This window comes from Microtus oregoni, unplaced genomic scaffold (genome assembly GCF_018167655.1).
Source record: "Microtus oregoni isolate MIOR12 unplaced genomic scaffold, Mior012 000020F_ref0000438, whole genome shotgun sequence".
NCBI lineage: Eukaryota > Metazoa > Chordata > Mammalia > Rodentia > Cricetidae > Microtus > Microtus oregoni.
Genome location: NW_024543079.1, coordinates 37,086,647 through 37,140,877, shown reverse-complemented (window position 1 = coordinate 37,140,877; position 54,231 = coordinate 37,086,647). Strand labels below are relative to the sequence as shown.

The 54,231-nt window shown below is 45.1% G+C and overlaps 2 protein-coding genes, 5 non-coding genes and 3 pseudogenes across 8 annotated transcripts; 8 read left to right on the top strand and 2 right to left on the bottom strand.

Moving 5' to 3' along the window:
* Positions 1-10,667: 10,667 nt before the first annotated feature.
* Positions 10,668-21,025, top strand: LOC121460050 (annotated as a pseudogene).
* Positions 21,026-23,160: 2,135 nt separating this feature from the next.
* On the bottom strand, positions 23,161-24,789 carry LOC121460015 (annotated as a pseudogene).
* A 12,711-nt stretch (positions 24,790-37,500) lies between these two features.
* On the top strand, positions 37,501-42,380 carry Nop56 (NOP56 ribonucleoprotein). Its single transcript, XM_041670381.1, has 12 exons — positions 37,501-37,566; positions 37,717-37,806; positions 38,144-38,258; positions 38,595-38,756; positions 38,953-39,151; positions 39,483-39,670; positions 39,754-39,905; positions 40,078-40,178; positions 40,523-40,671; positions 40,887-41,008; positions 41,186-41,320; positions 41,953-42,380. The coding sequence occupies exons 1-12, from the start codon at positions 37,564-37,566 to the stop codon at positions 42,301-42,303; spliced, it is 1,767 nt and encodes a 588-aa protein (XP_041526315.1). The 5' UTR covers positions 37,501-37,563; the 3' UTR covers positions 42,304-42,380.
* LOC121460597 lies at positions 38,411-38,480 on the top strand. Its single transcript, XR_005976087.1, has one exon. It is a non-coding gene; the product is annotated as a small nucleolar RNA SNORD110 (small nucleolar RNA).
* LOC121460588 lies at positions 39,277-39,409 on the top strand. The gene has a single exon (XR_005976079.1). It is a non-coding gene; the product is annotated as a small nucleolar RNA SNORA51 (small nucleolar RNA).
* On the top strand, positions 40,241-40,326 carry LOC121460595. The gene has a single exon (XR_005976085.1). It is a non-coding gene; the product is annotated as a small nucleolar RNA SNORD86 (small nucleolar RNA).
* On the top strand, positions 40,736-40,805 carry LOC121460585. Its single transcript, XR_005976077.1, has one exon. It is a non-coding gene; the product is annotated as a small nucleolar RNA SNORD56 (small nucleolar RNA).
* Positions 41,051-41,120, top strand: LOC121460584. Its single transcript, XR_005976076.1, has one exon. It is a non-coding gene; the product is annotated as a small nucleolar RNA SNORD57 (small nucleolar RNA).
* A 9-nt stretch (positions 42,381-42,389) lies between the features above and the next one.
* On the bottom strand, positions 42,390-47,218 carry Idh3b (isocitrate dehydrogenase (NAD(+)) 3 non-catalytic subunit beta). 2 transcript variants are annotated; one of them, XM_041670379.1, is made up of 12 exons: positions 47,145-47,218; positions 46,931-47,011; positions 46,709-46,807; positions 46,478-46,598; positions 44,858-44,918; positions 44,653-44,785; positions 44,409-44,542; positions 44,214-44,316; positions 43,985-44,131; positions 43,492-43,586; positions 43,317-43,377; positions 42,390-42,796 (listed from the first exon to the last, which is right to left on the bottom strand). In XM_041670379.1, exons 1-12 carry the CDS (start codon positions 47,178-47,180, stop codon positions 42,710-42,712), a joined length of 1,158 nt encoding a protein of 385 aa, XP_041526313.1. In that variant the 5' UTR covers positions 47,181-47,218; the 3' UTR covers positions 42,390-42,709. The 2 variants fall into 2 exon arrangements, with proteins under 2 accessions (XP_041526313.1, XP_041526314.1); XM_041670380.1 differs by having other exon boundaries at positions 42,390-42,515.
* A 4,721-nt stretch (positions 47,219-51,939) lies between these two features.
* LOC121460168 lies at positions 51,940-52,441 on the top strand (annotated as a pseudogene).
* The last annotated feature ends 1,790 nt before the right edge of the window (positions 52,442-54,231 follow it).

The following is a 54,231-nucleotide window of genomic DNA, read 5'->3' as shown; positions in this document are numbered from 1 at the left end:
TATGTTATCCACAGCATGGGGCTAAGACCACTCATCCTGCCAGGCGGCTGATGGACCTGGCCAACATGTAGAGCTTTGGGGATGTAGTTGAGAAGGAACTAGAGAGTGTGCCCCACTGCCCCACTCCACTGCCAACTCTGAACCAAAGAGGTCAGGGTGGTGACTGCTCCTTATGTGGCCGCACCACGCCTCTGGCCGGCCAGCAGCTGCAGTGAGATCATCTCATCAAGTTCCTCAGCTCCGCCCTCTCACACCTGAAGTCGCACCTAGGAGCATCCACACTTGACCTACGGTAGCAGCCTCCTGAGTTACCTGCCGCCAGCACCTTCCAGAGCCCAGACAGAACATCCTGGCCACCAGCAGGCTAAGCCAGACAGGTGTAGCAGGAATCCTTTGGTACCCAGGGAGGGGCCTGACTCTGGGCGCCACCTGTGCTAGGGTTGGGATACAGCAAGTTCTAAATTTCCAAGCACAAGGATGGCCTCCATTTTTGTCTTTAGGGTCTCCTATTACTCACTACACAGAGTAGGGACTAGGACGTTCAGGAAAACCTGTCATGGTGGCTTCAACAAGTGAAGCTTCTTTGCACATAACCTGAATTCTGGGAACAGCTAACTAGCATCATGTTGTTCCAACAGCTGTTCCAAGACCAAAGAAGGTCTTGCTCTCTGTAATGGCTTTGCCTTTCTCCTGTTGCTTCTTTACCTCGTGGTCATAGGACAACAGCTGTATCTCCAGGAATCTGTGTTTAAGGAAGAAATGAGGGGCTTGGGGAGAATAAGAGCCAAGTCTGCTGGACCTGCCAATTTAAATCAGAAAGGAAAACCACTTTCAGAAGGCTGGACATATCCTCTGGCATTTCCATTTAGGTGTCCTAGGCTAACTATAATGGCAGCCCTTAGCTTCAAATAAAGTAAAGATGGCGGGAAAATGGAATGGCTAAGCACATGTCATAGTCTATCCCCCAGAACAGAACTATCTTCTGAAATACAATAGGGATCCGTACTGGCTGTCATCTTGACACCAGCTACAGTCGTCGGGAAAGAGAGAGCCTCTATTGAGGGTCACCTCCATCAGATGGGCCTGTGGGGCATTTCATTGATTAATGGTTAATATGGGCGGGCCCAGGCGTGTGGGCAGTGCCACCCCTGGACAAGTAGTCCTGGGTGAATAAGAAAACAGGCTGAGCAAGCCATGGCAATCAAGCCAGTAAGCAGCACCCGTCATGACCTGTACTGCAGTTCCTGCCCTGACTTCCCTAAATAATGGATTGTGGGGACAAAATATAAGGCAAATGAACACTTTCCAACCCAAGTAGACGTCTCATGCAATAGGAAGTAAAGTGAAACAGGATCCCACAGCCAGGAGTGAGGAGAAACTGTGCATCTGTTCAGCTTTGTATCAAGTGAGCACCAGACTGAGCCTCTCAGGAGCTGGGGGCTCTCTCCTTTGGGCTAGGCTCTTCTGAGCATTCTGTAGCTCCTGTGGCCTTTCTAGCAAGTTAACTCAGGCTTATTCTTTTCTTTTTATTTATTTATTTTTTCAAGACAGGGTTCCTCTGGGTAACAGTCCTAGCTGTCCTGGAACTTGCTCTGTAGACCAGGCCTGCCTCTGCCTCTCCAGTGCCAGGATTAAAGGCGTGAGCCGCCACTGCCCTCAGGTTTACTAGTTCTGTAGAGAGTAGAAATGACAAGGTTTCTTGAACCCTGGGGCCAGGACAATGTGATTCTGTCACATTCTTCACCCGATCCAAGGGGAAGAAACAGACTACAGCTCCCAATGGTAGGAACACCAAAGAATTGAGGGCCATTGTTCACCCATCATAAATGGCTTTGGTGAGCTAAGGAAAGTATTTGTCTCTTACACAAGTATACACTTACACACAGGCCCTCACCTTGCTCAGTCTGAGCCCCTAAGGCACTGTCCAGGTCCTCAGGGCCTAGGGGAAGAGGTGATAATGTTAGAGACCCTCTAAATAATGGTGTTGGTTGTTTTACTCTTAGCTCTTTTGCTCTTTGGTCTTTTGGGGGCCTGCCACCCAGCTCCCAAATAAATCACACAGAGATATTTATTCTTTATTAATGCCCCACCTTAGCTTGGCTTGTTTCTTGCCAGCTTTTCTTAAATTGAATTATCTTGACTACCTTTTGCACTGGGCTTTTTCCTTTTCTTACTTCTGTGTATCTTACTTTTTACTCTTATTCCATGGCTGGCTGGGCAGCTGCCCATGGTGCCCTCCTTTCCTTGTTCTCTCATTTTTCCTCCTTCCCTTCCTCCAGATTTCTCCTTCTCTTTATTCTCTCTGCCTGCCAGCCCTGCCTATCCTTTCTCCTTCCTCGCTATTGGCCATTCAGCTCTTTATTAGGACCATCGGGTATTTTAGATAGGCAAAGAATCACAGCTTCACAGAGTTAAACAAACACAGCATACTGCCGGGTGGTGGTGAAGCACACCTTTAATCCCAGCACTTGGAAGGCAGAGGTGGGCGGATCTCTGTGGGTTCGAGGTCAGCCTGGTCCATGAAGCAAGTTCCAGGACAGTCAGAGCTGTTATACAGAGAGACCCTGTCTTGAAAATCCTAAATATCTAGATGATAGATAGATAGATAGATAGATAGATAGATAGATAGATAGATGATGGATGGATAGATAAAAGTATATAATTTGAGCTGGTTTATTTATTGTTCTTTTTTGAATTTCATTTTACTCTCTGAAGTATTCATAGAAGTATACAGTGTATTTAATCCTAGCCCCCTACTGCCTCCTCCACCTCTGTCTGACCTCCCCAATATCTGTTTCCCCTTAAGCCCTCTTTTTTTAAAACAATAATCCACTGTATCCAATTAGTGCTGTCCTTGTGTGCTTGACTTTGGGTTATCCATTGGTGTGAGAGGAATCTGCCAATGGCCACCCCTCAAAGAAAAGTGAGTTTTCCTCCTGTGTCAGCCATCAACTACCAGTAGGTCCTTGGGCGGGGTGGGGCCCTTAAGAGCCCCTCCCTACTCCACCCTGAAAATTTTAACTGAACTGATCTTGTCAGATCCTGCACAGGATCTGTGACAATCATGTCCTGTTTAGAGGGCAGCATTCCTCCCCATCCCCTGGCTTTGACATTCTTTCTTCCCCTTTTCCACCTTATTCCCTGAGCCTTGGGGGGGGGGGGGGGCGCAGAATGGCCCAGATAGCCCATCTACAGCTGAGGGCTCATGGTCACTGTAAGATCTTGCAAACAGTTAAGAGTCTCTACATTAACTGCCTACTATGGTATGCACAATGCATTTTTTAAAGACTGGGTCTCGCTATGTAGCTCTGGTTAGCCTTGACTTCACTAGACCAGTGTGGGGCAATATTGTACAGGCTGCATATTTCTGCATTATATCAAGAGCCAGCCTCTCAAATCACCATAGCAACAGAAATGCTTAAAGCATCTACAAATGGCTGGCTCAGGAGCTCAGGATATGCTGTTCCTTTCTTTGTAATTATGTAGACTGCCTGAGAAGAGGTGTCAATTCCAAGCTAGTGACAGAGCTGGGGATGTGACTTTAGTCCTGCTACCCCAAAACAGAATGCTAATGAACTTCCCCCTTAGTTTACCTTGGGGGATAAAAGGTGTTTGGATAATAAATGCAGGTGATCTTCAGGATTTGAATGAACCCTGAGACTCCCTTCTTTTTTTTTTTTTTTTTTATTTTCGAGACAGGGTTTCTCTGTAGCTTTTTTTGGTTCCTGTCCTGGAACTAGCTCTTGTAGACCAGGCTGGCCTCGAACTCACAGAGATCCGCCTGCCTCTGCCTCCCGAGTGCTGGGATTAAAGGCGTGCACCACCACCGCCTGACTCTGAGACTCCCTTTGAAAGACCCCCACTCACTAAGCAGCAGTAATGCCATTTTGCAAGGCTTAAACTTTGGAGCAACGCAAGTAATTAGAGCAGGGAAGTTCGACTTGAAAACAAGGGCGGAGAAGCCAGGCGAGATATCTGCGGTCAGCCGGTCAGCCACCTGGCCCCAAGCGATAAGGAACCCGCAGCTGGCCTGCTCTAATGAGAACATCCCGTTTGCTTAGGGAAACAGGATGCCTATAGTCAGTACATGTGCCCAACTTAGAATATCAGTAATTCACAGAAGAGACAACTCCCCCTATGAAAGATCCCAGCTTGGCTGCTGTAACGTCATTTCACAAAGCTTTTGACGAACGACTGTAAGTGCAGAGTAAGGTCAGGGTCCCTGGCTGCAAAACAGGATATTTATATCCATAGATTCGGACAGGACATCAATTAACAGGATGTCTGTTCCCATACATCTGTGCTGGGAAAAGGAAAAACCCCCTGTGCCCCTTGCCCCATTCCAACTGACCACTAACAATGCATTTGCTTCTGTAATCTGCTTCTGCTGCCCTCTTTCCTATAAAAAGACCTTCCCCCAGTCTGCAGGCGCGCTTGTCTCCCGAGAGACTAAGTCGCCCCAGGTACCTGTGTACTGAATAAAGCCTCTTGCTATTTGCATCCGAAGAGTGACTCGCTGTTCCTTGGGAGGGTCTCCTCAGCCTGAAAGACTGCCCACCACTGGGGTCTTTCACCTTCTGATATTGCTGTGTGAACAGTGTCTCAATTATTCCCGTGCCTCCACGCCGATCCAGAGAGGGAAAAATAGTTTGTTGGGACATTGGACCCCGACAGACCAAGTTGGCTTAAACTCACAGAGTTCTGCCTGCTTCTGCCTCCCAATACTGGGACTAGAGACATACCACCATGCTTAGCTACATACACAAAGGATAGGGAAGCAGAGAGGGAAATCAGAGAAGCTTCACCATTCACGATAGCCACAAACAGCATAAAATATCTTGGGGTAAATCTAACCAAGGAAGTGAAAGATCTATTTGACAAGAACTTTAAGGCATTGAAGAAAGAAATTGAAGAGGATACCAAAAAATGGATGGACCTCCCTTGCTCTTGGATTGGGAGGATCAACATAGTAAAAATGGCAATTCTACCAAAGGCAATTTATAGATTCAATGCAATCCCCATCAAGATCCCATCAAAATTCTTCACAGATCTGGAGAGGACAATAATCAACTTTATATGGAAAAACAAAAAACCCAGGATAGCCAAAACAATCCTATACAATAAAGGATCTTCTGGAGGCATTACCATCCCTGACTTCAAACTCTATTACAGAGCTACAGTAATGAAAACAGTGTGGTACTGGCATAAAAACAGAGAAGTCGACCAATGGAATCGTATAGAAGACCCGGATTTTATCCCACAAACCTATGAACACCTCATTTTCGATAAAGGAGCTAAAAGTATACAATGGAAGTAAGAAAGCATCTGCCTTTTAGAAGTGATAATAGAAAATAAGTTCACTTACTGGGGGTTTTTTTGTTTGTTTTCTTATTTTCTTTCCTTTTTTTTTTTTTTGAGTATGAGAGTGCATCTATATGACCATGTGGAGGACTGTGTGTAAAACATCCAGAAAAGGGTGTCAGAAAATAGTTCAAGTTACATGGGGCTGTGAGACACCAGACAGTGGTACCCGGAACCCGACTGGGTCCTCTGCAAGAGCAAGTGCTCTTAATGACTCGACTGTCTTCCTCTTACACTGTTTTCAACAAAAACAGCCTTTAGTTGGCCACTTCTTTTTCTAATCCATAATATTATATGATTCATTGGTACGGATTATACTTGTGGTATATATGGCATGCATATATATGTGATATACTTACAAGCAACTTATATATTTGACAAATATTTGAATAAGTTTTCAGTTGAAGATACATCTGGAAATACATCTGGATGACAAACAAGGCCATAGGAAAGTTTGGGGATGTCTGTATTTGGCCCAGAAGAAGATGAAGGAGGCTTTGAGAAAATAACTGCCAAGGGGAAAGGGAACTGAGGAAGAGTCACTCAGAAGAGTGAGACCATCTTTTCAAAACTTTTTATTCTTTCATTCCTACATTATGCAATGCATTGTGATCAGGAACACCCTCACCTTTTATCCCCCTCCCTGGCCCCCTAAAAACTCTCCTGCAACCCCCTGGTGTCTTTAAAAAACAAACAAGGAAACCACTGAGTTCAATTAGGCTTGCCTGTATGTGCATGAGTGAGAGACTGTGTTTACCGAATCATGGACAACTTACTAACGGTGACATCCCTGAAAAATACTGACTCCCTTCCCCAACAGGCATTCACTGCAAGCAGCTACTTAGCTAGGAGTGAGGCCTCGTGTGCTCCTCCATCCATCCTGGATATTGACAAGCTTGAGGGATGTTATGCAAGTTACCATAGCTGTGGGTTAATTCATGCATGCAACAGCCATGTCATGTCCAGAAAGCAGATTTTCAAGGCACTTCTTCACATCCAGTTTTTAAGTTCTTCCCGCCTCCTCTTTCTGTGCTGTTCCCATGGTGGTTGGGAGTGAGACTGATGTCCTGAGCACTTGATGGTTTGTTGTTCTCAGTCCTTTGACTAGTGACAAATTTCTGCATTCACCTTTGCTCATGGCAAAAAGAAACAACAGTGGGTATACTCATATTTACAAGGCAATGTGGAAACATGTCCATTCAGCAAAACAAGTCCCTTCCTAGTGTCTATACCTTCCCAGCTAAGGACTTTTGGACAAGATTTACAATACCAGACATGAATTCCCTTATGTAGAGTATGCCTGATATCCAACCAGATAGGGGTTGGTAACTCCCAAAACATTCATGCCATTGTTGCCCCAGTGAGCACCTTATGTGGCAGGTCAGTATTGTTGCCTGCAGTGTCCACTGTAGGCTGAGACCAATGATAACTTTTCTCTCCCAGTAGCTGTAGGCAGACGTTAGCCACTTTCCAGGTCAGACCCAGTTTGATTTCTCTGTCCTGTGATGAAAGTGTGTATGTTCTATGATACAGTTTCACTGTCCAGTTCTAGTGGACAACCAAGCACAAATGCAGTAGCTTGGATTTTCTGGGTTTCTGAGCCCTCCTTGGCTAATAACTCACAGGGAGCTATCCCGGACCTAGCACTGGGCTTTGCTGAAGAACCCATGGGTATGGGAACAGCATAGTCCACCACACAAAGTATCTCTGTTCAAACTCCACTTTAGAAAACCAATATATTTAAAAATCAGCTTACAAAGTAGTGGTTTCTATCAGGCTTCCCATACATCTTAGTGTGGTTAGCTGTCTCCTGACCCCTTCCTAACATCTCCATGCCCATACCCCTTTCCACATAGTTTTTCTACCTTCGTTATTTCTCCTCCAGACAATCTCCACCCCTGCACTTTAATCCCCTCTCTCCTCAGCCTTCCTTCTCCGATATTACATGTGTGCTGCAGGATAGGACTCTTTTTCCCCTCAACTTTTCCTCATTTATACTTGAAGAAGGGAAATGGCCATTCTATTTTAAAATAAGGATTATCATTGTGTATAATGTGTGCATATGACTTCCGTAGCACATGTGGAAGTCAGAGGACAACTTTATTTCTTTCCTTTTGCCTTCATATAGATTCCAGGAAGAGCCTTTCCTGGGAAACCGTCTCATGGACCCAAAGTGATCACTCTCTGAGAGACACCCGAGTGATACAAACTTCTTTGGTTTCAGAAGAATATTCAAATACCTTTGCAAAAACTGACACACCATATTATATAGGCAACATGTTCCTATCACCTTTCATATCATATCATGTTCATATCACCTTTGTCAAATATCTCAGTCAATCCACACATGGTGCTGAAACCCCATTGGTCTTCACTCCCATTTGGTGCCAATTCCTAATCGTTTGCTTTTGGGAGAGACAATGGAGACACAACCTGACTCACTCAGCAGACTGGCCTGGAATTCTATTCGTAAACCAAACAGGTTTCAAACTCAGAGATCTGCCTGCCTGTCTCCCACGTGTTGGGATTAAAGTCAGGTGCCACACAGCTGGATAATTCCTAAATTACCGTTTGCCATCCCTGTCAATCTCTCAGAGTTAGTGTGCTACAGCTGGGTTGCGTTTTAAACCATCCCCATCCTTCAGTGATGTTGAAGGAGCTCAGCTCAGCTCCACCCCCTCCACATGTCCCCATTCCACTCCCTGTGTATTCACTGCAGTTCTCTGGGAATGACCAGTCTGGACCCACCCGAGAGAAGGTGGGGCCATGCCTACTAGATCATTTTATAACTTCTGTAAGGAGAATCTTAAAACTGAAAGATCTAAGGCTAAATGTAGGTATGTTTACAAAGAGATAAAAGTCACCTCTTATCCTGGCTCTGTCCCTCCCCCAAACACCTTGTATAAACCAGTGCTTTGAAGTTTATTAGATTACATTTAAATTAAAGATAGTTACACATAATATTGCTTCAAGGGACATTTAGTACACCCTGTATTTTATTCTGGGACCTGGAGATACAACTGAGATCAAAAGAGACAAAACCACCAGGACTTCTTATAATAAACTGTGATAAGGCAATAAGATAGTTATGTTAGGTGGCAAAATAGATACAGTAAATACACAACTTTAAATAAGCAGCTGAGAGATGCCTCACTGAGCTGCTATTTGAGCCTCAGGATTGTGTGATCCTTAGGATGAGATCGCAAATACAGTGAGCTAGCTGAGTGCTTGGTGTATGATGCGATTCCATAAATTCATAGTAACATTCTTACAAAGAATGTCTGAAATCATGAGGAGCTGGCTAGGTTTCTGCATCCTCTGCCGCCGACCTGCCGGCCTTTTAAGGTGAAGGAGCACTTGAGTGCTCTCTGTCTCTTGTTAGAGCTCCTCACTGACTCTTCCCAGAGCCTGAGCCCTTAAATCTCTGTCTGCTTATCCCAGCTGAAGCGCCACTTTCCAACTCTTCACTGTCTCTTACACTCACATCCTGAGCGATACCAGCAAAGGATGCTTTGTGACGTCAGGTTGTAGTCCGACCCTTGCTAAATTGCTGTTTGTCTTTGACTAGCCCTGTCCCTAGTTCTCATTTTTTTCATCACAAAGTTAAAAAGCCATACTAAACCAAGTTTCAGGCTCTACTCCGGGTTGGTTCTCACACAGAACCCAATACTAGCAAGTGGTGCCCCTAGTCCAAAATCTCCTCAAAAGCCTGGCCCATAGTCTCTAGCACAAACAGCAGTAGGTAAGAAATTAGGGTAAACTGGAACTCCCAAACTATGCAGCACTTTGGGCCTATTTCTCCTAAGTATATTTATATTATGTTTATTGAGTATATCTTATGTTTATTTTAGATAGTGTGAATACCTCTGTAAATATGCCACATATGTTTATAAAAATATAAAATGCAAATTAAGAGAATTAGAAAATATGGCTCAACTCAACAGAATTTGATCTGTTAGAAGATCACATAGAAGAGGCTTCCTTGGTTTCTCAAGATGATTGTCCGCATTGCTGAGGACTCCCGCGCTTTTGGGGTGTGGACTTTTCATTTTACTGTAATATGGCCAGCCCTTCCTAAAAATAATGACCTTTAGAAGGTTTCCTTTTTAACTTTCTTACTGACTTTTAAAGTTCACCTCTCTTTCCCTGCTGCCCCCACCCATTTGGATTAAAGAGATGTTGATACTACCCTTGTTTATAAAATATCGTTAACTTTTCTTGGTTACCTATTAGGAGTAAGTTATCGGTGAGACTTCTGATTATTACATACAATCTGTTATTAATTACCCTGTGGAACGCAGACTGGGCTGCCTAAGACCCTCCCTGCCTTTAAGGGCTGGGAATCAAATCCAGAGACGAATGCTTACTAGGCAACCCCTCTGTTGCTAAGGTACACCTCCCCCTCCCCATCATAGTCCTTTTCATTTTAGTTGTTTTAGGATCAGCTATATGCGCTTTTGATCAAAGGAAATTCAAAACCAAAGGGTATAATAATATAAAGCCCAGTTCTACCTTCTTACCTCTGTCACCTTTCCCCACTCCAGAAATCAGCGAGGTAAATAATTTGCTCCTAAGAGACATTCTGACTGCTAAGGCGCATATGTAATATATACTTCGCCTCAAGTGAGCCATAATACATCTTTTTTCCACTTAATATTATACAGCGTCTCTGATCTTAATGTCTGAAACATGAAGGGCTCAAAACTAAAGCTTGGTGAGTATTCCTGTGCCAACAGTAGGGAATTCATTGTGGTGAAACTTCACCTCATGCACAAATGATTAAAAATACTGTATAAAACTGCCTTCAGTCTCTCTGTGTTAAATATATATGGACTATAAATGACTTTGTGTTTAAACTTAGGTCTAAACTGCTCCCAAGATGGCTCTTTATATGTGTACAAATATTCCAGAGTCCAAAATATTTCAAAATCCAAACGAAGAATTTTGATACAGCAATCCAATCTATATAAAAACCATTTTCAGTAAACACAAGCTTTGAACACACCACCCTACTCTGTCAGGCAACTACACAGCATTCCCTAGGAGAAATACAGAAAGTGCAGTTAGCAGTCCTCCCTGGAGGACACGTAGATTGTTCCCAGTCACGAGCAACCAAACACTCTTTGTGTCTGTGTGCTCTCATGTCTGTGTGAGCCTACATGTGGAAAAATAATAAACTATTTAAGAGCTCACGCCGATGAGTCGTCAGTGTGGCTTATGCACTTACTACTCAGTGAAATAAGGTCGCTACATCGCTATTAACATGGTGCTTTCCCCTGCAACCCTGTCTTCATCCTGGATGAAGAATGGAAGGTGAGAACGTTACTCAGAAAACGGGATGCTTTTGTGTGTCCCCACCAACCAAGAAGCTTGGGGAGTTACTTAAGTTCCCTGTGTCTTGGTTTACTCATTTGCATTTTCTTTCTATTTCTCTTGCAGAGATGCTGAGCTTATTTTCAGAAATAGGAAATGTTCTGTTGTGTGAACTGTCTGGCTATAATGGCGAACAAAATGTGAAAGCTCTCTTAGAAGCTGTAACTTTGTCCAGATTCAGAGTAATAAGACCTCCGTTGTGTGTTCTTCTGAGGAGAATACCTTAAGCTAGAGGGATGTGAGCAGCCTCCCTCATGCAAAGTAGAAGTGATGTTTAAGAAAACCACTGCCACTCTGTAAATGATCCTGTGCTAAGGACTGTTAGTCCGAGAGCTGTGGGGACAGAAACCAAGTATAGATGAGCTGGGGAAAGATGGGTCTCTGTTGTCTGCTTAGCCAGTTTAGTACCAAACTGTCTTAAGAAGTTATTGTTAACATCTCCCTCCTCCCCTTCCTCCTTCTTAGGAACATAGCTCTTGTTCCACGGGAAAAGTGTGAAGAGTAAATGGGACTGGAATAATATTTTTGTTTGAAAACCTCTGTTTATTTCCGTAAATTTGTCTGCCTTTCTTGTAGTTTGCATTGTATTTTCCAACCCTTAAGGATTCAAAAGACGTCCAATAACTTTTTCAAAGACAAGTGGCAAGTCAAATAGTTGAGGGTTTTTGTTTTGTTTTAGTTTTCAAATAATTTATTTTAATTTAATTTATTTTGTTTGAGACGGGGTCTCGTGTATCCCAGGCTGGTCTCCAACTTGCTCTGTAGCTAGCCAAAGATGACCTTGGACTCCTGATCTCTCAGCCTCTGCCTTCTGAGTGTTGGGTCCTAACCACATGTGGGTACCCCTGTAGAGAACAGGAACCGTCAGGTATTGGGGGCTTGTGCAGATTACCCTGATGCTTCTGTGCCCCTGTGGCTCACAGTGGTTGTAAGTCAGCCTCGACTCCCCCTGCCCCCTGTATTATATTATCAGAAGTGTTCCTTCTGAGGGGAGTTTTTCAAGTTCTGAGCCACAGCCCTTGAGGGCTCTTGTTACCTCCCAGTGCCCTGCTTAGCCTTGCCTTTCAGGAATATTGCTGTTCCTTGTCTGCCCTGTGGATGTGGCTCAGGAGAAGAGCACCTATGCAGTGTGGATAAGGCCCTAGGTTTAGCCCCTCCTACAGCAGGGAGAAGGAGGGAAATAGAATAGGGTTGTTTAACATCTCAAAGTTGATTTTAAAAGCAAGTAATGTCCTTGTTTGAATTCTTTTCCTCCTCTATGGTTCCTATGGCAACTCTTTTCCCCTGGCTGTGGTGACAGGCACTAACCTTTTCCTTTTCACATTGATTCTTTCAGACTTCCCTTTGAGTCATGTTGTTAGATTTTTCATTTATTCATTTTATACTCTGCATTTCGCTCTAGCTTACTACTTAGCCTTCAGGCCTTAAACGTGCCAGCATCTTCTATCATCATTTCCTTTCCGTGCTCAATAAATGATATCCAGTCGTCCCAGTCCACTCCAGCTGTCAGTCACAGCAGCCCTGTAACCATGGTATGCCGTGGTGTGCTTAGCACAGAATGCATGTGTGCATGTGTGTGGCAGGGGGCATGGACAGACAGCGACAGACAGAGAAGGGTATCAGAGACAAGAAGAGGGTATGTCAGATCCCTTGAAGCTGCAGTAGCAGGCTTCTGTGGGTTCTAGGATCCAAACCCTAGTTGCCATGGTTGTAGAACAAGCTTTCTTAAACTCAGCTATCTTCCCAGCCCAAAATTTATCCCTTTGTGTTAATTTTTTTCTTGATTGTGTTGTTTGATTTTGTTGTGGTGGTTGATTGACTGGTTTTATTGTTTTTTGTTTGTTTGTTTGATACAGGGTCTTTCTATGTAGTTCTGACTGTTCTGGGACTCTAAACCAGAATGGCTTCTAAGAGAGATTCTCCTGCTTCTCGCTCTTGAGTGCTTCTATCACTTTAATGAAGCTGTAATTAAATGTCTCTAAAAGGCAAATAGTGTAAAGGATAAAATATATATTAATTGCAACTCTTAAGTAAGTGACTTCAATCTGTTGTGATTTTCAGCATTATAAGAACTCTACAAAAGAAGAGCTGAAAGAGCTAAACCATGAACTCCAGGAGAAGGAGAAATTAGTTACCCATTTACAAGCCCAGCAAAAAATAAAATTGATAAAAGTAGCCTTAGCTTTAAAGTATTTTGTGAATATGGTAGTTATAGAAACCTCTGGAAGAGCAGGCAGTGCTCTTAACCACTGAGCCATCTCTCCAGCCCCCAGTTTTGTATTTTTTTTTAAAAAAAAAAGGTAAAAAGTGATTTGAAAGGCACATTCTTTTATTAAATCAGTATTTTTTTTATTGCGAAAAGAAGAAAAAAAAACATAAACAAAAAACAAGTTTCCACCTCCTCCCAGCCTCCCATTTCCCTTCCCCTCCTCCCACCCTTCTCCCCCTCCTCCCACCCTTCTCCCCCTCCTCCCACCCTTCTCCCCCTCCCCCCACTCCTCTCCCCCTCCCTCTCCAGTCCACAGAGCAGTCCGGGTTCCCTGCCCTGTGTTAAGTCCTAGGTCCTCTCCGTCCATATCTAGGAAGGTGAACATCCAAACTGGCTAGGCTCCCACAAAGCCAGCACATTAAGTAGGATCAAAACCCCGTGCCATTGTCCTTGGTGTCTCATCAGCCCTCATTGTTCGCCATGTTCAGAGAGTCCGGTTTTATCCCATGCTTTTTCGGTCACAGTCCAGCTGGCCTTGGTGAGCTCCCCGTAGATCAGCTCCTCTGTCTCAGTGGGTGGATGCACGCCTCGTGGTCCCGAATTCTTTGCTCATGTTCTCCCTCCTTCTGCTCCTCCTTGGGACCTTGGGAGCTCAGTCCAGTGCTCCTGTGTGGGTCACTGTCTCGATCTCTATCCATCACCAGATGAAGATTCTATGATGATATGCAAGATATTTGTCAGTATTGCTCTAGGATAGGGTCATTTCAGGTTCCCAATCCTCAGCTGCCCAAGGAACTAACTGGGAACCTCATCTTGGGCACTAGGGAGCCCCTCTAGGGTCAAGTCGCTTGCCCACCCTAAAGTGGCTCCCTTAACTAAGAATTGTGGTTCCGTGCTCCCCTATCCACCTTTCCTTTATCCCAATTCTCCCGTTTCCCAGGTCCCCCCTCCTTCCCATCTTGGGGGGGGGGGGGATGGGGGTAAGGGGAGATGGGGAGAGAAAAGGTAAATCAGTATTTTTTAAGGTACATTGAAAAATGACTTCATTGTGTGTACTTAGAATGTAGAACCCTATAAGGAAAGGCACTTTGGTGACACTTTGATCTGTGTTTGTACATGTGTGTTCATGTATGTGCAAGTGCATGTTTATGCACCCGGGTATGCATGCACACATGCACATGTGTGTGGTTACCAGAGGACAACTTTGGATGCCATTCCTTCCTCTGGACCCATTGGCCTTGATACTTTCCCCCTCGGAGGCGGGGCCTCTCATTGGCCTAGGTTACCACTGAGGCTAGGCTGGCTGGTTGGCCGAGAAGCCTCCAGAATCCTGTTTCTACCACCTCAGTCTGGGATTCACCTGGCTTGTTTTTTTTTTTTTGTTTTGTTTTGTTTTTTTTTTTTTTTGTGGATTCTGGAGATTGAACACAGTCCTCACGAGTACTTTGCCAATTGTGCCAATCTTACCAGCCGCTCATTTCTTTGTTCTGGAGTGCAAACCTGTTCCAAGTTCTAAGCAGTCTTTCAGAATATACTACTAAGTGGAATTTCAGAGTGTACTACTTTGAAAACTAGACTATGAATTGTATATATTGATTGATTGATTCAATAGGTATTTTTCAAGTGCCTGCCCTGTGATTGAAAACAGAAGAGAAATGGTTTTGCCTATAATGATTGCTTTCTTTTGTAGATAAGATATGCATGCTACCTCTGCTACTTAGGGACAGGACAGGAACTATGTAATTTTGAACGTGAGTGTGTGTCATTTTATCTTAGGTATATTAGGCTCCGTGATTCAAGGCCTTGCTTGCATTTGGGTTTGGTTGTTGTCACGCTCTGGAGAAGACATTTTGGATATTCTCTTGCTGCTGGATGGGCCATGGCGTGCAGTGTCCTACTTAGCCCTTTTCTTCCACACTCTAAAGCGTAGCCTTACAGGTGCACATGGCACTTTGGAAGGTGGGCAAATAATTGTGCTTATTTATCTGTAATTATGTCCAAATGTTTCTTTCCAGAAATTGAGGGTAACGCAAAAGAAACTTGAGGATCTGGAAGAAGCCTTGTTGGGCCGTGCTCAGACTGTCGACTTGCTGCAGCAGGAGCTGACTCTGGCTGAACAGAGAAACCAGGTACTGTCTGCGGTCCCCCTCCCTGCCGGGGAGGGCTGGTTTCTACTTCAGGTTGTTGGGCAGCAGGCATGAAAACCTTTAAGCGGCCAGAGGAACGGTGCCATCTATTCATTCTTTTCGGCAAACGCTCAGTACGGTAAAGCAGGCACGGTCCCTCCCTGGGCTTTTATTTTGTCTTAATCGCTCTTTTCCTTCACGGCTGTAGGCTAGAGTCTTTCTGCATTTTCCTCTTTTCTTCTGGAGAATGTCTTTCTCGTCACTGCCCCCTCTTGTTTGTCTTGAGTGGTTCTTGTGCTTCGGGCATGGTCTCTGCTTGGTTTTCCTTGGTCAGCTTTCTTATGGGTTGAAGTAATCGGATAAGGCCATAATTCTTCCTTTGTCTTGCTGTACTGTATGGACCCACGCTGCCGATCTGGGCTACTCTTATCTGCCTTTGGCCTCCCTGTGCCCTTGTCCTCCTGTCATATCCAGTCTACTTGACTGGAATCCCGAAAGGCATGAAAGCAGCTTCCCCACAGGAGTAGCGAGGGGGTGATGCTAACACACATTTCAGGAGCGATCCCACTCCAGTGCCTTAGATCCATATCTTGGGTGAACCATTACTCCTGTTTCACACTCGTTTTCCCAGTGTGGGATCAGCTTTGTTTTTTACGAAGATTTGTTCAGGTTTAGGGTATACAAGTCAGTCTAAACAAACTTACAAGTCTATTAGAGAAACCATAATACTTCCAGTAAATACATTAACAGTAAACAAGTTTGTTTGCCAAATGGCTGGATAGCTGGTATATTCCTTTCTCCTCCATCTGTCTCTGTGGAAAACTAGATTATAATCACCCCAAGGCTCTTAGTGAGTATAAGTGTCAGAACAAAGGGAGTCGGGATCTCAGTGGACCAGGCTGGCACACAACTGCAGTGAGTGTGTTCGCCCACCACTGTTGTGAGGTGATGCCCTCCTACACTGACAGAGCTGTTAAGACAAGGTCCTTGGACAGTACATAAGAAAGTGTTTACTAAGACCTTTTCCAGCTCTTCATATAGGCAGGAACTTTTTATAATCTAGATTGTATCGTAATACTGCATTGTATGTATTTGCTTTAGTAACTATCCTTTAGTCTGTCTCTGTCAACCAGATCATCTTAATGTTTTATGTATTCCCGAATATTTCAGAATCTGTATTATGGCCCAGATTTGTTAGTAGTTGAGGCACACTAGTTGAGCAATTCTTTTTTCTCTTGAGGTAAAATTTATAAAGCATTAAATGTATAAATCATAAGTATAACATGAGGATGTTATACCGTTTCTGTTGCCCAGATGAAGGCCCAGCTGAAAGAAATGGAGGTTGAGAAAAAAGAGCTGGAATTGAAAATTAGTTCTACAACAAGTGAGCTGATCCAAAAATCAGAAGAAGAATTTCTGTTACTAGAGCAGATACATAAACAGGGTTTAGAAATCCAGAAGTTGAAGGCAGCCTCCATGAAGCCGAGGAAAGCCTGCAGCAGGAATTGGAAAGCAGCCAACTCAAACTTGCTGGCCTGGAACATCTGAAAACATTACAGCCTAAACTAGATGGACTGCAAAAGCACATGCAGCAGAAGGAAGAAGAGGTCAGCCACCTGTCTGGACAGCTTAGTGAGAGAGAACACACCCTCACCAAAGTTCAGGCAGAGATGATGGAGCAGGAGCATTTGATCAGGGCCCTGCACACACAGCTGGAAATGCAGGCTTAGGAGCATGAGGACAGGCTAAAGCAGTTCCAGGTGGAACTTTGTGAGCTGAAGCAGAAGTCAGTAGAGGTCGAGGAAGAAGCTAAAACAAAGCAGCAGATACAGAGGAAACTGCAGGCTGTTCTCATCTCCCAAAAGGAGGCACTGAAAGAAAACAAGAATCTGCAAGAGGAATTGTCTTCGGCTAGACATGCTGTGGCACACCTGACCAAGTCTCTCGCAGATGTGGAAAGCCGTGTTTCTGTTTAAAATAAAGAGAGAGATGCATTCCCAGGAAAGTTAGCCCTTCTTCAGGGAGAAAGAGACAAACTCATTGTAGGAATGGACAAGTCTTTACTTGAAAACCAGAGCCTTGGTGGCTCTTGTGAAAGCCTGAAACTAGCTCTGGAGGGGCTTATGGAAGAAAAGGAAAAACTGATGAAAGAACTTGAATCTCTGAGATGCTCTAACATTGCAGAGAGCACCGAGTGGCAAGAGAAGCACAGGGAGCTGCAGAAGGAGCATGAAGTTCTTCTGCAGTTCTATGAGAACGCGTGCTATGAAGCAGAGAGGATCCAGCACATGCTGACAAGTGTGAGGCAAGAGAAGCAAGAATGCACGGGAAGTTATGAAGCACAGAGACAGACAAAAAAAGGAGATGAAAAAGCAGCTCCAGGCTGCGCAACAGGAAATAGAAGAGAGGAAAGAAAAGAAAATGACCGGCTTAGAACAGAGGCTCAGCCTCTAGGAGGAGCCAAGGAAAGCATGGATGCTCTTCTTTCTGTGAATTCCAGCCTGAAGGAGGAACTAGAAAGGGTCCAATTAGAGTATAAAACCCTTTCTAAGGAGTTTGAGGCTTTAATGGCAGAGAAAAACCTTCTGAGAGAAGATCTGAAGCTCCAAGGAGAGGAGAGTGCACTGAAACAAGCTAGCCTAGAGGCCACTGAGAAATTCCATCAACAAACAGATGTCATCACTGAAGAAGAAACACAAGCTCTGGCAGGCAAATCGCAAGAGCAAGATACTCAGAGTGTGAGCGTTAAACTTGAAGATTTGGACAGTCTTCTTTCAGCAAACAGCGCCAAGCCTGGCACTAGTGAGACTTTGGGCTCCCACGATGACATCAGTGACCACCTCCAGCAGCTTTGCCAACTCAAGGGAAGAGTTGCTGAGTTAGAGATGGAAAAACAGAGTGACAGGGAGCTTAGCCAGACACTAGAAAATGAGAAAAATGCCTTCCTGAGTCAAATCTCGGCAAAGGATGGCGAACTAAAACTACCTGAAGAAGTCACCAAAGTAAACACGTTAAACCAGCAAATTCAAGAAGAACTTTCCCGAGTTACCAAGCTGAAAGAGATGGCAGAAGAAGAAAAAGATGACTTAGAAGAAAGGTTAATGAATCAGCTGGCAGAATTTAATGGAAGCATTGGGAATTATTACAAGGATGTTACAGATGCCCAAATAAAAAACGAGCGACTAGAATCTGAGTGTAGAACCTTAAAAAGTGCATGAGTGACTTAGAAGAAGAAAAGCGGCAGTTGATTAAGGAGAAAGCCAAGGTGGAGTCAGAAATATGGAAGGAGTATTTAGAGAAGATACAAGGTGTCTAGAAAGGACCTGGCAATCAAAGCCATGCAAAGGAGCTCCAGGAGCTGCTGAAAGAAAAACAGCTCGAGGTGAAGCAGCTGCAGAGGGACTGCATTAGGTACCAGGAGAGGATCAGCACTCTGGAGAAGACGGTTAAGGCCTTAGAGTTTGTTCAGACTGAATCCCAAAAGGATCCAGACGTGACCAAAGGATATCTGGTGCAAGCAGTTGAACATCGTGAAAAGGCCCAAGGGGAACTATCTAGCTTCAAGGTACTGCTCGATGACACGCAAAGCGAAGCCGCGAGAGTGCTAGCAGACAACCTCCGTCTGAAAAAGGAACTTCAGTCAAACAAAGAAGCCATCAAGAGCCAGATGAAACAGAAAGATGAAGATCTGGTACAAAGACTGGAGCAAGCGGAAGAAAAACACCTGGACGAGAAAAAGAACATGCAAAAGAAACTGGATGCTTTGCATGGAGAAAAGGTCCGCATGGAAGACACGCTTGCAGAGATCCACGTCACCCTGTCCCAGAAAGACAAAGCAATGAAACAGCTGCAGGAGAGCCTGGCCAGCACTGTGGCTCAGCTCGCAGCCTTTACTGAGAGCATGTCATCCCACCAGGATGACCGTGACAGTGTGATAGAGGAGGACAAGAAATGGGAGCGGAAGTTTGGTGATGCCATTCAAACCAAAGAAGAGGAGATCAGACTCAAAGAGGAGAATTGCATGGTTCTAAAGGATCAGCTGCAGCAAATGACCACCCGTGCAGAAGAATTGAAGATCAGTATCGCCAAATGCCAAATGCCAAATTAGCGTAAGCCTTTTTTCCCTCCAGAGATAATTGTGAAGGCAAAGTCTTTAAGCTGTTTTAATTAGAATTACAGAAGCAATTTATGTTTTAAATCCCCTTAGAATGTATATCTTCTTTCCCTTCTGACATTTTTGTCAATTTTGTGACTTGTTATAATTTGTATTAGCATAAAATTATTAATATAAAACCACTGATATGCCCCCCCCATATCTCTATTGAGATGACCTAAGTTTCTCTTCATTTTTATATCTGGATTCTTGACAACCTGCCTACGGTTGAGATTTCCACCAGCTTACTCCCAAAGGACTTCTTTGCTGTCCTAAGTGGCCTTGTCCTCTCCACCACAGTTGGCATCAGCTCTACCCTGATGCCAGTTAGAAATACCATCCTCACACTCTTAAATCGCCTTTCCAGTTCAGGAACTGACAGTGCCCCGCCCTCAGGACTCCTCCCCTTTTGTTTCCTCACTGCTGCTTTTTGCCAGGCTTGCAGCTGTACAGAAGCCCACCATTGACTTGTCTGGAGCAAGGCAGAACGAAACAGTGGGGCTGGGGCTGAGTTCCTTCTCAGTGTCTCAAACTGATCACAGTTTCATGATTCAAATCTCTGCCATGTAGCTGGATGCTATCTTTCTGTGTAGGGATTGTGGATGCAGAGAACTAAGATCTCTATTAAAACCTTCAATAATGAATGTTGACTGAATTATAGATCAACTAGCTGTATGTCATAGTTAGCTCTCTCCTCCTTTTTCTCTCTCCTTCTCTCCCCCAACCCCTTCTCATAGACTTGAACATGGCAAGAAAATCTGGGAGTCCAAGGCCCAGACAGAGCTCCAACATCAACAGGAAGTTTGTGATACCCTGCAGGGGGAAAACAAAGAGCTTATGTCCCAATTAGAAGAGATTAGGCAACTGTATCACAATTCTATGAATGAATTAGCTAAGTTGGAGTCAGAACTTAAGAGTCTCAAAGACCAGTCAACTGACTTAAATGAATCATTGGAAAAATGTAAAAACAAACAGGAAAATTTGGAAGAAATTATAAAACAGCAAGAAGCTGATATGCAGAATTGTAAATTCTCAAGACAGACCTAAGGGCCTCCAGTGAGCTGACCAGTTGGTTGCAGGATGAAGTCAATGTGAAGGAACAGAAGGTTATAAGCCTGCTTTCTGGCAAGGAGGAGGCGATCCAGCCAGCTGTTGCTGAACTGCACCAGCAATACAATAAAGAGATCAAAAAACTAGAAAATCTGTTGTCCCAGAAGGAAGAAGAGAATGTCGCCTTAGAAGAAGAAAACAAGAAGGCTGTTGAGAAAACCAGTCAGCTCATGGAAACACTGGAAAATATCAAGAAGGAGAACCTCGAGCAGAGGGCTCAGCTGGATTCCTTTGTTCAGTCCATGTCCTCGCTCCAGGATGACAGAGACCGCATCCTAAGTGACTACCAGCAGCTGGAAGATCAACATCTCTCTATAATCTTAGAAAAAGACCAACTCATCCAAGAAGCTGCTGCTGAGAATAATAAACTGAAGGAAGAAATTCAAGGGCTGAGAAATCATATGGATGATCTCAATTCCAAGAATGCCAAGCTGGATGCCAGTACAGGCAAGACCTGAACAAAGTGATAGCCATAAATGTCAGCAAAAGCAACTCCTTGAGGCTCAGCTACAGCAAAATAAGGAGCTGAAAAATGAATATGAAAAACTAGAAGAGAAGCTGAAGGGGTCGGAAGAAGCTAGGCAAAGCCTACAATGGTCCTCAGATGCCCTCCAAGGGGAGAAACGAGGCTTGTCTACACAGACAGAGAGCTTGAAGAGACAAGTGGCAGCCTTGCAGGAAGAGGAACCCTAGGCGCCTTTCCCCTGACCACCACTGCGAGCTTGAAAACAGCCAGCCATGTCTTCACTCCAGAAAGACAGAGATCGATTAGTAAGTGTGTATTTCAGATCTGTGTTTGAGAAGTTTTGAGCCATTCTTAAAATTGATTTCTATTCCCATAGAAAAGGATGACTGTTCCTCTTTGTAGTATCTGTGTGTAAAAAATCACCATCATTACTGCACATTCCCCAGATGTTTCTGGTTTTAAGAGAAACAGACATGCTGTCGCTATTGTCAAACTTGGCTTCCCTACACAGTGGAAGGCTCTCAGTTTGCACACACATGGTGTCTGAAGAGCTTCCATCACAACTGCTCCACTGTTGTTTTTTCTAGGAGCCACCAAATGTAGATATTCCAGGAGTGCCCCAGGAAATAAATGGAAAGAGAAAAAGAGATCCAGAGGCCATAGGGGAACCACAGCCAAGGTATAGGAGCAGGATTCACCCTCCATCATACACTGTGTGCAAAGAAATTGGGTGATAGACAGAGAGGGTAATGGGTAAATGTGATAAAAAAAATCATATTTACGTGTATGGAAAGATCATAATGAAACCTATTGTTGTGTATGGCCAGTGTATGTTATTTTAACGAAATTGGGTCGTAATTTTGGTGAAGTAGAGTTTGCCATATGCTCTTAGTGAGTCCTAGTATCTGACAAGCGTCACAGAGTGATGTAAAGATTGAATGCAACAGTACCTAACAGATGTTGTGCAAGAAGTGAGCAGTGCTTGTAACACAAGTGCAGACATGCAGCACTACAAATGCTGGAATTACAGCTGCTCTGATGGACTCGCCTCTCCCCATAGGTATTTTCCGCTTTAATTGTGCTGTAGCTGTACTTCTATGTTAGTTTGGTTTTCCCGTTTGGGGAAATGCTTCCAGCCTTGTGACGATGTATTCGAGATTGTGTCCTACATCCAGTAATGCCCTTTGCCTGCCTTTCACCCTCCAGATTGTCTGAAGTCCAGCAGCAGCTCTGCAGCACTAACCAAGAAGTGACTGAGTTAAAGAAGCTGCTGAAAGAAGAGCGAGAGCAAAGACTTGCCATTGAGAACGCACGCTCCTTTGGTTTCAAAGCTATTTCTGCATGTTACACTCCACTCAAGGGACAAACAGGGGATATCGAGAAATGGGTTTTCTCGGTCTCTAAAGTCCTGTGGTTTCTCCAGAGAACTGCATAGCCATATGATGTGTTAGAATGTCTGCTCTGATACTCTAATTCTGACATTGGATTAGAATTCCAGGTTAGCTAGAAGATTTCCCCTTTCTACATTGTCTCTACTTTAAAACAGCTTTAACAGAACAAATGAAATGTCCGGAGTCCAATGTCCATCTGGAAGGGACCTTAGGAGCTGTCTGTTCTCCTGCAGAAACTCTCTGTTCTCCTGCAGAAACTCTGTTCTCCTGCAGAAACTCTGTTCTCCTGCAGAAACTCTGTTCTCCTGCAGGAACTCCCTGTTCTCCTGCAGGAACTCTGTTCTCCTGCAGAAACTCTGTTCTCCTGCAGAAACTCTCTGTTCTGTAGAAACTCTCGTTCTCCTGCAGAAACTTTCTGTTCTCCTGCAGGAACTCTCTCTTCTCCTGCAGAAACTCTCTGTTCTTCTGTAGAAATGCTCTCTTCAGTCCAAGACTAGAGAAAGTGGTCTGATATCCTTTCTGGGTTCATTATCTCTAAGCCAATCAGGTCACAATTCCACAGCCCACCAAGGTCAGAAGAACCTGGGTCAGAGTCAATAACAAATTCTTAGGATGATCTTGGGATTCTTTGCAGTGTCTTTGTCACTGAGGACCCCAGGCTGCCAGAGGAGTGCCCCTGGGGGATTATTTGTAAAGCAGCCAGCAAAGGCCCCCAAACTCTCAGTGGCCCTCGCCTCAGAAAGGGTCTGTTTCATTGGCCCAAACAAGTCACCTGAGCATGTCTGACTTGAGGAAAGAAGGGAAGGGCCACAGATCTTTTTTTTTTCTTTCAAATAAAATTTATATATTAAGACATTGCTGCTAATTTTAAGCATAGATCCCAGAAATCATTATCCATATATCATCACACACTGGGAGATTTCTGGGAAGATGGACTGAGGTGGGCTCGACTGGATTTCAGGAAAACATCTTTAGAAATCTGAGTAATGGTGCAACCTATACAGCAGGGCCTTGCCTCGCTCATTCCCCAAGGCAAAGGATCCACCTCTGGGGGAAAAAAATCCATGGTTTGAACACGAGAAAGAGGACTCCTTTTAAAAACCGGAAAGTTAGGAAATGCTGTACAGGAAGAAAGATGGACCAATCTGACAGCTTCTTTCATTTTTCTTGAAGATTTCTGTAGTGGGATTGAAGGTCAAGGAAGTGACACCCGTGACCAGGTTCATTATGGCCTTTATTGCTTTGGGTTGGTTTGTTGGAGGCAAGAATCTTGACTGTCTATGTTTTCCACTCCGCTCTTAGAGCCACAGGCACACACAGCCCATTCTCTGATGCAGCAATGCTTACTCCATATAAACTGCCTTCGTCAAGGAATCTGTTAACGCACTTCCTCGAATTCACATCACACACATAAACTTCTCCACTCCCAGAAGGAGTATATATCCTCTTACTATCAGAAGAGAGCGTGGATGCTGCAGTTCTTCCATTGATCTTCATGCTACCAATTAATTCTTTCGTCTTCATTGACAGCAAATGAGAAAACCCAGCAAGGCCGCTTCTGAGCAGGAAGGATCCATCTGAACAGACTTCAAATCGCTTCACTATTCTCTTTCAAACCTCTCACTTGATGTACAGGAACTAACTTTCCAGCTCACATATCATCGACATAAAGAACCTTGCTGTGCACACTGTGGCTAAAAGCTCGTCTCCATTAGCACTGAAACAAGCCTTAAAGACTGGAACCTTTCCCAAATAGGTGCTCTGGATTTTCGGGTTCGTTTTGCCATCTCCCTGAAATAGTGAGATAGCATTATCTACCCCAGAGAGCATCACCACCTGTGCGCCAGGATGGAGCTGCACTGATGAGATCCGAGCAGTGGGAGGCCATTCAGCACTGGCAGGACGGCAGTTCTTCAGAATTCTTCTAGGAAGAAAAGTGGATGCGGATATGAAATTCCCAGTCCTTTGTAACAAATCATCTTCATCCTCTTCACTTTCATCATCTGCAGATTTTCTCCGCTTGTGCCCAATCGGGTACTCCTCCCGTGGCATGCTGGAATGCCTCTTTAAGTCTCTTTTGAAGCTTTTCTTTTGAGAGTTTACTTTCGCTGGCATTTTTCATTATATCTTTCCAAAACCAATTGTTCACCATGTCAACTATTTCCTCATCTTCATCATCTTCATCCACCCAAACTGGCTTCTTCTGAGGAGAAAGATTATCTTTTGCTTCATCTTCCACTTCAGAGTCATCCGAGCTTCCTTGTCGTTGACCCTGCGAGCTCCACAGCCTCAGCAGCAGCAGCGCAACCTAATTGTCCTTGAAGTCGCTGAAGACCAGCTAAGCTGTTCCAGACGCCGCTTGGCGGCCAGCTCGTCGTCCTGCAGCACCAGGCGGTTTGGCTTCCAAAGCCGGCTCCTCCTCCTCTGCCGCCACGGGGACAGCAGTAGTGGCCGCCCTCTACTGCCTGGCCTGCAGTGCCCGTTGGAAGGAACCGGTGGCTTTTGGGGAGCGTGCCGCCGCTCACGGGTCTGGCTTGCCACCCTGACATCTTACTGGCTCTCCGCTCTGGTTTTGTCCGGCTCCAGCGTTCTAGCGGCATCTCCAGGTCTGAGGACAACTGCAGACGTTGACAAGGAGCACCACTGCGCATGTCAGGGCCACAGAGTTTAACAGCATGGATTATGTCAGAGTTCACAGCTCCTGCTTCTTGGAGAAATTCATGTGGAGTCAGACCTCTATCAGTGAGCTCAGGCTCCACACAGTTTCCCAACAAGCTAGGGAACTTTCTCTATATGTTTTTTCCATTTTTTTTTCCATTCAAAAATTTATACTTCCTCCCCTCCTCCCATTCCCCTCCCACTCCCCCACTCTCCCTCCTCTGTCCCCCTCCCTCCTTAAGAGAGGGCAGGGAACCCTGCCCTGTGGGGAGTCCAAGGCCCCTCCTACACACACACACACACACACACACACACACACACACACACACCCAGGCTTAGGAAGCTTTGCATCCAATAGACTAGGGTAGCAAAAAGCCAGTATGTACGTGCAGTAGAAGCAAGTCCCAGTGCCTTTATCAATGGCTTCTCAGTCAGCCCCCACTGTCAGCCACATTCAGAGAGTCCAGTTTGATCGCATGCTCATTCAGTCCCGGTCCAGCTGGATTTGATGAGTTCTCTTTAGAACAGGCACACTATCTCAGTAGGTGGACCAACTGCTCGCAGTCCAGACTTCCTTGCCCATCTTCTCCCTCCTTCTGCTCTTCAACTGGACCTTGGGAGCTCAGTCCGTTGCTCTGATGAGGGTCTCTGTCTCTATCTCCATCCGTCTCCGGACGAAGATTCTATGGTGATATTCGAGATAATCATCAGTGTGATAGTGGGGCAAGGACAGTTCAGGCACCCTCTGTTCTGCTGCCCAAGGACCTAGCTGGGGACATTCCCGTGGACACCTTGGATCCCCTCTAGAGCCAAGTCTCTTGCCAACCCTAAAATGGCTCCCTTAATGTAGATATCTTCTTCCCTGCTCCTATATCTGCCCTTCCTCCATCTCCACCCTCCCACTCCCCCAAGCTCTCTCCAGTCTTTACTTTCTCCCTTTTCTCTCCCCCTCTTCCCTTCCCCCAATCCTACTCCTACCCCTACCCCCACCCCCATGCTCCCAACTTTTTCCCGGCAATCTTGTTTGCTTCCAATTTCCAGGAGGATCTATATATATATTTCTTTGGGTTCACCTTGTTATTTGGCTTCTCTAGGCTTGCGAACTATAGGCTTAATGTCCTTTGTTTATGGCTAGAGTCCACTAATGAGTGAGTACATACCATATTCATCTTTTTGGGTCTGGGTTATCTCACTCAGGATAGTGTTTTCTATTTCCATCCATTAGCATGCAAAATTCAAAATGTTATTATGTTTTACCACTGAGTAGTACTCTAATGTGTATATATTCCACACTTTCTTTATCCATTCTTCCCTTGAGGGGCATCTAGGTTGTTTCCAGGTTCTGGCTATTACAAATAATGCTGCTATGAACATAGTTGAACAAATGCTTTTGTAGTATGATTGGGCATCTCTTGGGTATATTCCCAAGAGTGGTATTGCTGGATCCTGAGGTAGATTGAGTCCCAATTTCGTGAGAAACCGCCATACTGATTTCCAAAGTGTTTGCACAAGTTTGCATTCCCACCAGCAATGGATGAGTGTTCCCGTTACTCCACATCCTCTCCAGCATAAGCTATCATTGGTGTTTTTGATTTTAGCCATTCTGACCCTCCTTTCTCAGGAGTTATCCTTTTGACATCAGTTCTGTGTGAGCCTTATTGTAAGTGCTATAGGGAATGAAGAGGTGTTTTTAAGGCTTGCCCTTCAAGATTCACATACAGATCAATCTCCCAGTAAGCCTCTCTTGATTGCTCCAGCCCACATCCAATGTTGTTTTTATTTTCCTCCCTCAGACCAGACCTTTACAACAGTGTTGGAGCCCAGGCTACACCTGAGTGCTGGGATCACAGATGTTTGCTACCACCACCACCACCCCCGACTTGTTCTGAATTCTCGTACTATCTTAGATGTAACTGTCCTACTTAGGGCACAGAGTGGTCCTACAGCATTCTTAACTGTTAGGGATGTGGCCAGCGATCATTGGTCATTTTTATAACTATACCACGACCTGAAAAAACTTTTCAAAATACTAGACACAGAAGCACTTCACCCTTTTAAGCTTAAGGAACTGACTCAAACTCAGAAGGGCTGTGAGGACAGTGTGGCAGAAAAATGACAGAAAACCTGGAAACAGAACTGAAACTGCTGCTCAGTTTCTTGCCCTGAAGTGGCAGCAGCTGGTGGGGGCGCTGGGTGTGGATTTGAAGAGCGGGAGCCAGGAGCTCAAACAAACAGTGGTAAAGGTGGGTACTCAGAGCCCTGGGAGACTTGGGGAGCACAGGGAAATGTGGAAGAGAAATCCACATAGCACTTAGTTCTTGTTGAGGGAAGACCTTGCTGATTGGTGCTGAACTTTTGGTGGCCATCAGGTCTGTGTGCAGTGAAGACAATGAGCATGGGAAGACAGGAACAAGGAAATGGCCTGCACTCAGGGATGTGATTGGTCAGCCATCTAGGACCAAGGGCCCAGCAACTATGCCCTGGCTTCTATTGATGATCTACACATCCCACTCTAAGGGCTGGTTGGCCCTGGGCACTAAGCTAAAGGAGTCCCACAGAAGATGAGGACTGTTGTACGGTCTCTCAGGGACACAAAATGAACATGGGGGATGTAAGGGAGCAGGAATTAACCCACGTGAACACTGGTGCTGAGCCAAGTGCTTTGAGGGGCCAAATGCAGACATAATTATTCAGCTGGGGTAACTCTCTGTGTTTGTGGGAAGCCCACGGTGTCGGAGACAGGCAGCTATGCTAAGCTCTTCATTATTTACCATTGGGGAACAAACTCACAGTAATCAGGGAGTTGTCAAATATTTAAATCAATATTTGTGAGGTGCTTAGTCTAGTATCTGGCTAAGAGGTACATTATCTGTGTTGCGTGACTGGCTGTGGTCCCACGGGGTTATCATATTACTGAGGTGTCTCTGGACTATTGTTTTCATAAGTCAACACAGTCCTCAGGCACTGAATGTGTCTGGCATTCACTGTCCTTCACCAGGTTACTCTCCAGCCTTCTGCTTCAAGTTAGCAACCTTATTGATGAGTCTTCGCCAGTACAAGCATATTAAGTTATTTTGATCTTAAAAAGGAGTGTGTGAGATTGACGGGAGAGATAGGCTGAGGCCTGGGGGTGGGGAAAATAGAAGGACAGAAGATGAGACCATAGGACCTCACTGCTTCCTTATTGCCCATGAATACAGGTGACTTCTCCTTCCCACCTAACCTAACCACACCTAACTAGTGTGGGTCTTTCAGCCAACTGTCCCAGCACCTCTTCCGTGAGTGTGTCTTAGAGTGAATGTAGGGCGGTATCCCATGGCTAAGTGAAAACAATTTCAATGTAGCTAAGCAGATTACAGACAGGAGGGACCCTGAACTCATTTATGTCCTGATAACTAGAATGGAAACCATGGAAAAATCTGAGGGAAATGCCACCCCCAATCCTGCAGGTGTTGTCAAATACTATAAGCTGTGGACACAGTGAGCCGTCCCGGCACGCTGACAGGTTGCTCAGTGTTGCCTACATCTACACTGACTTCCCTCCAGATGTGCGTGGACTCAGACCACTCTGCTTTATCTTAAATAACTCCCACTCCTTCTAACTGAGAAGTCTCCCTAGAACTTTTTTTTTTTTTCGAGACAGGGTTTCTCTGTAGCTTTGGAGCCTATCCTGGAACTAGCTCTTGTAGACCAGGCTGGCCTCGAACTCACAGAGATCTGCCTGCCTCTGCCTCCCGAGTGCTGGAATTAAAGGCGTGCGCCACCACCGCCCGGCTCCCTAGAACTTCTATCTGCTTTGTTTCAGCTCTCGTTTTCTTCTAAGAATGATGAGAAACATTCAATTGCTTGTGTAGTTGGCATCAGCATTCTTATCATCCTTTCTCTGTTCCTCTCTCCGTCCTAATTATTCCCATCATCTGTCGCCCTCAGACATGGAAGTCTGTAGTGGGGCATGACAATCAACCACAACAGTACCAGATGAGCACTTATCCTCCACAAACTTATACTACCCAAACATCTCAACCTGCTAATATACTGTGCCCCTGGTGCTCAGCCTGGAATGGCTCCAAGCCAACCTGGTGCTTACCAACCCAGACCAGGTTTTACACCATCTCCTGCAGGTACCATGACCCCTCCTTCCAGTGGGCCTAACCCTTATGCACGCAACCGTCCTCCTTTTGGTCAGGGCTATACCCAAGCTGGACCCAGTTATCGATAAGGAGGTTCAGCTACACTATTGATGGCTAATTGCCTCCCAAAAGACTACAATACTATTTTGTTTCAATTTGTACTGTATTGAAGTTCAGAAATTTAAAAAGCAGAGCAATTTTTATGATATCGTTGCTGTTAATTGAAAATATAATTTGATGGAATACAAATACAAAAAGACCAAAATGAACATGTTTCTTCCCCTGCTTAAAATTGTAGCAGCTTCCTAGTTATTTTGGAACACTGTTGTGTGTAGAGTGATTGGCTTTCTAGTTCACAGAGGATATTAAAAAGCTAGGCTAAGGTTTAGCCATCACACTTGGCTATCTACTATTAACATGATGTACTAAAAATAGAGCCCTTTGAGAAGACAGCTAGACATTATGTATAAGTGTAACATTGATAGGCTAATAAAGGTGATTGAATCTGCTGGTAGGAATGCAAGCTGGTACAATCCCTTTAGATGTCAGTGTGGCAATTTCTCAGAAAATTAGGAAACAACCTTCCTCAAGACGCAGTAATACCACTTTTGGGTATATATACAAAGGATGCTCAATCGTGCCACAAGGACATGTGCTCAAGTATATTCATAGCAGCTTTGTTTGTCATAGCCAGAACCTGGAAACAACCTAAAAGCCCCTCGACCAAAGAATGGATAAGGAAAATGTGGTACATTTACACAATGGAGCAGGAAAAAATGACAGCTTGAATTTTGCAGGAAAATGAATGGAGCTAGAAAACATTATTTTGAGTGAGGTAATCCAGACCCAGAAAGACAATTATCACTCATAGGTGGTTTTTAAACATAAAGCAAAGAAAGCCAGCCTACAAACCACAATCCCAGAGAACATAGACAACAATGCGGACACTAAGAGAGACTTACATAGATATACTCTACATGGGAAGTAGAAAGTAGAAAAAGATCTCCTGAGTAAATTGGGAGCATGGAGACCTTGGGGGAGGATTGAAGGGGGCAAGGGAGAGCCAGGGAGGGGAGCAGAGAAAAATGTAGAGCTCAACAAATACCAATAAAATAAAAAAGAATATATATGTTTGTATATGTCTATATAAATAATGTTTAAGTTTTCCACAATGAATTTTCTTGCAGTAATCTTTGAAGTTGCCAGGAAGAAGATGGGGCCCCACAACAACTCCACCTGGTTGATATGACGTCATGATGCTAATAGTGCTACTATAAGACCTGTTTTGGGTACCAGCTGCTCAAAATGGTTCCTACTTGGTTAGCTGAAATGGTGCATATTTTTACAACGTTCTGGCCAGACCTGCAACAAATACTCAGAGACTATTTGCAATTTACCAGACAGTAATCTTGGAACTTAATCATCATTTTACTTTCACAGGATCTCATAGACAGAACATCACCTCCATGACAGCTGGAAGTAATTCTAGAAGACGATGTCCCATCTCCCAACAAAGTTTGTCCTCAGGGTTAGGGAGATCATTTAGGGGTTGATTATAATTGGTATAGGGTTGGGGGAAATTTTTTATTTTTTTTAAAGAGTTATTTATTTATTATGTATACAATGTTCTGCCTATATATCTGCCTGCAGGCCAGAAGAGGGCACCAGATTTCATTGCAGATGGTTGTGAGGCACCATATGGTTGCTGGGAATTGAACTCAGGACCTTGGGAAGAAGGAACAGTGCTCTTAACTGCTGAGCCATCTCTCCAGCCCAGGGGTGGGGAAATTTCATAGGCTCAGCAATCTCTTTGAAAAAAAAGGGGGTAAATTGGATGGGATAACAGATTAGTGTGAGCTTACACTAATAATAATAGTAAGAGTGAATACTTGTGAGTTATTATTTATAGGCAATTACATTGGTATAAATTCTTGTATATTGATACAAAATTAAATTATATTGAATATTGTATGCATGCATGCTTCTACCTCTGCTTAAAACATTTTTTATATATTGATATATTTTATATATTGTACATTTCTACCTCTGACCAAGATACTTATACATCGTTTACATTTTGAGGTCACTGTCCTTACTTGTTGTACAATTGTTTATTATATAATATTCTAATATGAACTTTTAGTCTTTAAGTTATATAGGTATTAAGAATTATGGATTAATAGTCATCTATGTTTGTCATACTTATAGTTAGACTAATAAGGTTCTTTAGATACATAGAGATTGTATTCTGCATAGATAAGTAATCTTCAACCACTTCAAAGAGCTGTAGAATGTGTCATTTAAATAACTTAGGATTCTGTTGAAGTGAGACACGATTGCTTCTGGCAGCACCAATCTATTTCCATTTCCAAGAGAATGTTGAGCACCAAAGACACTTCGCTTGGAGCTTCTTCTTGGCAAAACTGGCCTTTGGGCAAAGAACTGCCCATGCCTCAACCACTGACAAGGTATTCGGAAATGGATAAGCAGGACTGTCAAATCTTGCTAAGACAAGGTAAGGTGGTTTTGAAAACTTTCCTCCCTCTGAAAATGGTCTGTTGCTGGGCAGTGGTGGTTCATGCCTTTAATCCCAGCACTCGGGTGGCAGAGGCAAGTGGCTCTCTGTGAGTTCAAGGCCAGCCTGGACAACAAGAGCTAGTTACAGGACAGGCTCCAAAGCTACAGAGAAACCATCTTGAAAAACAAAACAAGAGTCTGTCAGTTACTCTAGGCCTTAGCCAAAGTTGGTTGCTTCAACATTGCAAATGAGACTTTGGGTGATTTACCCAGGTAGCTAGTTGTCTCTGTCATTTGTTGCACATTTTGGAAGTTGCTTGATTGCACTTCCTGCTTACTCAAGTAATATTATTTCCCTTCTCGGATCTTCGATGAGGTTGAAGACTAGACAGTTGTAGTTACTTTCCTCTCATCACTTGGCCAAGTTATTTATTATACAAGATTTAAACTAGTTAGGATAGGATATTTATTGAATATATTTGTTCTTATTGTATAAAATTTTTTATTGGGCTTAGAACTCTCTTACTTAAACAAAAGGGGAAGGGGCTGTAGGAAGTCCTACAGCTAGTAGTTACCCACCCACTAGGGCATGGCCTCTTATACTATTTATGCCTGTGTAGAGCATGCATCTGGCCTCTCTTTCCCGGCTGCGAGATTTCATTTTGTTTGGATTTATCTTAATTTCCTTTTTGGACCGGTGAGATTGTTCAGCAGGTAAAGACACCCTCTGCCAATAGTTAAATCCCCTGAGCCCAGCCTGGTTATGGCGGCACACGCCTTTAATCCTAGCACTAGGGAGGCAGAGGCAAGTGGATCTCTGTGAGTTCGAGGCCAGCCTGGTTTACAGAGCTAGTTCCAGGACAGCAACAGCCAGGGCTACACAGAGAAACCCTGTCTCAGAAAAAGAAACCCTATATGTTTGGAGATTTACTAGGTTGTTTTACAAGATGCAGTCCATGCTGGGGAGGCTGGGAATCTAACAGTTGCTCGGCCCACCCACAAAGATGGATATCTCAAAAGTCCTAGTCTGGCCCTGAAAAGCCTGGAGGAGTCCTACAGAAACCAGAAAAATCTTGTTCTAACAGCATCCCCAGAAACAGGATAGATGAACTTACCAGCAAAGTGAAGGCAAGCAGGCAAAAAGCAAAGCTTCCTTCTTTCGTGTCCTTTCACCTGGGCTGCCACCAGGCATACCCAGCTTTAGGATGGGTCTTCCTGCTTCAGATAATCTAACCAACAATAGGATGGGTCTTCCTGCTTCAGATAATCTAACCAACAAAATCTCTCATAGGAATGCCCAGTGACTTAGTTTACTTGATTCCAAATGCATTCAAATTGACAACCAAGATTAGCCATGGCAGTGAAGGAGATTAATTAAAGGACATCTTAAAACTCACATGTTGTTCCCAAGAGGTAACTTTAAATTGTAAAGTCAAGGCACATAGTAACTTGCCCTTTTATTTTCTAGGAAATAAAAACGGAAATCACTTAACATAACCTGGGCTTTTCTGAGTGCCAAGTATTACTGTCAGAGATACCCATCTGCATTGGTATGCCACCCAATGGCTCCTTCAATACAATATTCCTTTGAAAAATGTAAAGTCCCAAAGTCATAGTTGGAGTAAATGTATCATACAGAACATGAAAGCGACCAGAGAGCTATCTCAGGAAAGTGCTTACTATATAAGCATGAAGATCTGAATTCCAACCGCTGGTATCCACACAGAAGGCTGAGAAAGATGCTACATTGTATAATTTTAGTGCTGGGGAGGCAAAGGCAGGAAGATCCCTGGAGTTGCAAGGCACAGCCAAGCCTAGCCAAATCTATGAGCTCCAGGTTTCCTGAGAGACACTGTCAAAAACTAAGGTGGGGAGCCAGGTATGATGGCACACGCCTTTAATCCCCACACTCAGAGGGCAGAGGCAGGCAGATCTCTGTGTGTTGAGGCCAGCTTGGTCTACATAGTGAGTTCCAGGACAGCCAGGAGTATGTAGAGAGACACTGTTCAAAAAAAAACCAAATAAATAAATAGGGTAGAGCTGGTGTGGTGGCACGTGCCTTTAATCACAGCACTCAGGAATCAGAGGAAGGTAGATTTCTAAATTCTAGGCCAGCCTGATCTACAAAGCAAGTTCCAAGACTACCAGGGACACACACACACACACAAGCCTTGTCTTGAAAAAAAAAACATAAATAAAATTGAAAAAAATGAAATGTATGCCCTGGTAATGCTGAAGCATTGAGTGGGCAGCCGTATATGGTGGTTATGTTAAATTTGTCCATACTGGGCTTCATGGCCTAAGCGGATTAGGACGACTGACCAGGTCTCTTCCTCAAGAGGGCACCAGATCTCATTACAGATGGTTGTGAATCACCAAGTAGTTGCTGGGAATTGAATTTAGGACCTTTGGAAGAGCAGGCAGTGCTCTTAACCACTGTGTCATCTCTCCAGCCCCCATAAACAAACAAGCAAACAAATAAACAAGGTGGGGGACAAGGCACAATGTGGGGCCAGCTCTCAGGAGACAGAGGCAGGTCCATCTCTCTTAAGTTTGAGGCCAGCCTGGTCAACATATTGCATTCTAGGCCAGTCAGGGCTACATAGTGAGACTCTTTCAAATAGATGACAGACAGATAGGTCGATAGGCATATAGGTAATAAATCAGATGGGGAACCATAAAAGAAGCCATTCAATATCAATGTCTGGCCTCTACATGCGTGTATATCTTTACACACATGCACACATGTGAAAACACGCACATTCATCCACTACACACACACATACACACACAGTGTAGAATTTTAAAAATTGAGATATCTCTATCATTGAACCATGTCTAGGAAATGGGCCATATAAGGCCAACTTTCAAAATTGTGTTATGAAGTTCAACAAATTGATGCATGTAAGATTACAACATGCCAGGTACCCAGCAAAACACAGCACCAGGTCTGGATGAGATCAGTCATCTGGCCTAGGAGGTGAACACCAGAGCATCAAGTGAAAGAAACATTTGTCTCATAATCATCTGAGATTGTAAGACTGATACTGACAAGGCCCACTGGGCTAAATGATCTTCCTATAAGGTTGCCCTTATTCCCCGAGTTATGTGAAGAGCTGTCAAAGAATTTGGGGGGCTTCTTTCCACATTGAGGAAACGGTCCAGAACTGCTCGAAGCCTTTTCAAATGAGATGTGATTTTTCTCACAACCTTTTCTCACAACCTTTCTTCACAAGGTGAAGTCCCATCACTTTGTGGGACTTCCCTGCGGTTTCCTTCCCTGGAATCTTCACAGTTTAAAATGTTCCTCCTATTGCCACAGACTGTCACCAGTGTTGACTGAAAGTAAAACTTCGGGCTAACAAAGACGACACAGTTAGTGTCACATCCACACAAAAGTGGGGAGGCCTAGGTGCCTACGGCTAAAAGCTCAAAGCGGAAACCCACCCTGAAAGCACAAAGAAATGCTGCTCATTTAGGACATCGTCTCGGCAGAAACTCCCCAGTAAATTCTTTTCGGAAAAACAACTGCCTGAATAAGAATTTTTTGTTAAATATCTATAAATTCTTCAACGAACCCTCTCAAGCGGTGAAGCCCGATTCCCTTCCCTTTGACTGTGAATTGAACCTAATGGATGTAAAACACCTCTGGTCCCAAGCATTTTGGATAGAACATAATTAACCTAAAGCTTCAAAGTGAAGGAGATGTGCTTGGTAGTAAGTCCTGTAGTAAGGAGACTGGTTGTCAAGCGCAGGCCTCAGAAGAAAACAGACACCCTACAGCACAGAACCAGGCCTGAAGGAGGCCCAGAGCTCAGAGGCGCTACGCCATCTGGCTGCCACCAGCACATCTAAGAGGACAGACTGGCTGCAGAGACCACGTTACAGTAGAGCTAATGGCCCAAGACAAAACCTTCAAACCTGACTGAGCACAAAGACCTGATATATCACTGTCTGTCCCCAGCACTAAGTTGTGAAAAATGCCATTTTTTTTAAAGAGCCAAGTAAATTATTTTTTTAAAAAATAGAATGGATTCTTAGCATGGCTGTTTATAAAGTGGAAAGAATGCAGATACTAACAATTACAAATTTAGCATCTGAATGGATTTTCCAGTCCCTATCACTTAATCAGTGAAAGTAAATATTCATCTCCTGCCATTGGAAGCTGAATGGTATTGGTAACTGTTTCACGACGTGAAACTTAATAATATTCATTTAGAGACTATGTGTTTACACATGTAAATGAATGAAGTAACTTTTAAAAATGAGTTTAGGAGGATGTGTAAAAATGGTGTTAGGAAATTCTCTCATAAAATGTTGTGTTAGTTATTAGCAAATGAACCAAAAAGTGGGCTGGGAAGACGGCTCAGTGATGGAGCGCTCACCTACCATCCTTGAGGCCCTGAGTTCAATCACCAAAACCACAAAGAGCGAAAAGAAAAACTATTATGAAGATCTTGCACATTTTGTTTTCTTTTCCTCCTCTGTATGTTTATTGTTTTTTTGTTGTTTTTTGTTTTTTTTTAATTTATTTATTAAGGATTTCTGCCTCCTCCCCGCAACCGCTTCCCATTTCCCTCCCCCTCCCCCGATCAAGTCCCCCTCCCTCATCTGCTAGAAGAGCAATCAGGGTTAAAGCACTCAGTATTTTAACAAAATAAACCGGGTGTGGTGGTGCACACCTCTCAGCATTGGGAGGAAGAGGCAGGGGGACCTCTCTGAGTTCCAGGCCAACCTGGTCTCTCAAGTGAGTTCTAGAACAGTCAGGGCTGTTACACAGAGAAAATCCTGCCTCGAAAAACCAAAATAAATTAATTAAATTAAAAAAATAAAGAAAACAAAACAGACCTTTCTTACAAATGTGTCTTATAGTCATGAGACTTTTCACAATCCCCCAAGGACTTGTAGTAGAGCTCAGTTGGTGAGTGAGTACATTCAGGGCCTGCATTGAATTCAGTAACAGATGGCATAGGACTGGGAGATAGCCCAGAGGATCAGAAGTTCAAAGATCATTCTCTGCTACAGAGCCAATCGTTAAATCAGTCCTAGAAAGAAGAGAGAAAGAGGGAAGGAGGTACAGAGAAACCCTGTCAAAAAAAAAAAAAAAAAAAGAAGGAGGAAGGGAGAAGAAAGAAGGGGGACAGAAAGAGGGAGAGAGAAAGGAAGAAAAGGAGAGTGATGGGAGGTGTGAGGAAGAGGGAGGGACCGAACCGAAAGAAAATAGTATACCGGAAGGAGAAATTCCCTTAGCATTATTGTGTTTAATTCATTAAGGCACAGACTATTTAATAAATAACTATGTTTGGGACTTATAATCCTAACATTACTTAAATTAATTTTTTTTAATCTAAAGAAATGGTAATTTTAAATTAGCCGCTTCGATGTGCCTAAAAGCAGCCCTGGAGAACAGCGATGCTGTTCCTTGGAAGAATTTGGGGCCTACCCCGCGATGAGCAACACGTGGCGCCGAGCAGCGCTGGGTTCTATTTAAACAGGGCAGGGAACAGACCTAGGAAGAAGTAAACCCTTCCTGTCTACGTTACTGCTCGCACCATCACCTTCTGAGCAACAAAATTTAAGAGGAAGAGGCAGACGGAGAGGAGCCGCCATTTCTGCAGCGTCTGCGACGGAAGCCCAGGCGACAGGCGAGGACACGGAGTGTCTGTCACCAGAGGCCGCAGGCCAGCCGGAAGCCTGCGACGCTCGTCAGGGAGCCTCTCCTCCGCTCATCGGGTTCCGCCGCTCGGGCCACGGGGGACAAAAGCACGAGAGATGGAGAAGGGCGGCCTCCAGAGCACTCTATGGCCTCAGGGCGCCATGCGTCCTCGGTCACAGCACAGGCTCGCTCGCGCAGCCGCAGAGGCTCGGCTGGGCAGGCCCGCTCGCGCCCGCTCCAGTCCAACCCGCCCGACGGGCGATACCACCCCCCGCGGACCCCTCCGGAGGTACGAAAATGGTTCCGTCCCCGGCCTCTGATTGGTCAGGCGGGAGAAGGCGTGGCCTCCGCAGTCTGGTTCCGCGCGCCAGAGCGCGCAAGCCGCATTGCGAGCTGGGCACGGAGCAGGCGCCATGGTGAGGAGCGGTTTTGCGTTTTTAGCGACGTGAAGGCCTGGGTGTGCTGCTTTCGGATTCGGGTCGGAGTCTGGGCCGATACCTGCTCTAGGAGCGGCCCAGCAGACCCGGAGATTTGACTGATGGACCGCGCGCCGGCTCTCGTTTCAGGTTCTGCTGCACGTGCTGTTCGAGCATGCGGTCGGCTACGCGCTGTTGTCGCTGAAGGAAGTGGAGGAAATCAGCCTGCTGCAGCCGCAGGTGGGTGGGATCGGTGGGCTCACGGTGCTGCATTGCAGCCCCTAAGGCCGCTGAACCCCATCATGCACCGCGTGTTCCCACGTGGCCGACCGCACCGGCGCGGCGGGGGGGGGGGAGTGAAAGCCTTGGAATGAGATCTTTAATTAATGCGCATCCACGTAATCTCCTTAGAGATTGGAGATAAACTTCTCAAATTCTATTTCCTGAGAATTAAAGTAGAACCGGGATGTGGGGCTTAGCATCAGTGTTTCAGTTACTATTACAGCTGGTGTTCCTGGTTTGCTGCGCTGTAGAGGCCAAATGAAAAGAAAACCCATTCATCCTTCTCTCTCCACAGGTGGAGGAGTGTGTACTTAACCTTGGCAAATTCCACAATGTCGTCCGTCTGGTGGCCTTTTGTCCGTTTTCTTCATCCCAGGTTGCCTTGGAGAATGCCAACGCCGTGTCTGAAGGTGAGTTTCGAGTCCCTGAGCCCCGTGTAGTCCTTGACGGTGTTCGGTGATTTTGTTCAAAGCATGATGTGTGCTAAGCATTGAAACCTACAAAATAACACCTTAATGGAGTTGGATGCTTCCCAGTCGGGCTGCTGTGGTAAAGCCAGGCTTTGCAATGATGACTTGAGAATCTGTCAATCCACTGAGTGTGTTCACTGATGACTCCATGTTTCTGAGCAATGCCTGGAGGGGTGGGTGGGTGTTCCTGCATGATCCGATGTGGAGGCCAGGTCCTCTTTTACAGGTAAAGTGTTCTTCAGCGTTGCTAGTGGGAGCTGTGTTCTTTGTCCCAAGGTGTTGTTCATGAGGACCTCCGCCTGCTTCTGGAGACATACCTGCCATCTAAAAAGAAGAAAGTACTACTGGGGGTTGGAGACCCCAAGATTGGTGCCGCAATACAGGAAGAATTGGGATATAACTGCCAGACTGGGGGCGTGATAGCTGAGGTCCTTCGAGGTGAGATAACCCTACTTATACTTACTGTTTAAGACTTTTATATGTAGAAGTGTTTGCATGTATTATGCCTGCCCTGTGGGTGCAATACCCATAGAGGCCAGTAGGGGGGGACTAGAGATGGGTGGTTATCAACTGTAAGTGGCCACGTGGATTCTAGAAAAGACTTTTCTCATGCACAGCCCTACCTTCCTTTCAGGAGTTCGTCTGCACTTTCATAATCTGGTAAAGGGTCTGACAGACCTGTCTGCTTGTAAAGCCCAGCTAGGGCTGGGACACAGCTATTCTCGTGCCAAAGTTAAATTTAATGTGAACCGGGTGGACAACATGATCATCCAGTCCATAAGTCTTCTGGACCAACTGGATAAAGATATCAATACCTTCTCGATGCGTGTCAGGTAAGATGCAGTGCAGAGGCTACCAAACCCTGGGCTCTTCTTTGGCCTGAAGTTTAGCTATTACAAACTTAACCAGGTCAAGCAGGGCTGATACTTCCTATGGGTAGAGTAATGGACTGAAGCCAGGCCTCCTTGTGCTTACCACAGGCTGTGTTCTTACACTGGCTGTATAGAAAGAGGAGGTATAATAATGCCACCCCATGTACACCTCAGCCCAGGCCACTGTGCCTGGTCTGTATTGTGAATGGGGAGACATGGATTTGAGGGAGTCTGGGATCTGATTTATTTGAGGTTTGGCAAACTGGGTCAGGGAATGATTGTTCCTTTGCAGGGAGTGGTATGGGTACCATTTTCCAGAGCTGGTGAAGATCATCAATGACAATGCCACATACTGTCGCCTGGCTCAGTTCATTGGGAATCGCAGGGAGCTGAATGAGGAAAAGCTGGAGAAACTAGAAGAGTTGACGATGGATGGGGCCAAGGCTAAGGCCATTTTGGATGCCTCTCGGTCCTCCATGGGTCAGTGCAGAGCCCGGCCACCTGTGTAAGGTACGAGACTCCTTGAGTATCTGGTCCCCCTGTTCACACTAGGTGTTTCCTAGGCATGGACATATCTGCTATCGACTTGATAAACATCGAGAGCTTCTCCAGTCGTGTGGTGTCTTTGTCAGAGTATCGCCAGAGCCTACACACTTACCTTCGCTCCAAGATGAGCCAAGTAGCCCCCAGCCTGTCAGCCTTAATTGGGGAAGCGGTGCGTCATGGGGAACACAAATGGGGGAATAAAAGTGTTAACATTCTGTACCGCTATACTTCTGGCTACCATGTTGTCCCTAGTTGTTGCATGGTGGGGAGGAGAATAGGGTGTGAAACCACAGGTCAGTTCCCCCTTACTCACCTTGCTTCTTCCTTGGATCTTTCTCCAGGTAGGTGCACGTCTCATTGCTCATGCTGGCAGCCTCACCAACCTGGCCAAGTACCCAGCATCCACAGTACAGATCCTTGGGGCTGAAAAGGCCCTGTTCAGGTACCAGTGAGGGCGCCTGCCCATGTCAGGTGCTGCTTCTGGTGCCCACTGCTTTGTTTGGGGATTACAATGATGGCTGACCAGGACTCCCTGACCTATACAGGCCTCTGCTATGGGGGTGATGGCCAGTCCTGGTGTCTGAGTGATTCCCAGGGCCCAGCAAAAAGGGACCAAGTTTCCAGGTCAGCGACATTGGATGCCTTCCCTCTCTGCCTTTGGGAATTGGGTTGGCATGTGTCAAGGTAGAAAGTCCAGCCAAGTCTGGTGTGAGTGTGGGGAGAGGGGAACTTGGACAGCTGGGCCAGGTCTTCTGACCCTAAACTGTTGACTGACTATTCTCACAGAGCCCTGAAGACAAGAGGTAATACACCAAAATATGGACTCATTTTCCATTCTACCTTCATTGGTCGAGCAGCTGCAAAGAACAAAGGCCGCATCTCCCGATATCTAGCGAACAAATGCAGTATTGCATCAAGAATTGACTGCTTCTCTGGTATGGGTGGAGAAGTTGACATTTGAGGGAAGGGGTTGCAGGAGGCGGGGAGTGAACCCAGCTTCTACAATGATGGTAATATTTTTCGTCAACAGATATCACCTAGTGAGTGTTGACACTTTGGGTCTGAGAGAAGCTGAGGGTAGAGGGACTGGTGGTTACTTTGTTATTTCAAGGGTATAATGGGCTTTGTTTATATATACACACTCATCTAGAGGTACCCACAAGTGTGTTTGGGGAGAAACTCCGAGAGCAAGTTGAGGAGCGATTGTCTTTCTATGAGACTGGAGAGATTCCACGGAAGAACCTGGATGTCATGAAGGAAGCCATGGTTCAGGTCAGTATGTGCTTTGGGAATAGCTGAATGCTGTGATTTTGTTGGAAGTGATGAACTGTCTTGGCCTGATTAAGAAATGGAGGCAAGAAAACTGATTTAATGAGCCTGATCCAACAGGGCTAGAAGGGCTGCGGCAGCCAGGGGTCTTTGGGGTTTCAGTGCTTTCCTTTTTGCCAGGCAGAGGAAGCGGCTGCCGAAATTGCCAAGAAACTGGAAAAACAGGAGAAGAAACGCTTGAAGAAGGAAAAGAAGCGACTGGCTGCGCTGGCCCAGGCATCTTCAGAAAACAGTAGCACTCCAGAGGAGTGTGAGGTCAGTCCTCTGCTTGGGTCCTAGGTTGTAGGACTTTCAACAGTAGAACAAAGGGCATTAAACCATGGTCTGGAGCTTGGGCTTTTTGGATTAAAACTACCTCTTGATTCTATAGGGAGGAGATAGGTGCTGAGAGAACTTGACCAAGAGCCTGGAATGCTGGTTGTAGCACATGCCCATTCCATGGGCAAGTGTGCTCTGTCCTCGGCTGCCTCCCAGGAGCCCTCAACCAGGGATGGTGTGAATTTCTCCTCTCCCTGTTCTGTGTCTGGAAATTTAGATAGTGTCTCATGATTGGGGGGGGGGGGGGGAAGTAGGAGGTCACCAGTGTGACAGTCTAAAATTGTCCCCCCCCCAGGGTTTTCAACCTGAGCTATTAGTATTTCCTTTTTAGGGTCCCCTGGGAGCTCTGCATGTCTGTTGTGACCAGCATACAGGGTTTTTTTCTCTAGGTTTTAAAAGGGTCAAGAAAATCCACTAAATTTTTCTCTACCTGGCAGTAGCTTTGAGACTGGATTACCAAATCGCCCATGCAACTAAGTCGTCAGGACTAGGTTCTGCCTGGATTTTATCTAAGGGGAACTGCAGCTGTTAACATAGAAGCAACATGTTCATTTTCTTATTCCTTTCAGGAGACACATGAAAAACCCAAGAAGAAGAAAAAGTTAAAACCTCAGGAGACTCCACAGGAAAATGGAATGGAAGATCCACCTGTCTCTTTGCCTAAAAGTAAGAAAAAGAAAGCTTTTCCCAAGGAGGAGTTGGCCAGTGACCCTGAAGAGGTGGCTACTAGCAGCTTAAGCCCTCCCAAGAGGAAGAAATCCTCACCGAAGGAGGAAATGGCCAGTGAACCAGAAGAGGCAGCAAGCCCCATTGTCCCCAAGAAGAAAAGGAAATTTTCTGAGGAACCCGAAGCCGCTGCTAGCTCTACAAAAACCACAAAGAAAAAGAAAAAGTCCCAGAAAGCATCCCAAGAGGATTAAAATGGACACGCTTGGTGGGAGGGGCATACCTTGAAGGTGACAGTTCCTACCCATGATTAACCCCAATAAAAACACACAAAAAAATATAGCTTGTATGTTTATATTTATTGAATTCTTTACATGTGCATGTGTAAGATTTATGACAGGGCAACAATGACAGCTTCAGTGAAGTCATGACACGTGGCATAACCACCCATGTCTGAGGTTCGAACCTGTAGGAAAAAGCTGTCATCATCCTGTGTTTTGGACCCAGTCCCAATGCCCACCCTGTACTGGTACCCTTAATACCAGCCCCCAGGACAGCCTAGCCTCAGAAAAGCAATTATGGTCTACTGTCTATAGATGTTCTCTTCCCTGGTCCATTGTACTGAAGGTGGTCCTTTTGAAGTTGAAGGGAGTGAGGGTTCTAGCCCCCATGGGGGTGTAGATGGCCGATGACAGACTTGATGAAGTCGGTTGTGGTGCTGTAGCCGCCCATGTCTCGAGTTCGAACCTACAGCCACCACCAGCAATAGCCGTGGGGAAGAAAAGAGAGCCCATGAAGAAGATGGGGCAATATGACATGGAGGCCAAGAAAAAATATAGCAAGAATGGAAGGTGAAGAGGTGTGGAGGAACAAGGACCTGCTCACTTCTGAGCAGACAGGCAGTACAGGAGGATGAACAGGAACAGGCACTGGGATGGGGAGATGTGGATCAAAGGATGAGGTTACCTTGCAGGAACAGGAAAAGAGACCAGGTGGGAGGAAAGACAGGCAGGACCTACTCCTGCCTGCCTGCTACCTCCACCCCCAGAGAAAGCTGCAAGGTCTGCATTCAGATGGCCCAAGAAAGGCTCAATGGATGATGCAGGAAAAGGAACAACAGATGGAACTAAGGTGAAGAAGATCAAGACAAGAGGATGAAACAGCCAGAAAAGGGAGGTGAATAACCCCGAGATCACAGCAGCAGGTATTGTGGAGGGAAAGTGTCCCAGCAGATGGTACTGAGCCCTTGAGACCTTTCTGAACTTACCTTGCCAACTTTGATCACCTTTTTTACAGCATCTGCAATCATGTTGGAGTGATACTCAAGGCTGTCAACACAGGAGAATCTCAGAATTCAACCAGAACACCCCACCTAGATTTTCCCACTGTGCTTCCCCTTCCAACACCCACCCTCCACCCCACTTCAGCTTCCCATAACTTACTTGAGATGCCGCAGCATGTTGGAAGCGGACAGAAGCATGGCAGTGGGATTGGCTATATTCCTGCCCACTGCCTGGGCAAAGGGGTGCCGAGCACCCTGTGGAAAAAACAAGCCAGAATCACTTGAAGGAGACAGGCACATGCAAAGGAGAAGATCTGCAAAAGGCATTATAGCACAGAAGGAAGGCAGGCCAAGGTGACTGAGAGGTGTAGGGAGTGGGAGAGGAAGCAGCACTGGGATGGGGAAGAGGAGGAACACAGCACACCTACCCAAGGTCAGAGAAGGCTGGGTACAGATAACTAGATAACTAACAGGAAATCCTTTTTTTTTTCTTAGTTTGGGTTTTGGGGACAGGGACTCACTGTGTAGCTCTGGCTATCCTGGAACTATATAGGCCAGGCTGGTCTTGAACTCAAATATTCACCTGCTTCCCAAGTGCTGGGATTAAAGACCTATGCCACCACTATGCCCAGGGGAAAAATAATCATGCTCACCGTCTCAAAAACTGCATACTCTGCACTGTAGCTCTCACCAGGGACCACACCAGCTCCCCCAACAAGGCCAGCAGCCAGATTGTCAATAATGTTTCCGTAAAGATTAGGCATCACAAGTACATCAAACTGGTAAGGATTCTGCACCAGCTAGGGGTAAGATTATGAAAATGAAGAAGAGTTCCAACAAAAAAAGAGATTTCCACTCCCTGCTCTCCCTCTGCGAACTCACCTGCATGCAGCAATTGTCTATGATCATTGTCTCAAATTTGATTTTGGGGTATAGTTCAGCGACTTCCTCACAGCACTGCAGGAACAACCCATCCCCAAGTTTCCTGTTCATGGACCAAAGAGACAAAAATCAGTCGAGAGAGCTAAAGGGATGATACCTCTCTAGGAACCCAGGCACACAAAAACCACGTCTCACATGATGTTGGCCTTGTGAACAGCTGTGACCTTGCTCCGCCCTTTCTTGGTGGCGTAGTCGAATGCAAACTTTGCAATCCTCTGAGACTTGGTTCGAGTGACAATCTTCAGGCACTCGATGACACCCTTCGCACTCTAGGCGAGAGAAGTGACTGATGACAAACACTTGGAAAGGCAGCAAAGAGGCCTCTACCTCTTGCCTGCCTCTCTCTGTGCCCCCACACGCCCCAGTTTCTGGACCTTACCTCATGTTCCAGAGAACTATATTCCCCTTCTGTCTGCTCTCGAATGATTACCAGGTCTAGATTGTTATGCCGAGTCATGTACCCAGGAAGTGACTTCACATGGACTACATTGGCAAACAAGTCCAACTTACGCCTGAGGGTAGACAGCCATCAGTTCTGTGCTGGTGCCCAGCACCCCTCTGACCAAGCTTACCCATCCACCTACCTCAGCTGCATATCATAGGAAGCTAATTCGCCCTTATACTCCATTGGGGTATAGATCTTCCCTGTGGAAACAAAGTGTGGGGGAAGTAGGGTTAGACAGAGGTCAAGCAGAAACCGCGGGCCAATCTCCCACTGACATCATATAACCTAGACTCCCCAGCTCCCACTCACAAATCCCTCATCCTTTATCGCCCTTGGCAAGAGGTAAAGAACAGATAATGTAGCTAAAATGCAAAGCAATAAATGTAATGCTTTAGTTGTATCTATGTTGGAATTTTTCTTTTTTTTTTCTTTTGTTTTTTCAAGACAGGGTTTCTCTGTAGCTTTACAGCCTGTCTTGGAACTAGCTCTTGTAGACCAGGCTGGACTTGAACTCACAGAGATCCGCCTGCCTCTGCCTCCCAAGTGCAGGATTAAAGGTGTGCGCCACAAAATGACCTAAGAGCTATTTGTTTTTAATCAAAGAACCTGGGTTTAATAACAAACTGAAAAGCAGTGGCTTTCCTTATGTTCCTGGGTCTACTGACTTTCTGTTTTCTCAGATACTACTTATTGAAAATCGACTGCAATCAAAACCACACCAAGTCCTGCCCTCCACAAGCAAACAATGCATTGGGGAAGACAAGGAATGGGATTAACAACAAACAGAGGCGCGCAGAGGAGGAATCCTGTCTGATAATATTAGGGAATGTTGTAAAGCTGGCACTTTTAATCAGTTCCTCGGGTAACTGAGTACAGTGGGCTGAGCAGTGATCCCCAAAATGACAGGCCCATGCCCTTATGCCAAGAAACCATAAACAGAATTTACTGGAGTGGGGTAGGGAGCTGTAAATGTGATCTTACTTGGAAAAACACTTTTTTTCAGATAGAATTAGGAATCTTGGGATAAAATTGCCCTGGATGAGGGTGGGCCCTAAATCCAGTGGTAAATCAAAAAGAAGAGATAAAGGTGATCATAAAAAGTGAATGTCTATAAACCAAAGAACACCAGGAAAAGGATTCTCGTTCTAGGCCTTCAGAGGGACGGTAGCCTCAGAAATGAGAGTACAATTAGATTATTTTTAGCCACCCACAAAACTGTAGCACCCAATGGCAACCATGGAAAATGAGCATGAGCAAGTGAGGATTCTGATAGGTGACATCAGAGAGGGAAGAGCACAAGTCACGTGACAACTCGCACAGCTGATGGTGAGCAAAACACAGAACAAGCTGTGAAAAGGAAAACAGGAAAGTCAGGGGCAGGAGTATAAAGAACCGACTTTCCTCTGCCAAAGCTGGCCCTGGCAGTCAGGCTGTCCAAGAAAACAGATTTGGAAAACGGCCTATAAGGGAAAACCAAGCCAAAAGGATCCAATAAGGGGAATAAAACAGCAGAGCAGAAGAAATGGAACGGTTAGAATGGGCACTGCCGACACGGCTAACAGGGTCTGACCACGGAGACAACAGACTCAGCAGGCACCAAACCCATGCAGCTTCGCCGACCTCCTAAGTTTCCCACTAAGAAACAAATTCCCAAGTATCAGTAGAGAGCAGTCAGGGAAGCCGACATATACATGCCACAGAGAGACTTAGGAACACTTGCTCATTTGACTTTAAATGACAGAGTGAGTGGCATACAAACCGATGATAGCAACTTTGTTCTCCTTCATGGAACTCAGCAGCTGCTCCAGCTTCTCCTCAGAAGCCATATTCTGCACCTCGCTCAGGTGATGTTCCTTGAATTCCACGGGGACAGCAGCGGCCTTCAGGGATCAGTCCAAGCACAGGACTGGGTCAGAAATGAACTTTCCATCTCAAACCACGCATTCCCGCAGGCAGCTTGACCACCCATGCCCTGCCACAGGCTACTCACCTTGAACACCTCCTTAACAGCGTGCATGAGCTCTGGCCCCACGCCGTCTCCAGGCAACATGGTCACAGGAAAGGCACCCTCAACCCTCACATCTTCTGCCTGTGAGTGGGGCCAGCGGAGATGGAGCAGGGGCAGAAGCAGGAGTCAGAGGGAGAGAGATGGGGAGGGGAAACCCAGGGGAGGGACAAGGATGGACGAGAGCGAAACCGGGCTCGAGCGTACCTGGCTCTGTGAAGCGGCGTGAGCCGTAGCCGATGTTCGGAGACCTCTCCAAGCGCCGGGGTTCCGAGCGGCGACCACCGCCTGCAACAGACACAAGGTCAGATCTGGGACACCCACACCCCTTACACCGCGCTGACCTTGCCTTCTTTTGGAAACTCCGGACAAACCCTCCGCTCTCCCACCCACCCTCTGCCCAACACGTCCCCGGCCTCACTCGGGTCAGCCAGCGGACATTGCTCAGCGCTGCCATCTTCTGCGGAAGGAGTCGCGCAGGAAGTGACGCAGGAAGCGATCGCGACCATGGGAGCTGGACTTCCTGTCGGCCCTGGCTAGCTTGGCCGTTCTTTCTCTGTTACCAATCGGAAGGGTAAACCGATTCAGTTACCTCTGGCCTTATTTTTAGTAATGTAGAATCATGGGACACATAGCCTGTTTGTTTGTTTGCTTGCTTGCTTTGTTTTCAGTCGTCAGGTTTATTTTTTTTGAAATTTCAGTACTATTAATATTAAATATTAAAGAACATGTGGCTATTTGCTCAACGAGGGCGTGAGTTTAACAATAAGTTGAGAATTCTAGGGAGTCTGTGAATGTTTCTGTTATGCTATGGGAGATGTGTTTGTTTTCTCCTTTTATCCTGTTACCGGGTATTTATCAGTTCTCTGGGGATTTGTTTTGTTTTTACTATAGGATCTTATTCTTTGCTCTAAACAGTTGTTCACAGGCTTGAACTTCATCACGAATATATTTTCACGACACATTTCATTTGGGGTGTATTTTAAAATACCATTTATTCTTAGCTGGCCATGGTGGCACACACCTTTAATCCCAGCACTCAAAAGGCAAAGGCAGTGGAGCTCTGTAAGTTCGAGGCCAGCCTCGTCTACAAAGCGAGTTCCAGGACAGCCAGGGCTGTTACACTGTCTGGAAAAACAAAATGAGTGTGTGTAACTGATACCTACTTTGACATTGTTGACCCAATGTTAGATTATAGTTATTCAATGAATTGAAAAGCAATAAAAATGCAACTGTATTGCAAATTAGCTTCCTGTTTATTAGAGTGGAGGTCAAAGGACAGAGGCCCACTGAGAAAGCTGGTACTCTCCTGCCTTAGGTAGTTTTCAAGGGTTGAGCTCAAGCCAGAAGGCTTGGTAGCAGGCACCTTTTCTCAGTGAGCCATCTCATCAGCTCCAAGTTAGTTTTCTTATTATCACACCAACATGGTGAGTTTTCTTTGTAATCTGAATTACTTTATCTGTTTATAAGACCTCTAAGACATGATCCATGAGTTTCAATGTTCTTCCAAAGAAGTCCTGGGTACACAAAGGGTTCAAAATGTCTTCTCTGTTAAGACCTATTTAGTCTTTTCCCCCTACAACCATGAGCAATCATGGAGTGAAATAATGATGGCAATTCCTTGAAGATGGAGTTTGGGAGGACTTTGGAGGGAGTACAGCACCTGTGATTGTGGGATCCGCTGGATTTTACAGAAGCGAGTCTACTCCATCCAGAGTAAAGCGGGTTATAAGCAAAAGTGGGATGGAAAGGGGTCATTCCAGTGACTGACTGGAGGGTGTTCTCAGGAGACGTATCAACCCAAAGAAAAGGGCAGGAGTTCTGCAAGAGGCAGCCTTAGCTGGAGTCTCCCAGTCTGGCTCCCTGGAGAGCTCTGAAGTGGGAAGAGCTCTCAAGAGTCTGCTGATTTGAGGCAAGGCTTCCTAGCCTGCTTTGCTCAAGTGTAACATAGACCAAGGACAGCTGTCAGAGAAGGAGGGAGTGGTCAGCAGTTAATGGTGAGGGACTGGGTAGCCCCTCTGGCCAAGAGGATCTCGGCGGGCAGCTGCAGTGCTCCGCAGGTAGGAATATGCTCTGTGGCTGGAAATCAGGAGAGCGGACTCATGTGGAGGCGAGGCACACAGAGTGGGTAATGAGGAGCAAGGTTGCTGCAAATTCTAAGACAGATACTTAGGAACAATACTATTGAGCCTGGCGACAATGGAAATTACCTTTACTTAGTTATAAGAGGCATCACCAAGAAAGCAAACATTTGGGTTCATTTAAAAGTGCCATCTTCAGGAGGATCTCTGAGTTTGGGGCCATCCTGGTCTACATAGTGAATTCCAGGACAGCCAGGGCTACATAGACCCTATCTTGAAAAAAAAAAAAACTGTTTTTTTTTTTTCAGGCAAAGTTTCTCTGTGTAGGTGGGCGGTGGTGGCACACGCCTTTAATCCCAGCACTCGGGAGGCAGAGGCAGGTGGATCTTTATGAGTATGAGACCAGCCTGGTCTACAAGAGCTAGTTCCAGGACAGGCTCCAAAGCTACAGAGGAACCTTGTCTCGAAAACAAACGACCCCCCCCCCAAAAAAAAAAAAAAACCCACAAGGTTTCTCTGCATAATAGCTCTGGCTGTCCTGAAACTCACTTTGTCGACCAGCAGCTTGGCGATCCTTTATTCAGGGCTGGGCTGGTGAACCATGGCTAGTTTCAGCTTCCAGGTACATACTCACAACTAAACAAAAGAGAGTTTAAATTCTCACACATAAATTCAGTGGTGTGTTAGGGATGTGGCTCAGTGGTAGGATATTTGTTAAGTATGCACAAAGTCTTGGGTCCAATTCCTAGAACTGAAAACAAAAACAAACACACACACACAGTTCCATGATAGGTCACAGCTGGAACGGCCCTCTATCCTGTCGTGTGATAGGTGACCCACAGCTGGAACGGCCCTTGACCCTGTCACATGATAGGTGATCCACAGCTGGAACGGCCCTCTGTCCTGTCACATGATAGGTGATCCACAGCTGGAACGGTTCTCTATCCTGTCAAAGACACTCTTTATTTCACTGGACCACTTTTTTGACCTCCATTCCCAAGGTCATTCAAGATTCAAACAGTTATTCCAGTCCAAAATTACAGCTGGGGTGGGCAGACAAACTGGGAAAGAAGAGCAGACACCTGCTGGCCCTCTAATAACACGCCCTGGAGCTGCGAGAGTGGTCTGTGCCCATCTGACACATACCCAGAAAGCCTTTCTTTCAAAATGTCTTTCCTACCCTATGATGACAGGCATATGCTCAGCATCTTTTCTCAGGCTGTTACGGTTTTGTGTTTGCTGTTATTTATCTGAAATTTGGTTTCATAAAATATAAAACATAATAACTTTATAATTTTTAAAAACTTCTTTTAATTTTATGTACATTGGTGTTTTGACTGTGTGTATGTCTGTGTGAGGGAGTTACCGACAGTTGTGAGCTGCCATGTGGGTGCTGGGAATTGAACCTGGGTTCATCTGCAAATGCAGCCAGTGCTCTGAACCACAGAGCCATCTCTCTGTCTCCCAGTGATAACTTTGCTTTATTCCTCAAAAGTTTAGCTTATCCCCTCAGCATCACTTACATACACCTTTTTCTTCAGGCAGGAAATTCTACCTTAATCAAACATAGATGTCCCTTGATTTAGACAAGATTACATTACAATGGACAGATTGTAAATTGAAAACACCGTCAAGTGTTTTTTTTTAAATAATTCATTCACCAAATACCATAAGCTAACCTAACCTACTGATTTGTTCAGAACATACTAACTTACAGTCGATCATTAAACCCAGTGTCTAGTTTAGAATAAAATGTTGAATATCTCATATAACTTATTGAATGTTTCATTAAAAGTGAAATCAGAACAGGCATGTGTGTTTCGTTGAGACAGGATCTATTCTTGTAGCCCTGGCTGTCCTATAACTTGCTGTGTATACCGGGGTGGCCTGAAACTCACAGAGATCCACATGCCTCTTAGTTTCCCAAGTGCTGAGATTAAAGGTGTGTGTCACCATGCCTGACTAACAGACGTATTAATTACTTCTATATTTTCTATGACAAGACACGACAGGCAAACAGACTGCTTTTGGCTCCCAGGAGGTACAGTTCATCCTGGCAGGAGAATGGGCAGCAGGAATGGCTCCCAGGAGGTACATACAGTTCATCCCAGTAGGAGAATGGGCAGCAGGGGCATTAAGCAGGGGTGACGCACGCTGCTGCTCATCTCGCCCTTCCATTTTATTCAGCCTGGAACCCGGGCCCATGAAACGGCACCATGCACATTTAGTGTGGGTCTTCTCACCCCCGTTAACATAGATAACTTCAAGAGCATGTCCAGAGTCTCTTCAGTGATTTTTAGATCCTGTTGACAAACAACATTAACCATCAAGTCCCCTCCTTGTCAACTTGACACCTAAACATATAACTTTTAAGCTGTAACCCTTCCTCCGCTTCTTTTCTCCATAGGCTCATGGCCATCTCATAGTGCAAAAGACACTGAGTTCAGCTTCAAAGATTGTCATAGACTTTGATAGTCCCAACAGTATTTAAAAGTCCAAAGTCTTCTGAGACTCAAAGTAATCTCTTAACTGTGAGTTCCTACAAAACAAAAGTTAGTCACATGCTTCCAATATACAATGATACAGAATTCCCGTCACAGAGGGTAAAGTGATTTTTACTCAATTTCAATCCCTGTCCCCAAAGCACAGCCCACAAATGACAAGACTCATCTGGACAAAATGCCCCAGTCATAGGGAGGACAGGTGCTGCAGGTCCAGCCAGCGGCCACTGAACTCAAACGTGAGTCTTCCATCCTGTGTAAACTTCAGTTTGATAGAGGAGCAAATGCCTTCGTATTTACATTAAACTGTCATGTGCTGTTTGAGCTCACTGAGAAGCTAGCTCTGGAGATGAGGTATGACCCTTCCACATCAGACCCATGCGTGTTTGTCTCCTTTCCTGAGTCATGTTGGCTCTCCAATTCTGTGATAGGAAGAAACGAGAATAAAACAGCCAAAGTAAAGGCGTTGTAACCATTGTTTATCTTGTAATATAGAGTTCTGTCTGCTACTTAAACCAGAGGCAATTATGGTAGATCACTCTATGTAGTTAAAGACTGCTGTGTTGAGAGAGCGGGACGTGTCTTCGGGTCGCAGCAGCGTTGGTGGGGTTGATTATCCGGGAGCGAATTAAAAATGGGTGACATCGAGAAAGGCAAGAAGATTTTTGTTCAGAAGTGTGCCCAGTGCCACACTGGAAAAGGGAGGCAAGCATAAGTCTGGACCGAACCTCCACGGTCTGTTTGGGAGGAAGACAGGTCAGGCGGCTGGATTCTCGTACACAGATGCCAACAAGAACAAAGGCATCACCTGGGGAGAGGACACCCTGATGGAGTATTTGGAGAATCCCAAAAAGTACATCCCTGGAACAAAAATGATCTTCACTGGAATTAAGAAGAAGGGAGAGAGGGCGGACCTAATAGCTTATCTTAAAAAGGCTACTAAGGAGTAATTCCAGTGCCTTATTTATTACAAAACAAATGTCTCATGACTTTTAATGTGTACCGTAATTTAATTCATACCCCAAAATTCAGATCATGAACGGCTAACAATTTTTTGTTGGACAGTCCTGATTTAAGGAAAGCTGACTTGTAGAAAAGTGGATATGATCTTTATTAAAGTAACGATTCCAGTTGCAAAAAAAAAAAAAAGACTGCTGCGTTTTCTATAATATTAACCTGGGAACTAACTAAGCCCCATAGTTTAATAGCCTGAACACAGGTAATAGTCATTTATTGTGTATGCAGTTTGGATTCAGTTTTCTTTTATTTTTTTCAGTTTTCTTTTATTAAATTGGTATTACATAGCACACTATCTATCTTCCAAGCTAGAGCTGACATGACATCAGCTAAGCTTGATATTTTAAAGATTTATTTATTTATTTATTTATTTATTACGTATACAGTGTTCTGCCTGTATGTATGCCTGCACACCAGAAGAGGGCACCAGATCTCATTACAGACAGTTGTGAGCCACCATGTGGTTGCTGGGAATTGGAACTCAGGGCCTCTGGAAAAGCAGCTGGTGCTGAGACATCTCCCCAGCCTCAATTTGTTAATATTTTTATGTCACAGAAGATGACGCTTGAATATTTTTTCAGAATGAAAAAGAAAATTGATTTTTTTTTTCGAGACATGATTTCTCTGTATTATAGCTTTGGCTGTCCTAGAACTCACTCTGTGGACCAGGCTCCTATTTTCTCCCTTGACCTCCAAGGTCAGCTAGGTCCCAAGAGATCTAGTTTTTCAGTTATTTTACATACCAATCAGTTTCCCCTCCCTCCTTTTTGTTCCTCTCCCCCATCCACTCCTCCATTCAGAAAAGAGCAGGCCTCCCATGGGAGTCAACAAAGCAGGTGAGGCAGGACCAAACTCCTCCCCCTGATCAAGGCTGGGTAAGGCATCCCTGCATGGGGAATAGGAACCTAAGTCTTTTCAAACTCAAAAAGGTCTTTCCACTTCAACACGACACTTCATTTTATTTGCTTTTTGTTTTGTTTTATGGTGCTGGGGTTGAAACCCAGGGCCTCACACATTCTGAGTGAGTATTCTGCAACTGAACTATAATAAAAACAGGCTCAGGGGTAGAGTGCTTGCCTAACATTCAGGAAGCCCTGGGTTTGATCACCAACAACACACACTGACATGATAGGGCATGTGTGTAATTTCAGCATATGGGAGACCTGCAGGAGGCTCAGAAATCAAAGGTCATTATGGCCTACATACCAAGTTTGAGGTTTGCCTGGGTTACACGAGACCCTCGCTCATAGAGTTGGTTACACCATATAATTTTTTTAAAATTTGTTGAGTGTGCCTGTGTGTCTGTGTGTGCGCGCACACATGAATTCATCCCAAGGTGCATGTGTGAAAGAGGACAGACAGCATGCGGTAGTCATTTCCCTGTCTACTATATGAGTCCCGGAGACTGAACTCAGGTAGTTGGTCTTGGCAGCAAGCATCTTCATAGCCATCCCACAGCCCCACCACCACCTTTTGGGGTTATACCATAATTTAAAGCAAAATATTTTAAGCTCTGACAGTATGAACATAAGACCTAATTACAAGTTGATCATGCACTGATAATAGGATCCAGACCTTAGCACAACTAACTCCATGAAGGAAGTGCCACTCAGGCTGTAAAACTCAGCACATAGACAGTGTAAGGCTTGAAGACAATCCTGAAGCCATTTTTGACAATTCTGAATCCTCTCAGCCTCTGTGCCATAGTGCTTCCCCTCCTCCCCTGGGAACCAAGGACCTAACAGCTACACTCGCACGTACTCAGTTCCTGAACAATTACCCATATACGTATGTTTTGGTTCGGTCCCCTGGGAAACGGGGTCAAAATGACCTCTTACCTCATCTGATCTGGCAACAGCTCTCCAGTCAATTATTGGTAATAGCCCTTTCGAATAAGCCAATCAGAATA

Excerpts from the sequence above, each read along its gene's own strand:
- Nop56 (XM_041670381.1), top strand. Across the intron at positions 39,152-39,482 it reads ACCTTCTCGATGCGTGTCAG|GGAGTGGTATGGGTACCATT; the intron begins GTAAGATGCAGT and ends GTTCCTTTGCAG. Across the intron at positions 41,321-41,952 it reads GCACTCCAGAGGAGTGTGAG|GAGACACATGAAAAACCCAA; the intron begins GTCAGTCCTCTG and ends TATTCCTTTCAG.
- Idh3b (XM_041670379.1), bottom strand. The coding sequence starts at position 47,180 with ATGGCAGCGCTGAGCAATGTCCGCTGGCTGACCCGA. Across the intron at positions 44,919-46,477 it reads GAACAAAGTTGCTATCATCG|GGAAGATCTATACCCCAATG; the intron begins GTTTGTATGCCA and ends TTGTTTCCACAG. Across the intron at positions 44,132-44,213 it reads TAGACAATTGCTGCATGCAG|CTGGTGCAGAATCCTTACCA; the intron begins GTGAGTTCGCAG and ends TCTTACCCCTAG.